At 40.4% G+C, this 69,283-nt stretch overlaps 2 protein-coding genes across 2 annotated transcripts; both read right to left on the minus strand.

Moving 5' to 3' along the window:
* Window positions 1–22,522: 22,522 nt before the first annotated feature.
* TLR10 (toll-like receptor 10) lies at window positions 22,523–31,829 on the minus strand. Its single transcript, XM_008572660.1, has 2 exons — window positions 31,776–31,829; window positions 22,523–25,476 (listed from the first exon to the last, which is right to left on the minus strand). The coding sequence occupies exon 2, from the start codon at window positions 25,412–25,414 to the stop codon at window positions 22,979–22,981; it is 2,436 nt and encodes an 811-aa protein (XP_008570882.1). The 5' UTR covers window positions 25,415–25,476; window positions 31,776–31,829; the 3' UTR covers window positions 22,523–22,978.
* An 11,532-nt stretch (window positions 31,830–43,361) lies between these two features.
* On the minus strand, window positions 43,362–45,730 carry LOC103590436 (toll-like receptor 1). Its single transcript, XM_008572663.1, is given in 5 exon segments — window positions 43,362–44,668; window positions 44,671–44,920; window positions 44,922–45,180; window positions 45,182–45,475; window positions 45,477–45,730. Coding segments are annotated over 5 exon segments (2,364 nt in total).
* Between the last annotated feature and the right edge of the window lie 23,553 nt (window positions 45,731–69,283).

Consider the following 69,283-nt stretch of genomic DNA (forward strand, 5'->3'; position numbering starts at 1 on the left):
AAGCAAAATAAAATAGAAAAGTTGGAAGATAAAGTTTGGGGAAGTAGAATAAAATTTCAGAGATGGAAAATATAAGAGAAAAAAAGAAGAAAATTTGAAGAGCTGACAAAGTATAATATTTAAATAAAATGGGAGTTCCAAAAAGAGAGGAAAGAGAAAGTAGAGGGGTTAAAATTATTTTTAAAATAATTCAAGAAAATTCCTCAGACCTAAAGGACATGAGTTTTCATATTGAGAGGCCTCACTGAGTCCCCATTAGGGTTTAAAAGGTCTCACCCCAAGACACATCATCATAAAATTTTAGAATTCCAAGGACAAAGAGAAGATTCTAAATGCATCCAGAGAGGAAATAATAAGCCTCATCAAAAGATAAAACATCAGACTTCTCAATAGCTGCATTGGAAGCTAGAAGAGAAGGCCTTCAAATTTCTAAGGGAAAAAATATTTTAATTCAGAATTTTATACCTGTCCCAACATCAATCATGTATGAGGTTGAAATAATTTTCTAGCCATTCATGATCTGGAAGCTAGAGAAAGATATGGTCACCCAAAATGAAAGTGTAAAACAAGAAAGAGGATTTCATAAGACCAAAAAAAAAAAAAAAAATGAGGATCCAATAAAGAAGAGAACTGAAAGGAATTTGGGGGTTAATAATAGGAAATTTTGGAGATAATAAAAAGAAATCCCAAGGTGACAGTTGTGCAGCAAACTTAAAAACAGCCAGTCCAGTTTGCAGCAGGACTCCAGGAAGGATATCTTCAAAAAAAAGTTTATGCTAGAAGAACATATTGCAAGGAGATTTACATTTTTGGTGGAAGGTTTGGGAATGATTTCAATGGAGGTATGTAGAATACTAAGCAAACAAACAAATAAGAAAAAAAAAGATAAGAAGATAAACGCCAGTGAAAATAAATAGTTGAAAAACAGAGAAAATGGTATAATATTTGATGTGGCTCAGCTACAGATATTTATAAATCCATGATGATGCAAACACTAAATATTGCTCTTAAATGTTTATGATAGAAATATACTGGCAGATGGCAGGATAAGACGTGTGTGGGTGGGGGAAGAGGTTATAGAGGGGGTATTGTAACAAAGCTAAGTCATAGTTTTTTATAGTAAGAAAGCAATAGCTAATAACTATAACTGAAAGATCAATATAACAACAACAGTGCCAGGCAGTGTTAAAAGTGTCTTTTATGGGCCCGGCAGGTTACTTGTTTTGGTAGAACACGATGTTAGAACACCAATGTCACAGGTTCGGATTTCTGTATTGGCCAGGTGCAAAAAATTAATTAATTAATTAACTAACACATACTCGTAATAAATTGGTTTTAGTTAACAAAAAGAATATACATGTTGTAATCATTTCTATGTAGAAAAACACAGAAAGCAATCTCGAACATTCCTCTTGTCAACCTAGGATTCTGGAAATGCCTTTTCCCGTCCTGCAGATTCCCTGCCCAACCAAACTGCCACCAACTTCCTGTCCATGGAGGCTGGAGTGGTTCTGTGGCACAGACTGACAACCGCTCTTCTTCCAACATGTTTTGTAAGTGTGTGCACACAAGTCAGATTAAAGACTCAGTTTTAACCAAAAACCTGAATAATCGTTATTACAAAAGTTTTTAAAACTATGAAAGCCCTGTGCAATCACCTTCTATTCAAATAACTACTCGGAACTACTTGGTCACCTGCTGTATTTTCTGAGAAGAAATATATAAAACAAATAGACAAATCATAACACCTAGTTTTAATTAAAACAGAGCATTAAACATCACATTTGCTTTTGTCAGTTTTAAGGTTGATGATTCCATTGATATTTTTGGAAAACAGTTGCTAATTAATAAATATTAGAGAGAGAAAAACTAAGAATAATGAAAGCTTAAATCATTATTCAAACTGTCCTTGTTTTACTCTCATCCTGAGTCATTCATTCAGTTCTGCGTCGTTTAAGGCTGTAGTTTTTATGCTGTCACTTGAGGCAAAAACAGAAGATGCCTTAAATTATGTTAGAAACAAATCAGCTTCCAGAAAACACACACTCCCTGAAAGAAGAAAGGAAGGAAAGAGTAAATCCCGAGGTAAATTAACTCCTGATGTCATAGCCCAACTTCACCCTCGAGTTCCCAGGCAGTGATACAAGCACAATTCTGCCAATGACTGCACAACCTGTTTATTTGTGAGGAGGTTGGGGAGAGGAAAAGAGGAGTACTGCCTTGGACTGAATGTCCCCCCAAAACTTGACCCCCACTGTGACAGTGTTAAGAGGGTGGGAAATCCTATTACAGGAATTGAAAGGTGGAGCCTCGAAGAGATGATTAGATTGCAGGACCGTGCAGTAGTGAATGGATTAATAATGATGGTCGTGGGCATGGTTTGGAGGGCTTTAAAAAGAGAGTGAATGAAGAAGTTAGTCTCTCTGCTCTCTCTGCTTCCACCATCTTGCAATGTGAGACCCCTGGGTCACTGTCACCACCACCAGATGGACTTTGGACTTCCCAGCCTCAGAAACCGTAAGCAATAAACTTTGTTTTTCTTTGTAAATCACCCAGTTTCAGGTATTTTGTTATAAGCAACAGAAATGGACTAATAGAAGTACCCAGGCCCTTAAACAAATAAGACCGTATGTAAATGACTCTTTTTAAAAAATAGACATTACTTTTTAGAGCAGTTTTAGGATCATGACAAAATTAAGTGGAAAGTAAAAACCACTGGAAAGTACAGGGAGTTCCCACATTTCCCCTGCCCCCTGCCACACACAGTCTCCCTGACTATGGACATCCCCAGCACAGTGCTATGTTTGTTGCAATCTATGAACCTACATTGACATATCATCACCCTAATAGTTTACATTAGCCTTCGCCCTGTGTTGTACAGTCTATGGGTTTTAACAAATGTATAAGAACATGCACCCACCTTTATAGTGTAATATAGAATACTTTCACTGCCCTAAAAATTCTGTTCTCTGCCTATTCATCTCTTTCCCACCTAACCTCTGGCAACCACTGGTATTCTCCATAGTTTTGCCTTTTCCAGAGAGTCATATAGTTGGAATCATACAATATGTAGTCTTTTCAGATTGGCTTCTTTTACTTACTAATAAGCATATAAGATTTTTGCATGTTGTTTCATGGCTTAATAGTACCCTGATTTCTAAAATAACCTTTTCTACTATAGTATAGTAGATTTTTATAGATATTTATGCCTTAAAACTTCAGAAAAACACAATAGACTTTCACCAATTTCCCAGAACAGCTTTTATCTTATCTTTATCCAGGGATCCATTAGAACCCACGGCCAACCATTCATTAATGTATTCCGTGTCTATCATCGGCCATTGTTGCAGTTACTATGGCTGTGTAACAAATAACCTTAACACTTGGTGTGCTACAAACATGTATTATGCTCACAGATTCTATGGGCTAAGAATTGCACATGGCACTCCTGGAATACCTTGTCTGTGCTCTGTGATGTCTGAGGCCTCAGCTGGAAGATTTGAGGCTGGAGGTGGAATCACCCGAAGGCTAATTCACGCATCACTCTGGCAGTTGAAGCTGGCTGCTGGCTGGGGGCAACTTTTGCTCTTCACATGGGCTAGTTTAGGCTTCCTCACAGCCTGGTTGTTGGTTTCAAAGGTGAACGTCCCAAGGGAGAGAGCAGCAGGCAGAAGCCTAATTGTTTTCTATAACCTAGCCTTGGAAGTCAAGCATTCTGCAGCATTCTGTTCATTGAGGCAGTCACCCAGTCTGCCCTACCCCACCCTGGGTCTCAGGAGAGGAGAAATAGATCCTGTCCCATGATGGGAAGTGAAAAGTTTGTGGAAGAACATGTGAAACGGGAAATATTGCTGTTTCTATTTTTAGACAATGCAATAATCTCTGTAGGGCAGGGACTTTGCCAAGTCCTGGGGATAGTGAAAAGTCATGTTTTCTGACCTCAAGACAAGAGAAAGGATATATGAAGAGAAGGTTAATAGCAATCACCTCCTATCTTGGGGGTCACTTGGAACTGTTGAAAAACTTAGCACGTCCCAGAAACAGGCTCATTAGAATGAACTGCTCAACCAGGTTGTGCTGAAAAGGGTCTGAGGTCAAAGATGACAGAAGCAAACGTGGGCTAAATTGCTCAATTAGTTCTTCCATTCCCCTTCCTCCTCCCTGTTCGAGCTTTGGAGAGGACTTAAGAGAGCACTGTTTGGAAACTGATTGCTTTACACTTTCATTTTCAGAGAGAAAACTGAGAGCCAGCGAAATTCAAGTGACTCACCCAGGGTGATCCAAACACAGGTTGTCTTTTTTTCCTTCACAATTTGCAAAGCACTAGAAAACATTCCTTTGAAACGTGAACACATGTCTAACTTGTAGTGAGGTTGAGGGGTGGTGATTATCATCCAGTCAATTCCTCAATTCATGAATTAGCATTTGGGATGCCACAGAGAGAACCGTGTGCAGACGCCCACCCTCCTGGGTCTGACCAGCATCGACCCTACTCCATCAGGAGGCGCAGCTCTCCTGCTCCAAGCACCGCAGTGGACTCATTTCCTCAGGGCTGAGAGAGGTGATTGGGGCCAAATGAATGCTATCGCCTCTTAATTTGTTTTTAATTATCTTGGCCTGGTAAGTCTTCCAAAGATCCTTCATGGAGAGTAGTTTTACTTTTCCACTTATTAACCTCATTCACTAGACTGGAAAAAGAATTCCCCATCACTCAAGACCTCTGCCTTTCCTCCTTCTATTTCTTTTTTCCTTTTTCTTTCTTTCCTTTTCTTTTTCTTTTTTTTTTTTTTTTTTTTTTTTTGCAGCACCAGTAAAGTAACGTGTGTAAAACTAGAGCCAAGTATATTGTGGTTTCAAACACAAGCCTGTTTGGAGCAGAAGCCCATGGGATTGCTGTGTTTCAGTTTCAGGGGATCGCCCCAGTGGCCTTGGTCTGCAAAAGCGGGGGCTTGAATGGCCCTTTGATTCAGCCCAAATCTGGGGGTGGAGGGTAGAGAAGGGGCAGGCCTGTTATTTGACACTCTCTGTTGGGTTTGGCCCTGGGCCTCACTCCCTATTCAAGCCTCCTCAAGCCTGCAGGCTCTCTCCATGGATGCCCTGACTTGGCATGTGCTGAAATGCATGAAATTCCTTGCTCCTCAGGAAGTGCACCAGCAATCCCGAGGGCTTGGTGAATTCCATTCGCTATGAGAATGCTGCTCTTCATAAATTTCCCCTCCCAACAGCCGCCGTCCTCCCCACCCCACCCCGGCACTGCTTTACTACGGCATTAACCATGTATTGGCTAGCTGGTTTTCAACATTTTGGTTGTTATGTTGTTTGCATGAAAAACCCCAGAAATAGACAGGCAAATTATTAGAATTTGTGAAAGAGTTTAACAAGAGTAAAAGGCCAATATATGCCATGGTTATAGCCCTGGATATTGGACAAATGAGTTTGAATCCCGGCCCCACCTCTTTTGATCTTGAACAATTTGCTTAACCTCTCTGCACTTCTCTGGATGTCAGTTCTCTCGAATATAAATAGTTATAATAGTAACACTTCCTTCACAGAGTCAGTGTGAATGCAGTGAATGCATTCTGTACGTATAAAATGCTTAGAACAGTGCCTGGCACATGTTGAGGATTATATAAATGTTAGCTCTTAGGATATGGTATTTTGATATTCTGATACAGCTTTGAGATCAATGTGCAAAAATGGACTACATTCCATACACTGAACAGTTAAGTGTAATTTCTAAAAGAGCACATCTATGTCACTTATAATGACATAAAAATAAGGTGTCTAGGAATAAATCTAACAAATGATGCACATTGACCTTTAAGGAAAAAATTATAAAATTCTATTGAATGTAATTAAAGGTGACAAGTGCTATTCCATGTACGTGGAGGGGAAGATTTATTATCTTAAACACTTCCCCCCATATTAATCTTTAATTTGAAGTAATTCAAAACAAAATATTGATTGATATTTTTAGTGTGTGTATGTCAGCTTGATGAGTTGGTTCTAAGACTAAAGCGCAAATAATTGAGAAGTGTAATAACAGCACAGAGGTTGACAAATAGAGAGCCACGAAACAGAATAGAGTCCAGAGAGACACTCCTGCATTTATAGAAACTTGGCAGGTGGCAAAGGTGTCATTACAGATCAGCAGGAATAGGATGAATGATTCAAAAAATAATAATACTGGGGGAACTGGTCAGCCATTAGCAAAAACTCATAATTAGATCCCTGCCTCATCTGTACCCTGAACTAAAGATTTAGGTGTTAAAAACAAAACAAAGACCGGGCCGGCCCGGTGGCGCACTGCTACAGTGCGCCGCTTAGGAGCGCGGCGGCACTCCCGCCAAGGGTTCGGATCCCACATACAGACTGGTTCCCGCTCACTGGCTGAGCGAGGTGCGGGCGCAACACTCGTATAACTTCGTATAATGTATGCTATACGAAGTTATTACGCACTTTTTAGTTTTATTGCTATTATGAGTGTTATTTTGTTATTTTAAAATTATATTTTCTAGGTGGTTATTACTGGTGTAAAGAACTGCTTTTGATTTTTGTAGATTAATCTTGTATCCAGCAACATTACTGAACTCACATGTCTTGATTCTTTTAGTCACTGTAGAGACTACATCATCTAAAATAATGTTAGTTTTATCCTTCATTTTCCAATTCTTACACTATTTCTTTTTCTCAATTTCCATAGAGCATTGGCAGGACATCAGTTAGTGGTGATTGTGGCCAATCTTGTGTCAAACCTTGAAGAGAATTTGAGCTTTCACCGTTAAGTCTAATATTTTCTGTAAATTTTTCTGTAAATAAACATGTGATTTGAAAATACAAGCTTCGTCAAGTTAAGGAAGTTACCTTTGACCAGAAGTTTGCTGAGAGTTTTTATTTATTTTAATTACAAATAGATGTGGAAACGTATCAAATCCTGCATTAAGATTTTCATAGGATTTCCCTCTTAACAAAGATGGATATCTTTTTCATGACCCTGGTTCAAAGAATTTCTTAAACAAGAGTTGGAAAGCACAAACTGTAAAGGAAGAGATTGATAAATGTGACTATGTTAAAATTAATTCCTGTTAATGTTTTATTATTTTCTGGTTCACCAAGGTGTATTAATAACGCCAACTTTACCCTCTCGCCTCACAGTGTACTATTACATCTGTGATGACTTTGCAGTGCCTTCCTATAGAGTAGGCAGAATATGCACCATTACACAATTGACTCTGAGCTTGACCAAGTGACTTGCTTTGGCCAATGGAATGTACAATAATGTATATGATGCCCAATCAGAGATTTTAAATGTGTTTGTGTGGTTTGCCTTGGCCTTTACCGTTTATCATGAGAAGAGCATTCTCTGAGCAGCTGCCGTCTTCAAATACAAGACACGTGGAACAGATTTAAACCAGACCTGAAGTCCAAGGTAGAGACACCCTGGCCGAACAATAGACCTGTGAATTAGAAAAATAAACTTTTATTGCTATAAACCACTGGGATTTTGAGGGTTGTCTTTTACTCCATAGTTAACTAGTACACTAACTTATTCAAAAGAGTGGGGGTTTTTTTTCTTTGCAGGGGGAAGGGTGTTGGGACCTCACTAAGAGGGGAGAGGCTTAGAACCAGGATATTTCTGGAGGATAGAATTCAAGGACCACCACCAAGTTTAGAAGCAGGCCCTGTAAGGCCAGGGCACCACTGCTGGGATGAAAGAGAATTGTTTCCTATTTCTTTGATCTTCTGGTCAAGATCCAAACACCAGGTAGAGAGCATGTAACTGTCCTAGCTTGGACCACCTCTGCTCACCAACTAGAGAGCGCAGGAATCTCAGTCGCTGTCTGCCAGACGGTATCCACTGGGAAGAAAGAATGCCTCAGAAGGAAACTAAGTACTTTTAAGAGGAAGGGATTGATCCTGGGCAGCCAGAAACAGGAAATGGCCAAGACACATGCTGATCAAGCAATCTCTGATCACGCCATTCCGTCCACTGAGGGCCTGCAGAAGAGAATACTGCCAGCTGTGCACTTACCTGGTCCACTCAGTAACTGTGTTTCTCACAGTAAACTCATGCTGGGTCTTGAGAGAAAGCCCTCCAACTCTGTTCCTTGCCAGAAGCATCTCCTGTGTCTACGTAAGACCTATCCCTGCATTCCAAGTGTCTTAACCAAGGCACTGTTTCCTCTAGGTCATCTTAGTCACTAGGTGGCCTCTTACAGACCTCCGCTGAGGCCACGATTCTCCATGGGCAACACAGAAGACAAGAGGAAGAGTCTAGACAGACCTTGAGGATATGACGAGAGAAGCAACAAGCAGGTCGTTTGCTGTCAGATTTTTGCTTTGGAAACCAAGATGGTTTTATCTCACATAACCAGCTGGGCAACCAGTTGGAGGTAATTTTGAGTCGGGGAACAACCCAAACAGAACTGTGTTTTAGGAAGATTAATCTTCCTAGGGCACGTAGGTAAAGGAGAGACTGGCCATGGACTCTGTTTCTCTCTGTAGTGCAGCTTTTTCAAGCTAGAAGTGCAACCATGGGCAACTTCTCTGAAGTCAGTTTTCTCATCCACTACTCCCCAAAAGTTTCCCATCCAAGGCCAAAGGAGGCCTGATCCCACTAATCGTCAGATACCAGAAGAAATCAGGTGTGTTCAGGATCATACGGTATGCCATCTATAAAGCATTTGGGGTGTGCTTCCACATTGGGGGTTTCTAGCCTGTTCAATAAGAACCCTTTGGAGAGCCATGGGGATAGTCTATCTATGCCCCAACCATGGTCTGAGGCTTGATGGATAACACGTTACATGCTTGCACTACCTTTTCCTAAATAGAAATAAAAGGTATTGGGTTTAATTCAATGCAAATTCATTTTCAAGAGTTATGATTCATAATAGTTTTTTATTAGTATAAATTTTCCTAACCAACAAATTACAAAATTATTGTCATATGGGGGTCTACCAAATAGAGAAAATACAGCACCTGCCTCTCTGAATTGTTTTATTATTATTATTGGAAAATAATTGGTTATACATATTTGTGGGGTAGAATTGAATATCAATACCTGTGTATAATATGTGATGATCAAATCAGGATAATTAGGATGTTCATCATTACAAAATGTAATCATTCCTTTTTTCATTAACTAATTTCTTGCTAACACCCCTCACCTTCCCCTTTCCCACTTCTAGTAGCAGCTCTGTTCTCTCCGTCTGAAAGTGCAATGCATTGCCGTGATTGTTCTTTCTTTCTTTCTTTTCTTCACTCCCACTTATGAGTGAGGACATGTGGTATTGCTCTTTCTGTACCTGGCTTGTTTCACTTAACATAATTTTCTCCAAATTCATCCATGTTGTTGTGAATGGCAGAATTTCATTCTCTTTTTATGGCTGAGTAGTATTCCATTGTGTATATACACTCCTTTTTCCTTATATAGTCACCCATCAATGGATATTTAGGTTGATTTCATATCTTGGCTATTGCAAAAACATAACAGTGCAGGTATCACTTCCATATTATGATTTCCATTCTTTTGGGTATATACCCAGCAGTGGGATTGCTGGATTGTGTGGTAGATCTATCTATAGTTGTTTGAGAAACCTCCATACTGTTTTCCATAATGGCTGGACTAATTTACAGTACTACCAACATTGTAGAAGGATTCCTCTTTCTTGAAGACCCAAATGACAAAAATCAGAAATGAAAATGGAGACATTACAATGAATACCACAGAAATACACACAAAAAAAATCATTAGAGACTATTATAAACAATTACATGCCAACAAATTTGAAAATCTGGAGAAAACAGATATATGTCTGGACACACAAACTACCAAAACTGAATCAATAAGAAATAAAAAACTTGAACAGACCAATACCAAGCAACAAGATTGAAGGAATAATCAGCAGTCTCCCATCAAAGAAAAGTCCAGGACCAGATGGCTTCACTGTTGAATTCTACCAAACATTTAAGGAAGAATTACACCAATCCTTTTCAAACTATTCCAAACAATTGAAACAGAGATCATTCTCCCAAACTCACTCTATTAGGCCAGCATTACATTGATACCAAAATCAGACAAGGACACAACAACAAAAGAAAACTACAGGCCAATATCCTCGATGAACATAGACACAAAAATCTTCAATAAAACATTAGCAAACAGAATACAACAGCACATCAAAAAGATTATACACCATGACATGATCAAGCGTGATTCATCCCAGGAATGCAAGGATGGTTCAACATATGCAAATCAATAAATGTGATACACCATATCAAAAAAGTCAAGAATAAAAACAATATGATCTCAATAGATGCAGAAAAATATTTGACAAAATTCCACATCCCTTCATGGTAGTGACTCTCAACAACTCAGGTATAGAAGGAAAGTATCTCAACACAATAAAAGCCATATATGATAAGCCCACCATCAACATCATCCCAAATGGGGAAAAGCTGAAAGCTTTTCCTTTAATAACAAAAACAAGACAAGGATGCCCATTCTCACCACTCCTATTCAACATAATATTGGAAGTATTAGCTAGAGCAATCAGGGAAGAGAAAGAAATAAAGGGCATCCAAATTGGAAAAGACAAAGCCAAATTGTCCCTGTTCACAGATGACATGATCCTATATAGAAAAACCTGAAAACTCTACCCCAAAACTCCTAAACCTGATAAACAAATTCAGTAAACTTGCAGGACACAAAATCAATACACAGAAATCAGTAGTGCTTATATACACAAACAATGAGCAAGCAGGAAAAAAAAAATATCAAGAAAGCAAGCCCATTTACAATAGCTACCAGAAGAATAAAATACTTAGGAGTAAATTTAACCAAGGAGGTGAAAGAGCTGTACAAGGAGAACTTCAAAACACTGCTGAAAGAATTAAAGAGGACACCAAAAGATGGAAAGACATTCCACGTTCATGGATTGGATGAATTAACACTGTGAAAATATCCATACTATCCAAAGTGATCTACAGATTCGATGCAATCCCTATCAAAATACCAATGACATTCTTCACAGAAATAGAAAAAACAATCCTAACATTCTTTGAATTGTTGTGAGGTTCACATGACTAAATACACGTAGCTGCTTAGAACAACGGTACATTGAACACAGTAAATATTCAGTAAATAGCAATCATTATTAAAAAGGAATCTTCATCCTTGAAAGGTGGGGAATCACTCATCTATATGATCTCTGAAATCATCCTTTGTGCCTGTGAGTTGTAACAGCTCTATGAATTTTATGAAAAGTCTTGTGAGGGGGAAGACATTATTTGAGATTTATGTGTTGATGTTGCTTTTCTAAAGCAGAAAATGCCTAAGCCTAGGCGTCGTTTTCTAAGCTCGGGTGGGAGGCATTCTTGAAAGAGGGCCATATCTCTTCAGTTCTTCAGTTGCCAGTGTGGTGGGAAGAGGCCACAGTCAAAGACCGCTGGGCACCAGGACAACGGTCACACGTTTCCTGCAGTGAGGAAAGAACTGAGGGCCGTTCCCTCAGACTCAGATTGCCCACTGTGACTACTACAGGAACCACAAGGTGGCGCTGTGACCCAAGAATTTCGCACAAAGGCTCGCAGTTAAAAAACCTCCGTCCATTTTTAAAGCCTTCTTTCTCACCGCTCATCAAACTTTATTGTGCACATAAACCCAGCCGCGAGCCTGTTAAAATGTAGATTCTGATTCAGTAGGTCTGGGATGGAGCCTGAAATTCTGCATTTTTAACAAATTTTCAGGGGATGCCAGTGCTGTAGCGTGGTTCTAGCCAGAGGACAGCTTTCAGCATCTCTCCTTTGCTGTTGCTGGTTTGGGACAAGAATGAGAATTAGGTAGACCCCAAAAGCGGCCCTATACAGGGCCTATATATAGGCCCTACACCTATAGAAGGTAGTGAAGAGGAAGAAGAAGGAAAAGTGAGAAACAAACAAATAAACAAACCAGGGCAGCCTGTCTAGCAGTTCTGCCCTCTGAGAACTAATTAGGGAGCAGATGTCCTGGTCAGGGTGAGCTGGGGAAAGGGTTAGAATGGATCTTCCTGGTACCTTCTTTCTCTGATACAAAGGCTCATTCAAATGCAAACACTCCATAGCTTCCCCCAAAAGCCAAGTTGGGGTTTCTAACCGAGCCCATATAAATGGGTTGGAAAGAGTCAACCTTAGAATGAAGAAGTGGAACAGGAAGAGACGCTTTGCTAACCGGTTACTGTTGCATGCACAACAGGATCTATTTTCATACCATGAACTTCTGCTTTCCACAGTGAGAAGGGACTGCAACCAATGAAGTGAAACTGCTTCTCCCCCGTGCTGGGCGTTTGACGTCTGTCAGGCCCTTGCTCTAAGGCAGACGCATACTGAAAAGGGAAGTTGAATGCAGCCGGCTCCTGCTGGGTTGCTTCTCCTCTTGGTACTTTTCTTTTGGGGATTTGGTTTGGTTTTTCCTTTTTAATGATCTTCCTGTATCATTTTTGTCCTTTGCTTTCTTGGGCTTAAAGCTGCATTTTAAGACAGTATTAAAAACTTAAGACAGGCCGGCCCGGTGGTGCACTGGAGAGTGCGCCGTTTGGGAGTCCGGAGGCGCTCCCGCTGAGGGTTCGGATCCCATGTGGAGACCGGTTCCCGCTCACTGGCTGAGCGCGATGCGGGTGCAACACCGAGGGTTGCGATCCCGTTGCCGGTCCCCGGTACGGGTGCGACACCGAGGGTTGCGATCCCATTACCGGTCAGTAAAAAAGACAAAAAGGAAAAAAAAAAAAAAAAACTTAAGACAAAATTATATCTATTCAGTTTTTATCCATTGTATCAGTTCAATTTAATATTTCTCCAAATTTCTGCTTGTAAAGCCTAAGGAAGATGTTGGCCCTAAATTTTCTCTGAGGCTCTGAAATGGAGTTAATCCCCCTCCCCCATCCCATCTAAGCAGCCTTATGGGACAAACTTCCCTGTCCAATTTGCATAAAATGTGTAGCAGGGTGTCCTAGCTGCACCCAAACTTTTCTTTGGGTGACATTCACCCCTCACCATCTGTAAGCATATGTATGAACTGTTCTGCATAGGTAGGAGGAGGGCAGAGTATCTGGGGGTTGGAAAGGAGAGGTGGGAAGGAATAAGGACAGTGGAAGGAAGGGGTGCTGCGTCATGCTCCTGCACCCCCACCCCTGGGCTGGCTGGGAGCCCCCATGGAGGTTGGGAGTGAGTGCTGAACAAGTGGTCTCTGTGAGAGACTCAGTGAGACTCTGGGTCCCAGCATTGCAGCACTGGGATGCTGAGAAACAGTTGATACATAGTTTTTTGTTTGGGGATTTTTTTAATTAACATTTTTTTTTTTTTTTTACAGTCTATGATGTTGTTGCAGAGCAGTTGGGAGGGAGGGGGAGAGGGGAAAAGGGGAAGGAAATGTGATGGAAGAAGGAGGAAGGAGGAGGGGTGGGATTGAGGCCTGTGGCACCCCCCTCATTCCCACAGGGGAGACCAGGGGGCTTCCAGTGGTGGCTTGGTCATTGCTGGGCTGGGTGCAGATGTCAGAGGGGTGTAGCAAAAGCCCTCGCCCCCCACTGTCCCAGCTCAGGAACTCGGGCCTATCGCTGGGCTGGTTGTACATGTCGGGGAGTGTGGCCAAGTTCCTTGGCCCCCCACTGCCCTGGCTTGGGAAAGCCTGGGGCACTTCCTGCAGTGGCTCACTGGTCATTGCTGGGCTGGTTGAGGGTGTGGGGGGGCGTGGCTGTGACATACAGTTTTGAGGAGAGAGGTATTGAACCTACTGCTACATGGAACTCAGCATGGCTCCTGCTATGGTTTGAATATGGTTTGTCCCCACCAAACCTCATGATGGGGCTTGGTCCCCAATATGGCTATGTTGAGAGGTGGAAACTTTTGGGGGGCTAATGGGAGGTGTTTGGGTCATGGGGGCTCTGCCCTCCTGGGTGGCTTGGTGCTATTCTCATGGTAGCAGCTGCATTCTCCCTCTTGCAAGACAGGAATAGTTCTCTCAGAAATGGATTAGTTCCCGAGAAACTAATTGGGGTTGTTATAACGGGAGGACTCCCTTCATGATTTGCCATTTCACACATGTCTGCTTCCCTTTTGACCATCTGCCATGTTATGATGCAACACACAAGCCTTCACCAGGAGCTGGGCAGGTGCTGGTGCCATGCTTCTGAGACTTTCCTGCCTCCAGAATCGTGAGCCAGATAAACTTCTTTTCTCTGTAAATTACCCAGTCTCGGGTATTCTGTTATAGCAACACAAAACTAAAACAGCTCCTCACCTAAAGGATAATTGGATTTGGAATTATTGATTATTGAGAGAAAGCAGCCTTAGCATGGATATTAGCATGTCTAGAAGCCACCTTTATTTAGCAGTGTCAGCAGTGAGAGACTCTTGCAAGGACCTTGATAGGTCCCAGGTCTAGCCACCTGAGCGCTAGGGTGGAGTAGACTATGGCAGCCCCAAAGGTGAGTGCAGCTGACAGTGTGGTGTTGAGCCCAGGCGTGGCCCCTTGGGATCGAATGCACATACTCATGGGACCTTCACAGGAGGTCCAGAGGTCCCACTTCAGTGGGTGAGGGCAAGAACAAGAATTGGGGTCACTAATGTTGATGTGCCTTCTTTGTAGCCATGGCCGGTGAGGATTGCACACTAAATGATGAGACTTGCTCTTATGCAGCAAGGGGCCCCATCCAAGAAGAGAGTCCAGCAGGAACAAGTATTTCCAGGGTGACTTTAATATGAGAGAAAGCAGTGGTCAAGTTACCGAGCTCTTGGGAGGCAGAACATCAGAGCAACGAAAGCAGCCTCTATAACCAAACTGCCTTGGATTTCTGTCACTTACTAGCCATGAAGACATAACTTTTTGGTTGGGTACTTTATCTGTTAAATGAACATAATGACAAAATTTAACTCACAGGTCTACGAGGTTTAACAAGTATAACTCGTGATAGCCTTAGAACAGTGGCTGGCACATGCAAAACCTCAAGAAGGGTTAGCGATTTGTATTGCTAAGCACAAGGCCAGGATACTACTGACAGCCTTGTGGACACTGATTCCACTCTTTTTCAGAAATAAAAGAACCAGCAGGAGGTGGAGGGCTGATGGGTCTCTGGATCTCCTCAGGGCTAGTGAGTCCAGGAATAAAAAGAAGATATTGGTCCTAATGGGATACTGGAGCTCATCTGGTGTAGGTTCTTTCAGTACCTTTCTCTGGCCTATTTTTTTCGCAGGGTCAAATGTACCACTGCCAGGAAAGACATTTTTTTGCAGGAGAGGAGGCAGTTAGAAAGTTCCCAGGCACTACTAAGGGTTTAATTTCCTCCAGGGGGAGAAGAGAACTTAATAATGTGGGGCTTTAACCCGTCATGACAAAATGAGAAATGCCTCATCTCCTTTCAATTTTTAATAAAAACCACAGGAGGAACTTCCAATAACCTTAATATTGTAGTATTGGAATTTGCCTGTTCGAGTCTGTCACAGCAATCAATCATACCACTGAATTTCACCAGATCATCCATGAGCACTCAAAATAAAAACCGTCCTGCTGTCAGTGACTTACTCTGAACCTGAAACATGTCATTGTGCAGCCAAGAAATAAGAAGCAATATACGTTCTGGCTGCATGAGCCAGAATATTCTCCCTCTCAGGGCTGCTTCTAGGGTGTGCAAGTCCCCCAGAAAAGACTTTTTGCAGTCCAGGGCCCCTGTCTATATAAATAATTGAATTAAAGAATATGTTTTTAAAAGTATGGATCCAAGTAAGTTCCAGTGACTTGTTAATGAAGACGGGTAGAGAAGGGTTACATATTGTATATTGTCCCGTCAGTACATGTGAAGATTCTTTGTAGGGTCCAAGCACCATCTCTTCCTGTTCAAATCCAGGAACCATCTCTTCGTGCACTTTATTGTGAGTGCACTGTTCCTGGTTAATTTGATATCCCCCCAAAGAGAAAAGTATAGCAGAGCTGTAATTAATCACAAGGACATGGCTCTTCAGAACCTGCTTAGATTAAATAGTATAGATCTTCTCGCTTCTGCAGTTCCCCAGTAGCACGTCTGTGGGGCTGGTTGCATTAATACTCACGATGCTGCACCATCTAGTCACAATGGCTTCCAGCGACGCTCTCAAAGGTTATTACTGTGCTTTACTGATGCAAATCTTCCCCAGAGTATGCAAGAAAATGAGAGCTAATATTCGTTTTCTGGTTCTAAGTTTACTATTCAGAATTTTATAGTGTAAACATAGAACAACGCAGGTTCCAGCCATGACTTCTCTTGGCCTCTCAAGGTGGGTTACTCACTGCACTCCTAGAGTGGGAGCTCCTTAGATGCTGACTGAGCCCCGCCTTTCATGCCCGCCAGTGGGGTTCGGGTAGGTGAGGGGGTCCATGCACAAAAAGAGAAGAGCAGTCCCACCCCTGCAAGAAATATCTTTCCCTCAGCAGGCGCAGCTTAAGACTGATGGGGAGAGGATGATGTGACCACATCAGTGGGAGGCAAGAGAGACATTGGTTGGAAGGCCCGTTGGTGTGCAGTCTTGAAAGCCCCCCTTGAAGGCTGTCTGACAATACATGGTGGGAGCCTGCAGCAATGGCAGCTAGTGCCCTGGGTACCAGAGGCCGGGGGCCACGGGGAGCACAGGTTAAAGGACACCTGCTAACATGCCTGCCATCCTCAGGTGTTGTAGACAAGAGGTAGCACCACAATCAAAGCACAGGCCCACACTGGTGACTGGAGCCCAAGAGTTGGTGGTGGACCGCTGGTAGCCCAGAGCCCTGATGTCATCTTGTGTTCACTGTGACAGTCACCCCAAATCAATGTGTCAGCACCATGCTGGTGCCCAATCTTGGGTAACCCCACACTGCTTCGGCCAGCAGGAGTGATCTGTTTGCCAAGTCACCTGCCTCACATGGGGACCTGCTACCAGTCTCTGAGAGGACCCCAGGGGTATGAGTTCCAGAGATCCTCAGGGTATCTGGTTGACCCCATGTTCAGGGCAGAGAGTCAGAAGGGGAGAGATGAAGACTAGGGTTCATTTGGGTCTGGGTCTGGGTCAGGGCATCCCACCTGGAGAACACTGCCAGTCCTGGCAGGACCAGAGCCTGAGAAGGAAATTCAAGGAAGGCCCTCCAAAGTGTTGGAGGAAGAAGGTCTGGGGTGTGGGGCCATGGCTGGGGCTTCGTTGGCCCAGTGCTGCCCCTTTTTCTCTAAGGACAGAGGCAGTGGTTGGGGGTGGGGATCCAGACATCCCATTTGTGATGATGCATGTAAACTCTGAAATAGCTCAGGCACTAGCCCACAGCACACCCTGAGGTCAGGAGCTCCCAACAGGAACAAGTGAAGAGAAGAGCCATGGTGGGGGGGGGTGGTCAACAGGCCAACGATGGCACGTCCCAGAAAGTGTCAGCAAAAGTACACTTACTGAAGGTAAGGAATGTCCCCTGATGAGTAAAGTCTGTATCCTTCATTTTCAGCAACAAAGGCCAACACGGAAGTGGGCAGCCTCAGCAGAAGCCCTGCTGGACTTCAGAAGAGCAGAGAAGGCCGTTCAGCAAACGTCTTCAGACAGACTACGTCTCCCTCAGAAAGTACCCGGGGTGGCCATGTGCCAGCACTGTCGTAGGCGAAGATGGAGACAACATCCACAAGCAACACAGACAGAGTCTCTGCTCTAAAGAGTGCATTCTAGTGGGGAGACAGAGAATAAGCAGGATAAACAGAAAAACAATACAATAATTCAGACAGCGGCAAATGCGATGGAGAAAAGAAAAGCAAGGAAGGTGGAGAGAAGTGCAGCCATTTCCAACTAGGGCATCCAGGGACTTCATGGGGAGCACGCCTGGGCAAAGGCTTGAAGAATAAAGGGAATATTGAAATGTCCTGGGAAAATGTGAATAGATTTAGAATCTATTCTGTTGGCTTTTCATTCAAATATTTCAAAATAATTATTAGAATATGCACACATTGTTAATGTAGTTACCCCTGAGGCGGCTTGGACACCACTAACAAGACAGTCTGCGGACAAGTGCCCCTTATTGTGAAGAGGCAGGCGTGGGGCTGCTATCTGGAGTTGGACGGGCTTGGAGTCCCCACTCAACCTCCCTAACCCCACCCTGAATAACCCTACCTTTGGCTGCACTTTTGTCCTCAGGCAACTGGGACACAACATCCTCCAGCAGCTCCAGGGCCCCTTGCCTGTGGAGGGGAGCTGTGTCTCAGCGACTGGCTGTTGGAATCAATGTATGTTGCTTTGCGTTGCTTTGCTCTCCACAGATTTGTCACCCCACTTCCCCTGGGTGACAGAGATGCAAAGGATTACTCAAAGCCCATCTCTACTGAGCAGTGAGAGGCCCTGAAGTGGTTAGTCTCCTCGAACCCTCAAGAGAGAGGCATTCCTTCCTTGGGAAATTAACACCAAATTGGGGTTCTCTCCCTGCATTTATTTTCCAGACCAGGAAGTTACAGGAAGAGAACAAAGGTGGGGTTATAGTTTAACAATATAGGCTGGTAATTTTCAGTGAAATAAGCCAGATGACATTCCAGTAGACAATTAAGTGGGCCTATCAACAATAGTTTGAGGGCCGGCCTGGTGGTGCACTGGAGAGTGCGCCGCTTGGGAGTGCGGTGGCGCTCCCACCAAGGGTTCGGATCCCATGTGGTGACCGGTTCCCGCTCACTGGCTGAGTGCAGTGCGGGCGCAACACCAAGGGTTGCGATCCCGTTGCCGGTCCCCGGTACGGGCGCGACACCGAGGGTTGCGATCCCGTTACTGGTCAGTAAAAAAAGACAAAAAGGAAAAAAAACAAAACAAACAAAAAAACAATAGTTTGATCTTAGCAAACATTCCTTCCTATAGCAATTCTCAGTATCTTTACATAACAATCAGTAACTAGTCTGTCTTTGAGCCAGCAACCTGCTGTGCCACAATCCTTATCTTGCAACAGAGACTTATAGCCTGAGGGAAATTTCCAGTCCTCTGCAAGGTCAATATTTGAAACTGCAAGGCTTTGGAAAACCAGGCCCTGTGAAGTACAAATACTTTATAGTATATTCCACAAATGTCCAGGTGCAGACCAGCTCCAAATCCACAATCAGGAGTTGCTCATTGTGCTTGCCCTTGTGGGGACAGCAGGATGCACCTCAGACCCACTCCCTCCCTGTAGAGGGCTAAGGGGATCAAGGCCAGCAGCACATCATGTCCACAGCACACCAGGTGGAAAACTGAGCTAGCAACCGTGGCAAGTGTCCCCAGCAGGAGACCAGTGATGAAGCTGCCTGCAACACCTTCAGGAGAAACCAGGCTGCCCATTGTTCTCCATCCTTTGCACAGAGGACACGTTCCGGCTTGTGGACAAAGGGTGGCTGATCTGAGGAGCAAGTTATGGATAGAACAAGAATGTTGTTCTAGGGATGTCTGTCAGGCTGCAAATACAGGATGCTTTGTCAGTTGGGAAAGACTGAAGACAGAGTCCAGATCTCAAATGACCTTGGAGGCACAGGCGAGATATGCAAAGAACCTAATCCAGGGCTCTGGTCGTAAGAATGGCAATGAAAGGATTGAGATAATAAAATCAAATGCAAAAAGTCAAGGCCGGGCCGGCCTGGTGGCGCACTGCTACAGTGCACCGCTTGGGAGTGCGGCGGCGCTCCCGCCGAGGGTTTGGATCCCACATACAGACCGGTTCCCGCTCACTGGCTGAGCGAGGTGCGGGCGCAACACCGAGGGTTGCAATCCCGTTGCCGGTCCCAGTCCGGTGCGGGCGCGACACTGAGGGTTGCGATCCGTTGCTGGTCACGAAAAAAGACAAAAAGGAAAAAAAAAAAGTCAAGGCCACTTTGTTAAGGATTGGAAGGAGAAGCATTAGACTAGGAGCTAGAGACTAATGTTTGACCTCGGGCCTGGCTGAGTTATTTATACTTCTAAAGCCTCAATGTCCCCTTTTGAAAGTGAGAGTTATACTTGATTATGTCCAAATTCTCACTCAGTTTAAACATTCCTAGTCTATATCTCTTGAATGGCTCATCATAATAAATAAAGGAGTGAACCTTACGGAAACATTTGCGATAAATTAGATTTAAAAGTCCCCCTCTCTCCAAATCTGTCTATAATTCGAGGATTACAACCTCATTTCAGTACAGCCCTCTTTGCCACATTTAGAGAGAATATAGACCATTCTTAACAACTCGGCTATAGCCATCCAGAAATCATTGCCATCTATCTGCAGAGATGCTCAGTGATTGTGAAGGCCCCTGAGAAGTCCGCAGACAGACTTCAACCATATTGGCAGAGAGAGAGTTCAGTCTCCTTGGGAAAGAATGGAAGAAGCTTCAGGTTGATAAATGGCAAGGAAATGAGAAGGAGCTTGCAAGTTCACAAGATCTGGGGTCATTTCCAAAACATGCTCAGAGGTGTTTGCCAGCTTCTGTTAGGGCATGTAGCCTGTGGATACTCCCTGCCCGTCAATGTCATGACTCAGGAGAGTGGGTTATTGTCAAAATCTGAAATTTCTTGGGCAAAAACATATCATCGAGTCTGCATGAGGCTAGGTGTTACTTGAATCTCAAGCCCCCAAAAGTAAATAACATTCAACTCATGTAAAGCTCCTTTTCTCTGATTGTGAGCCACAACAGTCAAAACCAACCACATTAGGAAATTTTGCCTGGTTTCTAAGTTTCTGAGAAGGGAACAGTACTATGGTCTGATAGGGAAGATGTAAGGTTGTCCAGCTGCTGAAACTGGAACTTGCTGAAAGCTAAGCCTAATGTGTTATTTTTAAAATTGTAATAAAACCTATTTATTTAAAAAACTGAACAACTAAACTGAGGATTCTACCACAAAATAAATCTTGGTCACTTTAGGGTTAATGTTCTTGACCTTCTTTTACATGTTCCCAGTTAATTAATCTTTAAAGGTAAGAGTCTCATAGTGATTAATTTACTCAAGATTTACAAACCCTCACTCCTCCAGAAGCCAAGAATCACACTGCTGTCCATGGCCCAGCCCGGGCAGGCTTTCGCCCCATGCTCTGCCCTCACTCTGCTGTGGTTTCCTTGGGTTTCCCCTTCTGCCAAATGGACCAGGGGCTCACCAGGGAGGGGACAGAGACACACACAGCCTCAAGGCTGCTGAACTGTAGCTTCCCAACTCCAGCTACCGGCCAACTGGTAGCAACATGACTCCTACATGGACACCCAGCCCTCTCCCTACACTCTCAGGTTGGCCTTCTTGAGTGCAATTTTTAAAATAACTACTAGCATGAGGAATTCATAAGACCACACACTGTAAGGAAATAAAGTAGATGCAGAGTCCAGTTTTAACCTGCTTAGGTAAGTTTTATTAGATCGAATGAGGTGAAAAATAGATGTATTTATGGGTCCAGAGCAACCATATATTAGTAATTTCACATGACTCAAGCTATACTCAGTAGTCCTTCAATTCTGGATTCTCTGTCTCTCACCTGAGTTTAACCTGTTCCTGCTCTTCCTCCCCAGCTTCCCAGGATTTGCCTTCAAATTCCACCATCTGTCCTGAAGCCAGTTGAGTCCTCAGTAAGTTGCTTTGCCTACCAACATGCATTCTATAAACCTTAACTGAGCACCTTTTCTGAACCAGGGACTGAGCAAACTGCTGTTGATACAAGGGCAGATGTAAGTCTGTCCTAGCCTTTGAGGAGTTCACAGTCCAGTGAGAAACAGAAACTTGAAAAGCATACATAATCAGTTTGGTAATAGAAATATGTCCAAAGTGTTAAAGAGAATCAAGAAGTATCATGCTTAGGAATAAGGAAGATTTCAAAAAAGAATTAATATTTGATTGTTCCTTGAAGGAATTATAAGATTTCCTGAACAAACCAAGGTGGGAGGCAGGCAGGCACATGCAGGCAGGAACGATCCCAAATGTAAGATCTAAGGGCATGAAAAAAGACAGAATGTTCTGGGAAAGGGCCAATAACTCAATAGGGCTCAGTGATAGGATGCAGAGAGGGACAAGGAGATGTGTCAGATCTTAAAGGAGACTGCCATTTTCTTCCTTTATCATGTCATAAGCCAAAAAATTTTTTCTAACCAGGAAAGTGACATGATATTTGTTTTTGAAAATACAGTTTTGCAAAATTTTGCAAAAAGAGTGCTTTTTTTTTGTTCCTGTGATCCATGAGACTAGAAGGAAAGAAGCAAAATAAGTAGAAAGTATAAGACTTTAAAAATTATCTTTACTGTTTTTTTTTTCTACTTACAAAAGAAATACAGGTTCATTCGAAGCAATTCTAACATTACAGAAATATACATCATAGAAATCAAACACTCCTCCTAATCCAGCTTCCCAGACCCAAACCACCGTTACTACACCCATGCACGGGTATTGGATTTCTTTAGACTTCTGTTTCATTGTATAAACAAACATATTAATATAATTTTCTCCATTTCTGTAAATATAGAACTGCCTCATTCCTACTTACAAAAGAAATACAGGTTCATTCGAAGCAATTCTAACATTACAGAAATATACATCATAGAAATCAAACACTCCTCGTAATCCAGCTTCCCAGACCCAAACCACCGTTACTACACCCATGCACGGGTATTGGATTTCTTTAGACTTCTGTTTCACTGTATAAACAAACATATTAATATAATTTTCTCCATTTCTGTAAATATAGAACTGCCTCATTCTTTTTAATGACTATGTAATATTCTACTGCATTAACATACTATAATTTATTAAATCAACTCTTGTTTTGTGGCTATCTGGGATGTTTTCAATTTCTCATGATTATAAACAATGCCGGGATGAATACCTTTTAAACCTTTGCATGCTTGTGTAGGTGTTTCTGTAGGATACATTCTTGGAAATCCTTTTAGGAACTGACATGAATGGAATAACCATTTTTCATTTTCATAGATATTGCCAAATTGTCATTATAAAGTTTATATCAGTTTATATCCCAACAGTGTATGAGGTCCCAATTTCCAGCGGGGACGGTTTATAGGCAGTCTGATCTAATCAGAGAGATTGCTGAGCCTCGGGACTCTTCATTCAGCTCTGTAAATGTCTGTAGTTCACACATTTCTCTGGTGTCTGATAAATTAACATTAATAGCAGCTCGAAGTTTTGCCCAAAAAAGCCCACATTTACGCCTATCCTTGGGCCATTCCAAGCATGCTTTCTTTTCCATGAGAGCTTTCAGCTTATGATACTTGCTAGGAATGCAGTAGAATGGAACGGGTTCCAGCAAGATAAGAATTATATGATCAGAATTTTCATAAAAGAGATTGTGGTGGGCAAAGTAGAGTTCATAATGGCACCACTCATTCTGAACAAAGTTGGGAGACAAAACAAAGATGGACTTGTAACTCTTCTCAATGCAGTTTATGATATTTTCAGTAATGCTCTTGCCAGGATCAAAGTTTCTCTCATGAAGGCAAATCAAAACAGAACCATCGTCTTTCTCTAGATTGGGGATCAATTCATTCTTCACCCAGGGAGAATCATGCTCATTGTATGAGATAAATGCATGGAATTGGACATTTCTCTTGAGTTGTTCTTGAGTTGTCTTAGTAACCCAGTGCCATGTTTGTGTCCACTGACCCAGCATCCTGAGATACCAGGGCAGATCGAAGTGGTGGCAGCAGAAGGCCACAGCCACCCCCAGAACTAGCATAATAACCGCAATGGTGACAATCAACAGAGCTGTGTTGCAATATAATTCAGGAAGATGAACATCCTTTAACTGAGTCCCCCTTAGATTTAAAGGGTATTCACAGATATATGAATCTGACCATCCAAACATCATGCCCTCTGAATATTTTCCAAGCTGAATAAAATCTCTTAATTCACAAGTACACCGGAATGGATTTCCTCCTGCGTTTAGAGTCTTAACTTCCTGGCAGCTGTGAAAAAAATCTAGAGATGGGCTGAGAATTAAGTTCATTTCAATGTTCAGAACTGAGAGTCTTCTGAAATGACTGCACCCAGGAAGATCAGTTAGAAAATTAAATGCAATATTTAGTTCTTGTAAAGACTTCAGATGAATAATGTCTTCAGGAACAGTTTGAATTCTGTTACTATTCAAATCAAGTATTTGAATACTTCTGGGCAAGCACCTGAAAACAGAATCAGCAAACTGATTGGATGACAGGTTCATGGTGATCAAGGTTTCCGGCCATGAGCAATTTTCATCATTTTCATGTTGTAATAGATTTTGGCTCAGATCCAAGTGTTTCAGAAGTGTATTGTTAGCAAAGCCACTCACTAAGGAAAGTGTCTCCAGTTTATTGCCCTTCAAAATAAGAGTTTTCAAATGAGGCAATTGGATAGGCCTTTTAAACAGGTCATCTGTTAAGATATTATTGGCAAAATTTAAATATTGGACTCTTGTAGGATAATTAGGAAAAAGCATGTGTGGCATTTGTGCATCTGATATTGTCAGGTTTTCTATATCCATTTTGGTAAATAGCAAATAGATTTTATCCTGTGGAATATAAAAAATTCTGAAATGTACATGCTCCAATTTTATAGTTTTCATTACAGTATTTGAGTAATCAAATGAACTGTGGTCAAGATAAACTTTACCTCCAAAAATCAAATTTTTGATGTGGAAGTATTCCACTGATGAATGCCAAACAAATTGGAAGATAAGCAGAAGGTCATCCCAGAGTAAATCAACTTTATTAAGTAACAGAACAGATGTCTTGGCATTCTCTAAAATAAGATTTTGTTGAGTTTCATAACTTACAAATTGGCTTTTGCCATCTATATTTGTCATTTCTAATATTTTTGAAGTTTTAATTCCATCACGCAAAAGAACCCAGAAATTTACATCCATTGGTAAAACAATGTGAAGTTTTGTTGTGTTTAAGATGGGAAGGCTACCTTCTTCATAATGAGAAAGAGTCCTCAATCCTAAGAGGACACTATTTAGGTGCAGATGAGCAATTTTCTGGAAATCTGATTTTTGTATTTTTGCTCCACTCAAACCTAGGATTTCCAGGTGTGACATGTTGCCAGTTTCCTCACAGATAGGTATGGTGTCAAAGTCATTAAAAGAAAGATCTAAATGTCTGAGACCTGCCAGTGAATACCAAGTTACAATCTTCAGTCTGTTGTAAGACAAATCTAAATATCTTAACTCCTTGTTGAATTCAAAAATTTTCATATCCAGCTCTTGGATTCTGTTACGGCATAGAATCAGAACTTTCAGTTTGGAGACAGAATGAAAATCTGAGCTCTGGAGTTGAAAAAGGAGGTTGTAGGATAAATCCAGTGTGGTTGTTGTTGGGGTCAAGTCTGCAGGAACCTTTCTTAGAGACATGTTGGAGCAATTGGTAGTCAATTCCTTTTCCTCTGGCATTTTCGAAGCCCAGCCCTCTACTGACATAACAATACTACAAAATATGCAAATGTTCCTAATAAGTCCCATTGTGTTTCCAAGGATTTTATCACCAGTTTCCTCATATGAATGATGAAGATGAGTTCAAAGCCCTAGAAAAACAGCATTTAATGTTAGGTCTGGCTTGTCAAATCCTGTAGAATTTTTATTTCTATTTTTTAAATGTCAACATCTGACTATATTCACAAAGAGGTTGAAGTAAAGTCCCAATCTGTATATTGAGTCTCTGATGTGGTCTCAGAGCCTTGGCTGATAGATCTCTAAGCCAGTTTCTGTGCCATGTCCCTATTGCTGAGGCAAGTCAGGGTCTTCAGAGAGAAAGAGTCTCGCATCTCCTTTTGATAGCCTGAAAGTTTTAAGAAAATTGAAAAGTGATTTTTTCATCATCAAATATTGTGGGCCATTGAATTAATATCATGGACTTATTGCTCAGCTTCTATATTTGTGGGCACAGAAATTTGTGGAGCTAACAACTGATTTTCAACTACACTTACCCATACACCTGGAAGGCCCAAAACATAGAAACAAACAGAATAATTCCTGTCCTTATACCTCCACATGTCTTAAGGTTGGTGACAAAAGCAATTTGGATCACTGCCAAATAATAGGGATAATGATAAAAAAGTTTACTGGGGGCTTTCAATGTCCCAAAATATATACTACATGCTTTATATATATTATCTTCTTTTTTATCACAATACTGTGTGAGGGAAGTACTGTTACCCCACTTTACAGATGAGAAAACTCATGGATGCAGAATTCTGAGGACTTTGAGAGAACAGTCAGGCTTCAAGTTGTTTGATTAGACACAGAACAGAGGTGGTTAGAGAACTAAGATTTTCAGTCTTCATCATTCAGATAATTATGAAGTACCTAGTCTGCCAGAAACTTTTCTAGGCACTGGGGAAATAACAGTAAACAGAATAGAAAAATTTCTGTTCCTACAAAGCTTACATTCTAGTGAGGGGGTAAGAAAAGAAATCATAAGTGAAATAGTACTTCATCATTCAGATAATTATGAAGTACCTAGTCTGCCAGAAACTTTTCTAGGCACTGGGGAAATAACAGTAAACAGAATAGAAAAATTTTTGTTCCTACAAAGCTTACATTCTAGTGAGGGGGTAAGAAAAGAAATCATAAGTGAAATAGTAAATTTCTATATTAGGGGGTGATAAGGACTCCAGAGAAAAATAACTAGATGAGGAGAACAGAGAGAGACTGGGAGTGACTTTTTTGTGTACAGTGGTAAAAAAAAAAATCTTCCCTGATATGGTGACCAATGACCTTTGTGCCGAGATCTAAAGGGAGTGAGGGAGCAAGCCATTTGTCTGGGGAAAGAGCATTTTGAAGCAAAAGAACAGCAAATACAAGTTCAAAAATCCTGATGTGGGAACTTACTTGGAAAACATGAGGAATGACGGGAGAGGAGTTGGGGAGTAGATAAGAGAAGAGGTCAGATCATGTAAGAACGTGCGACTTTCCTCTGACTGAAATAAGAAACCCGTGGAGGATTTAGGGTAGAGGAGGGGTAAGTCCTATTGTTTATTTTAAGGATTCCTCTGTTTCTTGGATGGAAATGACTGGAAGGGCACAAGGCTGGCAGGGAAGACCCCAGGGGACACTGTAGAGTAACTCGTGTGAGAAAGAAGGTAGTGGCAGAGGGGAGAGGGGGTTCAGTTCTAATATCGGGTTAGTAAACTCTTCAACATTATGTCCTCCCACACCAGGCACTTTGAAAGTACCAAGGGAAGGTAATAAATGAGCAGTGTTGAGAGATTTCCTGCTCCAATCTCCTTCAGACTGGTCACTCCCATAGGCAAGCAGTGGGAACAAAAGCCATGCTCAATGGGAAGGACGTGGAAGAGAGAGGCTGGCTGTACTTTTCCTGCTGTCCCATTATTCTCAGAGGGTGTGTGTGTGTGTGTGCATGATGCATGCAGACATGGTGGAGTAACAAAATTGGCAGAATGAAGACATAAAGCCATGTAGAGTATTACCTTACTCTCATACGGATTTCTCTTTTTCTGGGAGCTTCCCAAATATTTTTTTTCCTTGAAGTGAAAAAATTCTAGGAAACGTGGATATTTCCCAAAATAACTTTAAAAAGAAAACGCTTTGTTCATCTTAGTTCAGGTTGCTAACAAATCACCACAGACTGGGTACCTTAGACAACAGACATTTACTTCTCCCAGTTCTCGGTACCGGGAAGTCCAAGATCAAGGAGCTTGGTCTATGCATTTCCTGGTGAGGGCCCTCTTCCTGGTTTTAAGACAGCCACCTTTTTGTTGTATCTTCACAGGGAGGATAACACAGAGAGAGAGAGAAAGCCACTCCCGGATTTTCCATATAGCCATTAATACCAGTTGAGTATACCTAGCATCTTATTCGGATGTTGGTAACACACATCATCACGGTACCTTTGTGTGAATTCCCTTACATTGTACACTTGGAGAATTGCTATTATTTAAAAATATATATTAATTACCCACATTGATGATATAATTTTTATATTCTATAAACTATTGTTTCTGGTAAGTATCTTCAGATATTTTGGGGAAAAAACAAATTGATATCGGTGAGATCACCACCATTAGATGATTTCTCAGAACACCAATTTTTAAAAACATGGCTTCAGGAGGACATTATGTTAAGTGAAATAAGTCAGGCACAGAAAGATGAATACTGCATGTTCTCACTCATATCTGGAAGTTTTAAAAGTTGATTTAATAGAAGTAGAGAACAGAATAGTCATTACTAGAGGCTGGAAAGGGGAGCAGGTGGAGGGTGAAGGGGAGGTTGGTTAACAGACACAAAATTACAACTAGATAGGAATATGTTCTAGTGTTCTACAGTTATTCTTAACTAGTGTTAAGAATAATTTATTGTATGCTTTCAATTAGCTAAAAGAGAGGATTTTGGGGCCGAGCCCATGGTGCACTCGGGAGAGTGGGTTCGGAACCACGCACTCCCGCCATGGGTTCGGATCCTATATAGGGATGACCGGTGCGCTCACAGCGCTCACTGGCTGAGCACGGTGTGGCCGGTCTCAAAAAGGACAAAAAAATAAATAAAAAATAAAAAGTAAAATAAAAGAGAGGATTTTGAATCTTCCCAACACAAAGAAATGATGAATGTTTGAGGTGATGGATATGTTAATTATCCTGATTTGATCATTACACGTTTATACATGTATCAAAATATCACACTGTACCCCATAAATATGTACAATTATTATCTGTCAATTGAAAATAAAAAAACTAAATGAGAAAATATCTCTTACCTACCGTGACAGAACAGTGAGTTATTCTGTTGCTTAGAATCTGGACCAACATTTAGTGTTTCTTTTTTTTAAAAGCATTAAGGTGATTATTGTAGTCATCTAAAATTAAAAACTTTTTTACGAATTCGAAAAAAAACATGGCTTCAAATGATTTAAGATGCTTTCAGTAGTATTTTTCTTTGCTTACATTTTAGAGACTCCCTAGTGTATAGTATATACTAAACTATTATACTGCATTATATGTAAATACAATATAGTAGAGTTATCAGAAAACAATAAGTGAAAATTCTATTTAATTAATTAAGTTCCTGACAGATTTTCAAAGTGTTATATATTTAGGAGTGAGTTTTCTATATCTACTTTCAAATATTCCCAATAGAAAATCAGTTTATAACTGTTTCCTGGAGGAGTAATCACTGCTCAAATTATCGTGTCCATAACACCTGGTGTTACACATTAAATTTCAGAAGATCTTAATTTTTGTGCCACTAGATGTGGAAAATGATTTTCCATGAATTCACTGTCTCTTATGAATGACTACTTAGTAGATGAACTTTTGTTCATTGTTTATTGATGGTACCACATCCCTCAGCCCCATGAGAGTTGTCTTGTTCACTTCTGTATCCCTGGCACATAGAGAAGTGCCTAGCACCTGGCATGTGCTTAGTAAATACTCGTTAGATGTACGTATGAATGAATGAACGATCTCAACATTTTATCCCCTAGCACAGGATGGTGTGTGATATGATTTCAAAAATATGTGTTGAATGAATGAATTTGTGTTTGAATTCCTGATATGGTAGTAGTGCATGATGTTTATTTTATTATTTTTTTTTTTTTCAAAAGATGACCGGTAAGGGGATCCTAACCCTTGACTTGGTGTTCTCAGCACCACGCTCTCCAAAGTGAGTCACGGGCCGGCCCTATGCATGATGTTTAAAGAATGAGTTTGGTGTTAGGGATTGATAGATCTGTGTTCAAGCCCAATATTAACCAATCACTGATTATGTAACCTGGATCATTTACTTAACCTCTGAAAGTTTCAGTTTTCTCATCTGTAACATGAGGCTTGTGCAGAGTCATAAAATAGATAATGCATACAAATCAGTTAGCATCGTGCCTAGCATGTCACACTTAATAAGTGGTAGCAATTACCAGGGCCAAGACCAGGTGAGGCAACTAAGGCACAAGTTTTAAGGGGGTACCAAGGAACTCGGTAATTAAGATAAATAACATTTTAATGAAATATTTTTTAAAATCAAAATTAATGCAAAAATCCTTGTTGAATAAAATATGGAAATTTTTCATAAAGACAAGATCAGTATTACTGAATTTTTCTTTTGCCTCATGCTCCATTAAGGCTTGGCAAAACCCTGGCTGTTACAGTGATTAAGCCAATAAAGTGCTTTTAACGTCATCATGTCACAGACCACTTTAAATTGTAGCCACTTATTTTAAGCTTCTAAATCTGTGAGTCATGGCCTTTGCCAAGTGCAGCAGAATCTACCCAGTTGCTTTATCTGGAATCCCCTGGGTTGAGACAACAGAGTTTCCATCTCTCCCCCACCTCTTCCCCCTACCCAACACCACAACCTTATCTCAAACAATAATGGGAGAAGAACTGTTTTTGAACGTCTCTTAATATAATAAAATGAAAAGGTCCTATCCCTCAGGCAATGCATATGCAGCATGGCATTTCATTAAAACTTTTTAAAAAGTAGGACATCAACTTTGACGAAAAGTAAATAGTATATAAATATAAATAGTATATATTATTATCATATTTCTACTGCTATTACTACTATGCAGAAAGCAGGTGAAAAACAGAGAATGATTTTCCTTAATAGCTCGTGACTTAAAAGCCCAAGTCAGAAGACACCAGGAAATGACAATTGATGGTTTGCCAAAGAACACTTCATCATCTAATTTCTGTTTTCCCAGTAATGCAAAGATAGGAAGACAGGGTTAAAAATCCTTTGAACGTTGAATGATCTTTGCAACACAAAGAGTGAGAGTGACATTTTTTTGAGTGTTTCCTACGTGTCCAACATGGAGCTAAGTGCTTTCCACACATCTTATTCAATCCCCTCAACAACCCAACAAAATGGTGGCTGTTGTCATTCCTGTTTTCCAGATGGAGGAGCTAATGCCCAGAGATTAAGTACCTTGCCTAAGATGACCCAGTGAACAAGTGGTGGAGCAGGGATTTGAACCCAGACCTGTCTGCTCCCTTCTGGATGGTTAAACCCAAGTTGAAGGCATCTCAAACCCTGAAATGAGGTAGCTTAGTAGGTGATTACCGAGTTCGAATCCATTGATCTGGTTATGTGCCCCAGTGACCACGTCCTCCCTTCCCACCCCACATGACTATCTCCGAAGTGGTATGAAGCTTCTATGGGACACTCTGTGAGATGTCACAAAGTTCAAGAGACTTTGTCTACATATACATATATGCTTAAGAAAGTTATAAGTTCACAAAAATTGAAGTAAAACTCGAAGAGTACACACAACACTAATGAATAGCTCAGTGTAGATGATCTGGGAGAAAGTTCTCATAAGAATCAAAAGACTGGATGTTGCTAACCAGCCTCTACAGCAGCCACAGGCCACCTTTGGCCACTGTGGACTTCTGAGGGAAACTGAGCAGGAACTGCACGGTACAAGACCCATCAGATCTGCTTCTACTTTTAAACATGCAACACTAATGCAGAACTCTTGAATGGGGTAAAGGAGCAACAGACATGCCTTAAATAGCCAAGATCTCATCCAGCTGATGCTGTTAACATGTATTATGGGAAAAGAAAAGCTAGAGAAAACTCACCACAATACCTGGGGTCATCCACTCCAGATGGAAGGGCTGACCAGGTTTAATCCACAACGAGCAAAAGGAAACCCAAACCCCCAAGCACTGGCAAGACAGTTCTTCAGATCAATAGCCTCAAGGTCTCTAATCATTAATCTTTAGGCAAAATAGTAAATACTAAACATCTGAGTCAGCCTACTTTCCTCCAGTCTATAATAGCTCAGATTATCTCCTCTTTAGAAAAGACTCACGGTAACCCCTATTTCTTTTTCGTGAGTGTTACAACAAAGCAAGCTAACAGTTCTTACCCCAGGGCTTGCACCGTCTCACAGAGCTGCAGGTGTGGGGATGATTCACTGACAGGGTCAGAATGGGCTGCAGGAGCGGATTGAATCAAGCTTTTCTGTGAAGCTTAAATCCCTTCTCCCTCTACTGCATGCTAGTGGCATTACAGGGTACATAAATTCACAAACTTAGAGCACTTTTTAAAAATTGTGGTAAAATATACATATCATACAACATACCACATTAACCATTTTTAAGTGTACAATTCAGTGGCATTAAGTACATTTACACTGTTGTGCAACCATCACCAGTATCCATCTTCAGAGCTTTTTGATCATCCCAAACTGAAACTCTGGTTCCATTAAAATATAACTCCCCATCCCCCTTCCCCTCAGCCCCTCCCTGGTAACTACTATTCCATTTTCTGTTTCTGTGACTTTGACTGTTCTAGGTACTTCATGTAAGCGGAATCGTACAGTATTTGTTCTTTTTGACTGGCTTAGTTATGACATACTTAGCATAACATTTCCAAGGTTTTTCCATGTTGTAGCATGTATCAGAATTTCCTTCCTTTTTAGGGTTGAATACTATTCCATTGTATGTATATACACATTTTGTTTATCCATTCATCCATCAGTGAGCATCTGGGTTGTTTTCATCTTTTGGCTCTTGTGAGTAATGTTGCTGTGAATATTGGTGTACAAATATCTGTTGGAGTCCCTGCTTTCAAATCTTTTGGATATACCTACAAGTGGAATTGCTGGATCATATGGTAATTCCATGTTTAATTTTTTGCAGATCTGGCATACTGGTTTTCCACAGCATCTTAGAGCACTTTGATGGTGCCTTACTTCAAGGCTCAGGTCAATTATCCCACCCATCAAATTCAGTGAAGTGGCCAAGAGGTGATGAGAAGGAATAAAGGAACCGTGGTTCATAATTTCAGCAAGCTCACTGAAAGAGGGTGGGAAGGATTAGCTAAAGGCCTTGTCTTGAAGTGAAGTCATAAAATAAGCATGGTATCTTTTTATGTCGATTGCAGAGTACACATCATTTTTTTTTTAAGCAACACTTTTTGAAGTCTTCTTTATACTTGACTTAAGATTAAGGTGATGCTACTGGAGATGAAAACTTCTAAATCGATTTGTCCATAAGAGAAATGGTCAATTTAAAAATGAATAATTTCAATAGGTGTGTGTAAGTGTAAAATTGAGGAGAGGTGTGGGTTCTTAAAATAAGAATTTCTTTCACAAATTGTTTTTTTTATTAAAAGTGTAATGCATGTATTTCTACATATATTATAGGGGGATCACACACACACAAAAAAAAAACTGTATAAAAACAGACAAAATCAGTGTGATCATGTTCACCTAAACATACACAAACATATTTATATTACATATACACGTGAAAACAGGGGCTGGGGGCACACCCATCAGGAGTGTTGGAGAGGGTTTTCCTAGCTTGTTGGATAGACTAAGCTCTAAAATCTTTTTTATGTCAAAAATTTTCAAACAACTATGATCAGCCCACTCACAGTGTATATTGCCCTCTCAAGGAAAAATAATCAGTTGAAGTTTTTGTTGTCCAAAGACATAGTCTTCCTTTTCCCAGAGACCAACATGTTTAAACCCTTTACTATCAGTTAATGGAATTTTCTTTACTTATTTTTAAATTTATTTACCAAAAACAAGTTGAGCCAAGTAAGGGAGTAGTGTTCTGTGTCATTGCATCATCATCACTAAAGCTTGCTTTTACTCCCTAAGTGTAGGAAGTATTGCAAACGAGGTACTGGCCAATCCACAACCCCCATAGAACACAGACATTATTCCCATTCGACAGATGAGGAAGCTGGTTGAGAGAGAGCAAGAAACTTGCCCAAGGTCATCATCCAGTGAGAGATTCAAAACCAAGTCTGTCTGGCTCCAAAGCCCACAATTTTGTCACTACTCCAGGTGCCCAAGAGTTTAGGTACTGCTCCCTCTGTCTTCACTTGGGATATTTCTAAAATCTTTAAATCCTTATTCACATTAGCAACCAAGAATAGTATGCTCAGAACCATATGTGCTGATAACTTTAGAATGTAATTTTTTTATTCCTGTAAAAGACTTTTCCCTTCCTCTCTCTCTTTCTCTGTCTCTCTCTCTCTGTCTCCTTTTCTCTCTGTTTCTCTGTCTCTCTCATGCACACACACACACACACACACACACACACACTCACACACACTTCCCTTATGCCTTCCAATGAGTCCAGACTTCTGCCTTCCATATTTCTGCCTACATACATGAGTTGCAACAAACGGAGAGCCTTGGGTGACCTCAAGCAGATGGAGGTTTATTTTGAAGATGCCAAACAAGCAAGCACAGCAGCAGGACAGCCAGGCCTCACAGAGACCTGGAACAATAGCTTTTCGGGACTCAGAAGCAGCGCCTGTGGTCAAGCCATCTTGTACCCGCTAAAGTGGGTGTGGGCTGTTCCCCACGCTGGCTACAACTCGGCTTCCCTTTGACTCTTCCTCAATTTGCTTCCCTTTCTATTCCCAGCCTCTCTTTATTGCTGCCTTTGCTTCTACATATTTCTTTTTACAGTCTTTTTTGAGTCTCATGGCTTACAGTCAGGGCTGAGGCTCATCCTGGGGACACTTCCCCCAAGATGAGAAATATAACTGGATTTTTTGTTTCAACATCCAAAATGGAGCATCTCTGTAGGCCAGAGGACTCAGGAGCTTCTTGATAGTCTGCTGGCCTATTTCATGTCTTGCTCTTGATAGGGCCTAAGGCCCTGATCCAGGCAGGTAGGAAAGTCACATGACCCAGGGCTGCTTTCTCCCCAAGGGCATTGAGGGCTGACTCAGAGTCTAGTAGCGAGCATGTGTTAATAGCATAAACCTCCTCTACTTTAATTATAGGTATCTATAAATGAAAATGGTGACAGAGATTATTTTTTCTGAATCATATTGCTTAAAAATAAATGAGTCCAAAAATTCTCACATGGTTAGGAAATTCAAATAGTTTATCATTCATTTACTACAGATGTTGAGCATAAGGAGAAAATTATAGTTCAAACAAATAAATTAAAATGGACCTAAATATGTAGTGGGAACCTAAAGACTTTGAAGAGATTTAGTAAATACTTTATTATGCAGCACTGTCCTCTAGAATACAGAAATAATGCAAGCTACATAAGTAACTTTAAATTTTCTAGTAACCACATTAAAAAAGACAAAAAGTGTGAACCTAATTTTAATACAGTAGTCCCCCCTTATCCACAGGGGATACTTTCCAAGACCTCCAGTGGATGTCTGAAGCTTCAGATAGTACTGAACCCTTATATATTGTTTTTTCCTATACGTATTTAACTATAATAAAGTTTAATTTATAAATGAGACACAGTAAGAAATTAAAAATAGCTAATAATAAAATAGAACAATTAAACAATATACTGTAATAAAAGTTATGTAAATGTGGTCTCTCTCTTTTTCTAAATATATTAACACTTTCAGGCCACAGTTGACCACAGGCAACTAAAATTGCAGAAATCTAAACCATGGATAAGGGGACCACTGTAATATATTTTGTGTAACCCTCTATATTAAAATATTATTTCACAAGTATTAAGTATAAACAATTGTTAAGATATTTACAATGTCTTTGAAATTTGGTGTATGTTTTACATTTATAGCACATTTCACTTCAGACTTGCCACACTTCAAACTCAATAGCCATATACGGCTAGTGGCTGCCATACTGGACAAGTAGAATTAAAGCCTTCAGTTAATAAATGACCTTCTTACAATTAGCCCAAAAACTGGAACTCTAATTCACCCATAAAATTTTCCCTAGTTATGCCAAATGTTGATCTTTCTCATTTTTCATCTCCCAACATGCTAGCCCCGACTAAGCACCTGCCCCCTGCTCACTTGGTGAATGATCCCGCTGTAGAAACATCTCTCAGGACCTGTGTCCTCAGAAATTTCCCAAAGGCTTTAAAGACAGGAAAGGAAAAATGTCTATATTAGGGATGGGGGAGAGAAAAGGGAGAATAAACAAATATTAAAGAAAAATTAAAGAGGAAAAGGGAGAAATGGACGGGAAAAGCAGAAAGGATAGAGGATCAAAAATATAAGAAAGAATGTGGATAACAACATGGAAAAAGTTGGGAAGGAAGACAGAACAGGAAGGGAATGGAAACAGAAAAAAGGGAGAAAATAAAATATACAGGCTAAAGAAGGAAGTGCCAAAGGGAAACAAGAAGAGAGGAAAAGGGCCAAGTCTGAATTTCTCATCCAGGTGTAGTTGTTACTATAACTTATTAATGAGTTGTTTAGTGTTAATCTTAGGCAGAGTCACACAACTCAGTTATGTAATAAACATCCTTAAGACGTGTCCAAATGAGGAATTCCCTTGGATTTCCTTGTTTGCATCTAAACCATGTGCCATTGTTTTGATTGAATATGAAAAAAATTACACATGGAATCATGCTTACTAAGATATTTTCAATACATTCAGTGCTCTGGTAGAGCCAGCTTGTATCAGCTCGTGAGAGCAAATTTTTAATTTTCAAGAATATTGTGAGCCCGTTGTTTAAAACAACTATTGTCAAAAATTAAATTACATATACTTGCACTTTAACTATATTTAAAACAAAAGTAGTAAGTACTCAGAACTCGTTCCTTCCCAATTATTTTACTATGTATTTACTATTATTATGCTATTGAGGTTATTTACATCCACTGTATCTGTATGGTGAAAACACTATACAGTGGTATATTACTGCACATCTCCCTCCAACTCCACCTTCAGTGATGTCACATTGGTGCCCTGAAACTGACCATGGTGGGAGTATTTACACCATGAAATTGGCAAACACTATAAACCAGGCCTTTATTTATTGTTTTGCTAATTTTCTAGACTCATGAAAGTAAAGGAGAAAATGTAAATACTTTGCCAGAGCTTTTTTTTTTTTTTAGATTCTGTTTTTAAGTATTTACCAACACACCACTGCATTTGATGTCATTTAAAACTGACTTTTCTTAAAAAAGGAAAGCATTTCTCTAATTTAAGTGGCTCACTTTTTTAAGAGCAATATTTTGGCAGAGATTTACGTAAACACTTTTCAACTTTTGGTTAAACTACTGTTCAGTGTTTATAGTATTATGACCTATGTAAATATTGGGGCATAGCTAAAAACTACATTAAGAACTATGATTACAGTCCATGATTACACTGTTTGTTTGTTTTTTCTCTAGTTAATATTTGCCTTGTGTTTTATTTTGTTCATTTTCTATGTACCTGTGACAATTTCCTCCACATTCTCAAATAGCTCTCAAGTCAAAATTTTTATGTACTCTCAAGTCAAAATTTTTATGTACTCTCAAGTCAAAATTTTTAGGTAATCAAATTTATCAAGTAAACTATCACCTCCTTCAAATGACCTCTGTCATCTTGCTCCAGTACGGATTGGATGCTTTCTAGGACTAGAGCAGAGCTAACACCCTCCTACTTTTACTTGCTGCCATTCTAGAAAGTCCTTGCTCCTCTCTCCTGTATTGGATCTCTTGTTTCCTGGAATGCATAGCATCTTCTTTCTTGGTTTTTGTCTGTTATAGTGGAACACTTCCTCCAGTAGCTTCCTGAGAAAGAGTACACCAATGATTAATTTGGAGGGGGAACTCGAATGTCATGCCTTATGTTTGATTAATTATTTGACTGGATATAAAGTTCTAACTTGCAAATAATTTTCCCACGTGATTTTAAAGATATCGCTCTATTGTTTTCTAGCTTCTAGTATTGTATTGAAAAGTGCAATGCCATTTTGATTTCTGATCTTTTGTACGTGACCTAGTTTTTTTCTTCTTCTTTTTTCTTTCTCTCTTTCTGGGAGCTTTTAGGATTGTTGTCCTTGGTGTTCTAAAATTTCAAGAGAAGATACCTTGGTTTGGGGATAAGGGGGGACTACTGTATATATTGTTCCTCCCCTCTTTTTCCAGGTTCCTAAGCATTTCCCTATGGAATTGCCTCTACCTTCGGTACCAGACCTAAAGCCTTCTCAAATAGAACTTCTTGGTTCTGCCCAGGAATTAGATAATAGTGCTTGTTCTACTTAGCTATTTGATGGATATTTTGCATTTCAATATGGAAATCAGGAAAATAAAAAAGACTCCATAATCCAAAATAATTGGAGAGATGAACAAACTCCTGGATCTGCCCATGAGCTGAAAGTCTGCATAATCTTTCCGTGGAGTCCTGCTGCATCCTGCACACATCACTGGAGCTGTTAGGAGATTCATGTCCTTCAGTGGAATTTCCCTGTATTATTTTTTTGATAATGTCATCCCCTCCATTTTTTCTATTTTCTCTTTCTGTGATACATATTTGATGGATATGGAACTCCCAGACTTAGGCTCTTATTTCTTATATTTTCTCTTGCATTGGCAATTAGTCATTTTGTTCTAATTTCTTAGAAATTCCCTTAGCATATTTTCTTTGGGGGAGGAGGCTACCAGATTAAGTTCCAAGAAGTACCTGTACCTTCAAGTTGTCTTGGAGGCCTGCCTTGACTATATTACCAACAGGTAGCTCTCCTGTCCCCTTACTCTCAAAGACATGTAGCTTGAGTTGTTGATGACCTTTGATAATGGATTTTTATTAAGGCTTGTTATCCACTTGTATGGCTGTTTACTTTGGGAATTTGAGAAGCGACCATGTCCCAGGTTGAGGATGAAGTTCAGCACAGAGCTCTGGAACAGCCAAAGAAGGCAGTGTGACCTGGTCCAGAGTGACAGGGAGCCACTGGGAGAGGCAGCCAGAAAATTCAGCTCTTCTCTGCAATCCTCAGGAGGGACTGCTGTCCTGTAACCATGCAGGTTGGGGACTCGAGTGATTTTATTTAAAATGAAATGAGAGTGGTAGCCCAAAACTAGAAACCTTGGGGACATTTGGCTGAATTAATGAGGCTGAAATTTTTCATATGTTTGTTTTCTGACTGAATTCTGTTTAGAACTGTTCATCCTCATTGCCAATGTATCAGTTGGGATCTTAGTGCTTTTCTATTTTATTCTACTAATTCTTTATCTATATAGATATATAGATATAAAGAAAATTTTATCTGTGATGTCTGCTGCCAGTTTATTCCCCAATTTCATATTTCCACATTTGCCATTTTCAGTTGTTTCATTAGTTAGTTTGCCCATCTGCTTGTTTCTTTTAACATAGAGCTGTTTTCAGTTTTTATGTAGTTAAATTTTGTCTCTTTTCTGGTTTTATTTAATCCTAGAAAGCCCAGGACAATCTAGATCGAACATGATGAGCAACTCGGCTGCAGTTCCACATTTGGACGTGTTAGATAACAAGGATAATAATAATAATGACATAATAGTAATAATGGCTAACACGTATTGAAGCTTTGCTTTGTGCCAGGCATTGTTCTACAGACATTACATATATCAACTCATTAAATCCTCCTCATTTTACATCCAGGATAACAAAGCAGAGAGGAAGTACATAACCACCCAAGGTCACTAGAAAGAGGTGGAACAGGCACAGTTCAGGCTGAAGTGCTCTGTCCTGGGATGCTCCTTCTACCCACTGTGTCTGCCACTTCTAGACCAGACCCTGAGCTAAGTCCACTGTACCACTGATTTCTTACAACCATATGAGAGAGGTATGATTTTTATGCCCATTTACAGATGAGGAAAAGGATGCTGGGAGAGGAGAAGAAACCCATCCAAGGGCACAGAAGTACAGAGAAATTGAGCCAGGATTTAGTCCCGGAATGCCTGTGTGCAGAGCCCAGCTTTACAACCTTTATTCTCTATTGTCCCATGTCTGATGGAGACCGAGTTTTGATCTCCTAAGCCCCATTTTCTTATTTGTTGGTTGTAAATTTTTCAACACAGAAAAATATAAAAACAAAAGCAAACACCAACCCCAGGCAAGCAGTGATAATGTTTTTGTGTATTTCACCTAGACTTTTTCTATGCATTTATTTAACATGGTTGAACCATACTGGATCAATTTTGCATCCCATGCTTTTCATTTATATCGTAATATAAGCATTCTTCTATGTTAATAAAAGACTTCTTATACATTTTTAAGTTGTGGTAAAAAACACACAATATAAGGTTTACTACTGTAACCTTATCTGTTATTTTAAATGGTTGTAAAATATGTCATTTAACGAGTACAACACATTCCTCCATTGTTGGAAAGCTGGAGTGTTTTAAATTTTTCACTGTTACCAATGACCCCGCATTTAACATACTCGTGAATAAATATTTGTCCACATTTCAACTTATTTCCTTAGGATAGATTCCTAGAAGTAGAATTACCAGGTCAAAGAGCATGAATATTTTAAAGCTCTCAATATATATCGCCGAATTACCATGCCCTCCTGTTATCACCATATAAAATGCCCATTCCCCTGCAGTATCGCTAATACAACAGGCTGATAAAATGGAATTCTGTTGGTCTCAATTTTCATGAAGTTCTGTCGAGTGAGGTGTGAGCCTAGACAACTGGTTTTTGACCTACTGCTGATCACCCATCCACCTCTAGCCAAAAAAGGGGTTGGAGAGGCTGAGAGGAGTTGTGAATTAGAAGAGGATTTTGGAGAGAGGTTTTGGTGTAATGAGTTCCATTCACCCTCAAGAAGGATGGGTGGGGGTGTACTCCCTCTTACCTCAATCCTAGGAAAAGGGGCTCCAACAGAACCACGTGGAAAGCTTGCTAAGTGAACTCTGTAGTTTGGGGGACATATTGGACCAATCTTTAATTCATACCTGGAAATCTAAGAGTCTCGGCTAGCTACTGTAAGGATGCATTTTACAAATAATGACAACTAGGGTTAGAAAGTTTAAGTAATTTGTCCCAGGTCATTTGCAAATAAGTGGTGAATCTAGACTTGAAACCCAAATCTGATTCAGAGCTTGCATATTTACACATTCTGTAATACTTTCTTTCATTTATCTGTGAAATCTTTCTTATTTTTCTTACTATATATTTATCCATATTTTGACCTGAATTCTTCATTTCATAACTTGGAATTTTTTGGCAGGAGACTCCACCAATATTAATTCAACCTCTCTAGCAGCCTCCTTAAAACTACTCATGAAATCAGCTATTTATGAATAGGATTATTCTATTTTCTCAAAATCTTGAGTTTGTTAGATAAACTCTAAGTGACTTTATGCCTCCCTTCAGGGATTTTTGTTAGATTTACAGGGTGTTATGGGTTGAACTGTATCCCCCAAAATGCATATGTTGAAGCCCTGAACCCCAGTACCTCAGAATGTGACCTCTTTTGGAAATAGGGTTGTTGTAGATATAATTAGTTAAGATGAGATCATTAGAGTGTGCCTTAATCTAATAAAACTGGTCTGGTATTCTTATACAAAAAGGTGGGGGCGGAAACTAGATACAGAGATAGAAAGACACAGAGGAAAGACAACGTGAAGAGACACAGGGAGAAGACGGCCATCTATACATCAAGGAGAAAAGGCCTGGAACAGATCCTTCCCTCTCTCCTCTCAAAAGGAATCAACCCTGCCAGTACCTCAATTTGAACTTCTAGTCTCCAGAATTATGAGACAATAAATTTCAGTTGTTTAGGCTGCCCAGTCTGTGGTTCTTTGTGACAGTGGCCCTTGAAAACTAATACATGGCTGCTTGCTGAGCAGCTGAAACTTGATTCTGAAATCTTGAAATTCAATACAGGAACTGCAGTCCTCCAAAAGAAAATGGGAAAATCCAGTTCTGACAACTGTTGCAACTCCACTACAGAACAAGAGTTCTTGTATTTTTGTAGCATACATTTTATGGTTTGAATTTGCTTTTTACTATTATACTTCACAGAGGTTTAGATGATGGCTTTCATATATCCCCGAGTTCTATCTCCATATGTAGACTTTCAAAATCTTTGACAACATGGTCTTCATGTAAGTTTCCACACTTGTATCCAACTGTTGTTTTTCAAAAACATCTTGTCCAGTCAAATTGGGACATGAGTCCCAAAACGGGCCTGTTTATTCCTTCAAGACCCAATGGGAAAAAAAATCATTTCTAAGACTTTTTGTTAGTCTAAATAATCTTTGAACTCCATTATATATTTTTATTTCATTGATTTTTATTTTAGTTATTTGGACACACGTAATGTCCACTGATTGACCATTAAGTTCTATAGGGCGAGACTTTTGTGGCTGGCAAGTAAAGTTCAATAATGCTGGGCTCTGCTTGAGGAATGGGTATAGACTATGTCTCATTTTTTTACCCAAGAATAGAAGAGAGGAGTATTTATCTAACAGCTCCCATCCCATAGTGGTCACGGATTGCCTCAGAGGGTATTCCTGGCACTACTAGGTTTGTGCGTGTATAGGAATGGTTGGACAGGCTTCTACAAGCATCCCATGCAGTGGTATTGGTGAAGTCATGGGGCATAAAGTGAAAGATACACAGGGAAGTTATGCCAAGGTGCTGTCGGGCTACACCTGCCAATAGCTGGCTGCCAGAGTAAAAAGTAGACTGAGAGGATGTTTAATAACTATGAAAAATATCTGTTATAGCTCATTTCTTGCACTGCCCCAATCTGCTTATGCCCTATTTTAATAGTTCCCCCAAGAGAAGGATGTTATGTATAGAAACACTACATATCAACTCTATTCTTCTTTCTGATCAAAAGAGCAAAGGCTCTTGCGCATGTCAGTTCATGCAACTAGAAACTCAGCAAGATCTCCAGCCACAGAAAACCGCACTCAGAAGTTCCATCGGTGCTGAGCTGGAACACACTCTTGGTTTGGGTTCCTACAGAAGCAGACTCTGAGACAAGTATTCAACTGCAAGTGGTTTATTTCAGAAGTGATCCCAGGAAACACCCATAGAGGAAAGAGTAGATGAGAAAAAAATAAGAAGGAAGCCAATGGAGAATACTTTACCAAGCCATTTCTACTATGGACAGCCAGAATTTTACCCTGCTGGTATCTCAGGGAGAGTGTAAACTACATCCGAGATTTATCTAAAAGAAAAATGGATGAGGAAATTGGGGTATTTATCCACCAATTCTCTTTCCAATAGTGGTTGAGGGCTGCTTCCCGGGATAGCTCTCCAGCACTTCTGATTGCCCTTTGTGCGGGCCTCGTGGCCAGGATAAACCCCTTCAGATATAGAGCCTACATCAACAGCAATGATCAGCCTTCAACATGCAGAGGTGAAGTGTGTGTGTGGAAACGGTAGGTCACCAACAGCTAAAGAAATCTGTTGCAGAAACCCAGCTACAGGCATAAAAGTCACGGACTTTTCTAATATTGACCCCAGCACGCAGGAACACACATCACTGAAGAGAAAGAGCTGCTTCTCTTGATTTCATGATAAATTCGATGCATTCAGTGATAGCAAGAAACAGCTGAATCCCTCATACATTAGAAATTACTCTTTAAATCAAAATTGTTATTCCATTAATTTTTATTACCACATATAAGTGATGAACTGGGGTCTGAAAGTACACATCTTTATATCCTCATAAACTCGAAATCATGTTTAGAATCATGCTGATGCAAAACAAGGTCATTGTTGGAACTTCCAAAAGCAGCAACATTGACAAGAGGAATATTTTTAGCTCTATGTGTGAGCTACTTCTTTTGCTTGTTCCTTCAACTTAATGTTAATGGCGGCTCTTAGGCTGGCCCAACAAAGTCCATGTTTGCTCTTCTCTTTGAGCCATTCTAAATAAGTACTCTGTGCCATGAGACTTTTGAGCTTGTGATACTTGCTAGGAATGGATTACTGTGGAATGGGTTCCAGCAAGATCAGGATTAGGTTATGAAAAGCTTCTTGAAAGAGATTATGGTGGGCAAAGTAGAGTTCGTAATGGCACCACTCACTCTGGACAAAGTTGGGAGACAAAACAAAGATGGACTTGTAACTCTTCTCAATGCAGTTTATGATATTTTCCACAATGCTCTTGCCAGGAACAAAGTTTCTCTCATGAAGACAAATCCGAATATTTTCTTTTTCTAGGCAAGGTACCAGTTCATTCTTCACCCAGGTAGAATCATGTTCACTGTACGAAATAAAAGCATGGAACTGGAGAGTTCTTTGGAGTTCCTCTAAGGGTATGTTCCTAGCCCTGCGCCGGGTCTGGGTCCACTGACACACCATCCTGAGATACCAGGGCAGATCCAAGTACACGCAGAGGAAGGTCACAGTGACAGCCAGCACCAGCACAGCCGCCCCAATGGTGACCATCAGCAGAGCTGTGTTGCAGGATAATTGAGACACGTGAAAGTCCTTGAGCAGTGTTCCCTTATAGCTTTCTGGGTAGTGACACTTATAAGAATCAGGCCAGCCTTCTACCACTTCACTTGATGCTTGGCCTATATTTTTAACAAATTCTCTTAGCTCACATGTACATTGGAATGGATTGTTGCCTGCTTTTATCAACCTAATCTTGTGGCAGCTCTGGAAGAAATCAGCTGATGGGTGAGAAACTGAATTATGGTGAATGATCAGTACAGAAAGGCTGCGAAAAGCACCACATCCTGGAAGGTCAGTTAAAGAATTGAAAGCAACATTGAGTTCTCGCAAAGCTTCTAGTTTCATGACTTCTTTAGGAATGCTCCTTATTCGATTATTGTGAAGATCAAGTACCTTGACCCTAGGAGGTAAACATCTGAAAACAGAGTCAGTAAGTATATTTGAAGACATATTTAAACTTAATAAGCTTCTGGTCCAAGAGCAATCTTCTTTATTTTCATCATAACTTGGAGAATTCTGGCTAATATCCAATTCTTGTAGAGACTTCATCTCCTTGGTCATATGAACTATATTTTCAAGTTCTTTTAATTTATTCATTTGTAAAGAAAGTGTCTCCAACCTAGTCAGGCTTCCACAATTTTCAAAAACCAAGTCTGTTAAGAGATTATTGGAAAATCCAAATACAGAAATGGGCTAATTCGCGATGGGCAAAGCATGTGGACCATGTGTGTACCAGACACTGTTAAATTTTGGATGTTCATATTTGAAAAGATTCTATAGATGGAACTTTGTGGAAAAGTGAACACATCGCTGACAACTTGGTGTATAGACAAGGCCTTCAGGGAGGTGTCAGAATAATTAAAATCTCTGAAGTCAAGTTGACCCTGTAGTTTCACATTTGAAATTGAGAAAATACTAAATGGTTGTATACCAAGCCAACTGGAGGATCCTAATGAAAGAATTGTAAGTTGTTTCAACATTGTTTAAAGTAAGATTTGATAACCTGGGGTTTGTCTGAAGTTTTGACAGAACATCTAGGAAATAAGAACATTCATTATCACTTTGTACACATTTGATATTAGACAGTTCCAGACTTACTGCAGTGCTGGCTGACACATCCAAAATAAAATGGAATTTTTTGTTTGTGGGGAAAACAATTTTCAGACTTTGTGTTAAACTATTGAAGGCTCTCAGGGCCCTCTTGTTCCCCATAAGTGTCTCCTAAGACCAGGAAAACCTTGCTGATATTCAAATGAGCAATTGGCGACACACTAGATTTTTGTAACTGTGTAGCACTCAACCCCAGAAATTTTAGTTGAGACATGTTACCAAATTCTTTGCATATGCACATGGCATCAAACGCATTAAATGAAAGGTCTAAGTGCTTGAGGCTCACAGTAGGATGGCAAGAAATCTTCCCCAACTTGTCGTGAGACAAATCCAAGTATTCCAATTCCAGGTTGAATTTGAAAACAGATATCAAGATGCTGGAATCTATTATAAGAAATTATTAAAATCCTCAGCTTTGACAGTGATAGGATATCAGAAGTCTGAAGCTCAGATATATAATTTTGTGATATATCAAAGACTGTTATTTCCGGGGATAGGTCTTTGGGAACATGGATGAGACCTGTTTTTGACCTGTCAACTAAAAATTCACTTTCATCAGATAATTGGATTCTGCTCTCAAGTATTAACATGAAGATGATGGCAAAATGGAAGGTGCTAGTCATTTGTAACACTAGACATTCCTAAGGGTAGAAACTATTCTTCAGAGTATCTTGGTACAGATACAGATCCTAAAAACAAAACAAAACAAACAAACAAAAAAAACCCCCACACATTAAATGATTATATTAAATCAGGCATGGTTAACGTTAACAGTAAACATTTATTACTAGAGAACCATAAAATGAAGGCTACATTCTTTTGTGTTACACAGCCTAAAACCAGCGAAATATACATATTGATAAATAATTACACTAGCCCTAATCAAATAAGTTTTAATATGGATAGTGTAATAGGTTGAAGGGTGGACCCCCAAAATATACCTACCTCTTAACCATGTCCTAAATCCCAGAAACTGTGAATGTTAGCTTATTTGGGAAAAGGGTCTTTGCAGAGATAATAAAGTTAAGGATCTTGAGATGGGAAGATCATTCTGAATTATCCAGATGGTCCCTAAATCCAATGACAAGCGTCCTTATAAGAGAAAGGCAGAAGGATATTTGTCAAACACAAAAGAGGAGACAACAAAGGATGGCCATGTGAAGCCAGAGGCAGAGATTGGTGTGATGTACCCAAAAGGCAAGTTTGACACCTTGATTTTGGACTCTGACCTCCAGAACAGTGAGAGAATAAATTTCTGTTGTTTTAAACCCCCAAGTTTATGGTAATTTGTTACAGAAGCCATAGGAAACTAATACAGATGGTACATAGTCAGTCCTTTGGCCCCAAACCTCCCAAGATCATTTAAAACTCCAGCTACGATTCACCTGGTGTACTTTCACGCTTTGACATGCATCTCCCTGTGACTTCCTCAAGAGTTCTCCCATGTGGTGGAATTGGGACTGTTCTTGCATTATCTTTTATTGTCTGCTATGGGTCAATGTGTCTCCCAAAAGTTCGTATATTGGAAACTCAATCTCCATTGTAACTGTGTTAAGAGGGTAGGAAATCCAATTTGAATGGCAGGGCCTTTAAGAGGTGATTAGATTGTGAGGACTGTGCCCTTGTGGATGGATTGATCCATTCATGGAGTAATGGGCATGGTTCTGATGTCTTTAAAAGGAAAGCAAATGAAAAAGTTAGCCTCTTGCTCAATCCATTTGTACCATGTGACACCCCACTTGCCACTGAACCTTGTAGAGAGTTCTCACTAAGAAGGCCCTCACCAGATGCACCCCTCGGACTGTGGACTTCCCAGCTTCCAAACTGTAAGAAATCAATTTTGTTTTCCTATAAATTATTCAGTTTCAGGTGTTCTGCTGTAAGCAACAGAAATGGACTAATATATTGCCGAAACATGGTGTAGGCCTAACTTTGGTCTCATTCAATAGGTAATTCATGATAAAAGGTCTCACAGGAGATCCATTTATTCATCCATTTATTTATTCAACTGCTATTTATTGCTCACCTACTGGCCATGTTTTAGGAACTGGAGATAGAGGAGTGAACAAGATAATGTCCTAATTCTCAAGGAGCTTATTATATAGTAGGAAGATAGAAAATAAGCAAATGGCTGCATTTAATTTCATGTAGTAATAAGTGCAACATAGCGAAATAAAGCAGGATAAATCATAGGTATGGGATAGTGGATGGTGGTGACTACTTTGACTGATTAATTAGAAAAGGTCTGTTTGAGAAGATGACTCTGGGATAGAAATCAGAAAGGAGTGAATGAAGAACGTATGGGAAGATCTGGGGGAAGAACATTTCTAGAAAAGGAAAAGGAAAAGATCCTGACATGGAATTGAGGTTGGTTTGTCTGAGGAAAAGTGAGGTCATATTAGGAAGCAGTGAGCAAAGGTAAGATGAATTAGGGCCAAGATCACACAGGGCCTTGCAGATCATTGCAAGGAGCTTGGGTTCTATCCCAAGAGTGATTAGGGGATGATGAGCACTGGGAGGTTTTGAGGATGGGAGTTGTTTCCTCCTCTATCTTATTCAGAAAACATTTTTCATTCATTCATCAAACATGTATGTATTCCCCGGGAAGTGCTAGACATTGTTCTAGGTTATGCCTATTGAACTAATTATCAAGCCATTCTAGCTCAGATACTATTTTGTTATAACCGTTCCAGTGGCACATGAGAACAGAGTGTATTGGGATGAACCCTAGAGACAGTACACCCCTCACCTCCAGCAGTCCTTTTGGCTGGGGCTGCATGGCTACACAGTTCTTTCAAGAAACAAATTCAACATTCCCTAGAATTGCATTAGACAAGCAAGCCATCAGTATCAGCAAAGTGCCAAATTCCTCTTCATCTGTTCCCTCCCATAATTCAACTCCCAGAAATAACACTGAGTTACAAAGGTTCCCCAAGTTAGACATACAAAATTATCTGTTTTTTGAGCCTTTCCATGGATTTACCCTCTTGTAGAGGTGCCCGATGATGCCTTGGTTATCCTGATTCCTTCTAGCACAGAAGAGGACCTGGAACCCCCATTACACCCATGAAGACTCTGAGCAAGGAAGGTGGGACAGACATTAAAGTTCATGTTAAGAATAAAGGTGGCCTTTTTATGGCTTTCATTGTATTTGACTAAAAGACCCATACATTTCCAAATTCTTCCTCTCCAGCATCCTGAAAGAACTACTCCAACAATAAGCAATACTTGACCACATAAACAGAAGGCAAGAGTGCACCACAAACACTGCTTCCTCACAGGTGATCCAGAACAGCCACTGCCACGACTACTACTACCACAAGGATGGCTCATCACCACAGTAGCAGCCAGGATCACCCTGTAGTAAGCCTGCTGCACTCTCAACTGCATTGACACAAGGAGAGTCACCAAGGGAGCCTGCAAATAGACGAGGAAGTCTTTGTCCTCAAAGCCCACTCCAGAGTGACAGAAGAAACAACTGCTCTACCAGATGACCAGACATAAACATAGAGATACTAGAAAAACAAATAAACAAGAAAATATGACACCACCAAAGGAATACAGTAATTCTCAAGTATCACGCCCCATAGAGCAGGAAACCCTTGAAATGACTGGAAAGGAGTTCCGAGCAATAATCTTATGAAAACTCAAAGAGATTAGAGAACACAATGAAATGAGAAAAAAATAACCAGGGTATGAAGGAGGAATTTTACAAAGTGATTAATACCTTAAAAAAAGAATGCAGTAGAAGTCCTGGAACTGAAGGATTCATTCAATGAAATAAAAAAACACAACTGAGAGCTTAAGCAGCAGGTTAGAGTGAGTCGAAAAAAAGAATTTCAGATCATAAAGATGGTCTTTTTGAAACAACCCAGGTGGGAAAAAAAAGAATTTTTTAAAAATGAAGAAAATCTAAGAGAGCTAGCACACAACCTTAAGTGCACAAACATCCAAATCATGGGTATTCCCCAAAGGGAGGAGAAAGGAAAAAGCATTGGAAACTGATTCAATGAAATAATAACAGAAAACTTCCCCGGTATGGGGAGAGACATGGACCTTCACACCCAGGAAGCTCAAAGATCCCCAGACAGATTCAATCCAAAAAGATCCTCTCTGAGACATATTATAGTCAAACTGGCAAATATCAAAGACAACAAGAGAATTCTAAAAGCAGCAAGAGAAAAGCATCACATCACCTATAAAGGAGCCCCCATCAGACTAACAGCAGACTTCTCAACTGAAACTCTACAGGCCAAAAAAAAAATGAGATGATACATCCAAAATACTAAAAGAAAAAAATTGCCGGCCAAGAATACTATACCCAGCAAGGCTATCCTTCAGAAATGAGGGATAAATAGTGTATTTCCCAGACAAAAACTGCAGGAGTTCACAACCACATGACCAGCCCTACAAGAAATTCTCAAGGGAATCCTGCATCTGGAATCCAAAAAATGATAATCACTGTCATGAATACAAAAGAAAGAAAAAACCCACTGGTAAAACATAAATGCAAATGAGAAAGAGAAAGAAACTAAATCTTAAAAAACCAACAGACATTGAAGATGAATAATAAAAGGGGAAGAAAGGAACAAAAAATATTTTAAAAATCTAAACAAAAAGCAATAAAACGGCAGGAGTAAGACAATACCTGTCAATAAGAACCCTAAATGTAAACTGATTAAGCTCCCCATTCAAAAGACACAGACTGACTGATTGGATTAAAAAGCTAGGCCCAACTATATGCTGTCTTCAAGAGACTCACCTCACCCATAAAGACACACATAAACTAAAAGTGAAAGGATGGAAAAAAACATACCATACAAATGGAAACCCAAAACAAGTAGGAGTGGCTATTCTTATATTGGATAAAATAGATCTTAAAGCATAAAAAGACACAAAGAAGGCCACTGTATAAGAATAAAGGGATCTATCCAGCAAGAAGACATAACTATCATAAATACATATGAACTCAACACTGGAGCACCCAGATATATAAAGCAAACACTATTAGACCTAAAGAAAGAGAGAGACCCCAATATGATAATAGTGTAGGACCTGAACACTTCTCTCTCAACATTGGACAGATTGTCTAGGCAACAAATCAATAGAGAAACACGAGATTTGGACTATACTTTAGATCAATTAGACCTGGCAGATACCTACAGAACATTTCATCAACAACTACAGAACATACATTCTTCTCATCAGCACATGGAGCAGTCTCCAAAATAGACCACATGTTAGGTCACAAATCAAGTCTCAGCAAATTTTTTTTAAAAATCGAAATTATTTCAAGTATCTTTTCAGACCACAACATATTAAAACTGGAAATCAATAACAAGCAAAACTCTGGAAACTATGCAAATACGTGGAAATTCAGCAACAGGCTCATGAATGACCTATGGGTCCAAGAAGACATTAAACAGGAAATTTAAAAAATTATTGCAACTAATGAAAATAAAGACACTTCATACCACAACCTGTGGGATATCACAAAAGCAGTATTAAGAGAGAAGTTTATTGTGATAAATGCTTACATCAAAAGAATGGGAAGACTTCAAATAAACAACATAATGCTACACCTCAAAGAACTTGAAAACAACAACAATCTAAACCTAAAGGTGGTAGATGGAAAGAAATAATTAAGATCAGAGCAGAAGTAAATGAAATAGAGACCCAAAAAACAATACAAAAGATCAACAACAACAATCTAAACCTAAAGGTGGTAGATGGAAAGAAATAATTAAGATCAGAGCAGAAGTAAATGAAATAGAGACCCAAAAAACAATACAAAAGATCAACGAAACAAAAAGTTGTTTTTCTAAGAAGATAAATAAAATAGACAAACCATTAGCCAGGTTAACAAAAGAGAAGAAGGAGAAGAGAGAAGACCCAAATCCCAAATAACAAAAATCAGAAATGAGAAAGGAGACATTACAACTGATGCCACAGAAATACAAAGAATCATTAGACTATTAAAAAACAGCTATACACCAACAAATTTGAAAACCTTGAGAAAATGGATAAATTTCTGGGCACATACAACCAACCAAGACTGAATCAAGAAGAAATAGAAAACCTGAACAGACCAATAACAAGCAACAAGATTGAAGCAGTAATCAGCAGTCTCCTAACAAAGAAAAGCCCAGGACCAGATGGATTTAGGGCTGAACTCTACCAAACCTTTAAAGAGGAATTAATACCAATTCTCTTCAAACTATCCCAAAAAATTGAAACAGAGGCCACTTTCCCAAACTCATCCTATGAGACCAGCATCACCCTGATACCAAAACTGGACAAAGATACAACAAAAAAAGAAAACTACATACCAGTTTCTCTGATGAACACAGATGCAAAAAATCCTCAACAAAATATTAGCAATCAGAATACAGCAACATATCAAAAAAATTATACACCATGATCAAGTGGGCTCATCCCAGTGATACAGGGATTGTTCAACATACACAAATCAATAAATGTGATACACCACATCATCAAGATCAAGGACAAAAACAACATGATTATCTCAATAGACACAGAAAAAGCATTTGACAAAATTCAACATACCTTCCTGACAAAGACTCTCGGCAAGTTAGGTATAGAAGGAAAATATCTCAGCACAATAAAAGCCATATATGTCAAATCAATCACCAATATCATCCTGAATGGGGAAAAGCTGAAAGCTTTTGCTTTAAGAACAGGAACTAGACAAGGATGCCCACTCTCACCACTCTTGTTTAACACATTATTGGAAGTACTTCCCAGAGCAATCAGGCAAGAGAAAGAAATAAAGGGCCTTCAGATTGGAAAAGATGAAGTCAAACTGTCCCTGTTTGCAGATGATGTGATTCTATATTTAGAAAAACCCAAATACTCTACCAAAAAACTCTTAGAGCTGATAAATAATTTCACTATTGTTGCAGGACACAAAATCAACACACAAACATCAATAGCATCTTTACACTCCAATAACAACTTGCAGAAAAAGAAATCAAGAAAGCAAGCCCATTTACAATAGTCATCAAGAAAATAAAACACCTAGGAATCAATTTAACCAAGGAGGAGAAAGATCTCTACAATGAGAACTACAAAACACCACTGAAAGAAATTTAAGAGGACACAAAAAGATGGAAAGACATTCCATGCTCTTGGACTGGAAAAATTAACATTGTAAAAATGTCTGTACTACCGAAAGCAATCTACAGATTCAATGCAATCCCCTCAAAATACCAATGAAATAGAAAAAAACAATCCTAACATTCATATGGAACAACAAAAGACCCCAAATAACCAAAGCAATCCTAAGCAAAAGTAAATAAATAAATAAAGCCAGAGGCATAACACTACCCAACTTCAAATTTTACTACAAAGCTATAGCAACCAAAACAGCATGGTGCTGGCTTGAAAACAGACACTTGGACCAAAGGAACAGAATAGAGAACCTGGAAATTAACCTACATACTTACAGCCAACTGATCTTCGACAAAGGCAACAAGAACATACACTGGGGAAAAGACTGCCTCTTCAATAAATGGTGCTGGGAAAATTGGATGTTCATATGCAGAAGAATGAAAGTAGACCTGTACCTCTCACCATATACCAAAATCAGCTCAAAATGGATAAAAGACTTAAGTGTAAGATCAGAAACCATAAAAATCATACAAGAAAATGTAGGTGAAACACTTCAGGAAGTAGAACTGAGCAACTACTTTATTATGAATAAGACTACAAAAGCATAAGAAACAAAAGAAAAAAGGGGGGGGGATTATATCAAAGTAAAAACTTCTGCACAGCAAAGGAAATAGTGAATAGAGTGAAAAGACAACCTACAGAATGGGAGAAAATATTTGCAAACTATACCTCCGACAAGGGATTAATATCCAGAATATACAAAGAACTCAAACAACTTCACAGTGAAAAAACAAATAATCCAATTAAAAAATGGGCAAAAGAGCTGAATAGACATTTTTCAAAAGAAGACATACAAATGGCCAATAGGTACATGAAAAAATGCTTAACATCACCAACCATCAGGGAAATGCAAATTAAAACCACATTGAGATATCATCTCACCCCAGTTAGACTAGCCATTATTTAAAAAGACAATAACAAATGCTAATGAGGATGTGGAGAAAGGGGAGCTCTTCTATATTGCTGGTAAAACTGTAAAAAGAAAAGCCATTATGAAAAACAGTATGGAGGTTTCTCAAACAACTACAGATAGAATTACCGTATGATCCAGGAATCCCACTTCTGAGTATATTCCCAAAAGAATGGAAATCATCCTGTTGAAGGGGTACCTGCACTGCCATGTTCATCACAGCTCTATTTACAATGGCCAAGATATGGAACCAACCTAAATATCCACTGACAGATAACTGGATAAGGAAAATATGGTATATATACACAATGCTTCTCAGCCATAAAAAAGAATGAAATTCTGCCATTTGCAGCAACATGGATGAGCTTGGAGAAAATTATGTTAAGTGAAATAAGCCAGACACAGAAAGAGAAATACCACATCCTCACTCATAAGTAGGTGTTAAGAAAGAAGGAAGGAAGAAAGAAACAAACAAACAACACAGTAACATGTTGAACTTTCAGAAGGAGAAAACAAATCTATGGTTACTAGAGGTTGGAAGGAGGGAGGGAAGGGGGTTAGAGAGAAATCAGGTAAAGGACACAAAGATAATTATGATTTGTAATAATGAATATACTAATAATATTGATTTCATCATCACATATTGTGCACAAATAATGATAGTCAACACTGTAGCCCAAAAATCTGTATAATCAATTATGCTTCAATTAAAAATATCAATGCAGGGTTTAAGTATCTCTAAAACATACACACACAAAAAAGAAGCAATGCTGGGGCCGGCCCGTGGCTCACTCGGGAGAGTGCGGTGCTGATAACACCAAGGCCCCGGGTTCGGATCCCACATAGGGATGGCCCGTTCGCTCACTGGGTGAGCGTGGTGCTGACAACACCAAGTCAAGGGTTAAGATCCCCTTACCGGTCATCTTTTTTTAAAAAAAAAAGAAGCAATGCTTAAATGCACATTATGTTCTTAATGTTTGTGTCTCCCAAAATTCATATGTTGAAATCCTAACCCCCTAGGTGATGAAATTAAGAGACGGGGCCTTTGGGAGATAATTAGGTCATGAGGGCTCCACCATGGAATTAGTTCCTTTATAAAAGGGACCCCAAAGAGCTCTCTGGTTCTCTTTTTTTGACACGTGAGGATACAAGGAAAAGGTAGCCATCTGCAGCCCAGAAGAGGGCCCTCGCTAGAACCCAACGATGTTGACACCCTGATCTTGAACTTGCAGCCTCCAGAACTGTGAGGAATAAATTTCTGTTGCTTATAAGCCACCCAGTCTATGGTACTTTGTTATGGCAACCCAAACTGACTAAGACCATCGGAATAATACCCAACCTAGGCTGAAGTCAAGTGTTTTGGGCTTGAGGCTGAAGTGAAGATCCCTGTTTATTCCTACGCCTGACACTAAGTCAGGGGCTCCTTCCACCTCCTGGCCAGCTCCAGAGTTCAAGAAGGCAGTCTCCAGCATCGCCAGGTCTGGTATGCAGAGAGTGACTACAGAGACACAGGGCAGATGGGACCCTGTGTATGGACACGATTGCTTGGCCCACGGAGCACCCCACGAGCAAGACGAAAGTTGTCCTTGTTCCCTTAACAATAGCAACCACCACAAAAGATTTGAATTTATACAACTGCCTGTCCCCAAGCACTTAATGACAGCACAGCTTCAGTTTTATATCTAGGTAAATTATTTGACTCAAATATCTTCTATTTGCCCAATAACCCATTTTTCTCTTTCATTCAAAGTCATTAATTTCACGTATTAAGTTTATTAAACCATTTTTATTTCTGTAATTAAGAAATCAAAGTTTTATACACATGAGGAACTGGTATTTAGGTATTTACAGGATCTTTAAGTTTTATGTACCAAACTTGCTAAACCAATGAAAATCAATATCTCAATTCCCTGGACCAGGGCATTTTTTTGATCAAAGTCTTAATGACCATCACTGAACCTCATCTATATTAGAACCTCAAACCTATTTTACTACCAAATAAAACGATTACTTGCTAAGTTGAACAGTAAAAGGATGCTTTAGGGCCGGCCCGGTGGCACACTGCTACAGTGCGCCGCTTGGGAGCGCGGTGGCGCTCTCGCCGAGGGTTCGGATCCTACATACAGACCGGTTCCCGCTCACTGGCTGAGCGAGGTGTGGGAGCAACACCGAGGGTTGCGATCCCGTTGCCGGTCCCAGTCCGGTAGGGGCGTGACACTGAGGGTTGCAATCCGTTGCCGGACACGAAAAAAGACAAAAAGGAAAAAAAAAAAGAGGATGCTTTAATTTGAAAGTATAAAATATCTCTAGATGTATGTATGTCAATTTCTGTGATTGAGATAGGATTTGCCTCACATTACATGATACAATGAATCAATACATTCGAATTGCCTTTGTTTGGAGACTTGGGGGGCATCACATCAGGGCTTTGACTGATCTTAATGGATAATATGTATACAATCAATCTGTCCCATTAAGTTCAGTCCTGCAAATATTTACTAAGAGTCTTCTCTGCACCAGACCAGCTAGCTATTAATCTAAGGTTGAAAGGGTTGGAACCAGATCAAAGGCTTTTCTGCTTTGTTTCCTATGTGGTTTTGTGAACTTTTGCCTTTTGTTGTAAAGACATTCACTTTCAAGTCTTTTGACCAAATTGGGTGTAGCCTGAGAAACATTTTCAAAACCTGCACTTCCACCTGACTTCTAGTTCTCCAGAACAGCTTCAAAGGTCTGAGAAAACAGAAAAGAAGAGCTAGTAGGAATGACCCAGAAGAAAAATTAAAATAAACCTGCTGGTAAAAACAGAAGAGTTGTACAGCAGCACTGACTCTGGGAGTAATTGACTAATACCCCGTGTTCCTTAACACTCACTGTGAAGAGAATATGGAAGGTGGGACAGGGTGAAGAGCTATACCACCTGGAATCAATGAAAACCAGGTGTTTGTGACCCAAATTTTCATCTCCCAATTCAAAAATATCTCTTGCAAGCAAATCATGTGTGAGGTGTCATTCAAAAAGAAAAAAAACAAAAAACTACACTTTCTCTGATTTAGGACTAAGAGCTGATAAATGCTAGTTCAAACCGCATAGTATGTACATATCAGAAATAAAACCCACTTCGAAAAACACCCAGGACTTACTCACAGAGACTTTTAAGATTTCTTTTTCCAATAACTAGCTATATCACTATTTTTCTTTTACAGAATAAAATAAGATGTTGCTTACCAAGACAATCTGCTCATCTGTTCCATTTGACAGTCTGTAGGAAATTCAAACATTTCCCTGAACGTTTATTTCATTGGTAACCAAAATTAGCTCTAAAAAAGTGCTAAAAAAAAAAGCTCTTTTATGCCATCTACTGAATTCCACTGGAATTACATTACATAGTAAATATAAACATAAACTTATTTTCTCCTATTCATATATAGAATTGGGTCTGTGGGCTAATTTATAGACGTGTATTAAAATAGAATTATGTTCTTATGGTTGCATATTTCACTACAGTCAGCTCACTATTGTCTACACTAATGAAGTAAAAAGGAGGTGATGTTAATAATCCACAGGTCCTAACTAGCTGAATTCAGAATGTTTATCGTTGTGGCTGCGCTGGCAGAGGTGGGAGCGTGGGTCTCCGTGTGTTTCCGCTGCTCTGCTTTTCCTCTCACCTTTTGATCAGTCCACTATTAAAAGTGACTGGGCATAGAAAGAGGGAGGGGTCAAGATCAAAGTTTTGCTAAAACACATCTATAAAGAGGGAAGAGGATTCGTGTGCTAGTTATAGAATGGATGTGAATCATGTCTCTTTTGACAAACTGGTTTTCAGAGAGAATTTGGTGCTGAAATTTTTTTCCATTGGTGTTTTCAAACTTTCTTCAAAACATGGTTTTTAAAAACTGTGTGTGAAAAACATGCTATTTAAGAATCTCTTTTCTCAGATAAGGCCAAGACACTTCCTTTGGGTTAGTTGTTGTCAACGTGTTCAAGGAAGCCATTCTGATAGCTCCACTCTTGTCTGTTACAGTAACAACCACAACAACAACAAAAATGACAAATCAACAAACGGGCAAGTAAAGCTAAGGAATGCCAACCGTCCGCCTCTGAACTTGTCCTCAGACTCATCTTGTGTGGTGTCCAGTGACAAACCGGACGTGGGGATGACAAAACTCTTCCCCTTTTCTCCTTCCACAATTCTCTCCAGCAGTCAGCAAACAAAGCCAGCTTCACAAAACAGAGAACTTTGGGATCTTTTTGACTTGTAAAATTTTCTCTGTTTCTCTCTGTTTTCCCCACCTCGAAATTTGTTTAATATGGGAAACATGTCTATTAATACATTTCTGAAACTGAAAGAATGAATCCCCCCACCCACTCACCCACCTGCCACTTCTTCTCTTAGACCCATAACTGGATATGAGGGGTCTTTGACTAAGAATTTAGTTCCTGGCTCCCAAAGGCATTGACTTTGTGAACCCAGTCTAGGGAGTAATGCCCTGCGGAGGGACGTCAGCAGGGCAGTAAGTGAGGCACTTTATCACCCTAAAGTCCTGTGTTTTCCTACAAGCTCATCCCCACCACTCCAAGTTGCCCACCTGCCTCTTCTCTTCTCTGTTGTCCAGTGGCAGACAACACTTTGAACAAACACTTGGAATTATGTACACCCATGCATCGCTACACCCACACCTCCCAAGGAGAAACTTTAATTCTCAGAGATTATGGCTTTTTAAAAAAAATGTTTAATATTATATTTAACTAAATAGATCCAAAATATTACTTCAAAATGCAATCAATATAAAACATTACTATTGAGTATTTTGTATTTTTTTCATTCTAAGTCTTCAAAATCCAGTGTGTGTTCTACACTTACACTCAGATCAATTCAGCCACCCACATTTCAGGTGCTCAGTGGTCTCATGTGGCTGGTGGCTACGATATTGGGTAATGCAGGTCTAGATGGAATTATCACAGCCATGTGAATAAGTATGAGCCTAAATCCAGTAACAGCCACCCAAAGAGCTATTTCAAAAAAAGGTTTCGTATCTTAGACCATAGGCGACCCTGTACTTTTCTCAATAGCAATTTGTCTGCCCACACTTATCCCATACGCAGGCATTTCTTTATGAGCCCAGTGCGCTATACATATCCTGCCAATTAGATGTGATCTGTACTTAGCTGTGTTTTTGCTTTTGTGTTTTTTAACAAAAACTTTGAAATATAACTCATGTACCATAAAAATATTTCACCCATTTGAAGTGTACAATTTATTGGCTTTAGGTATATTCACAGAGTTGTACAACCACCACCACAATCAATTTAGGACATTTTTGTTACCCTAAAAAGAAACATTACACTCCTTAGCCATCACCCTCCATTCCACCATGTGCCCAGCCCTACGTAACCACTAATCTACTCTGCAGATTATACTAATCTGTACAGATTTACCTGTTCTGGGTATTTCAGATAAATAGAATCACACAGTATGTAGCCCTTTGTGACTGGCTACTTTCACTTAGCATAATGTTTTCATGGTTATAGTGGATTGAGTTATGTCCCCTGCAAAACTCATTAAAGCTTCAATTGTCTCCCAAGTTTTATGTATTAGAATCTTAGCCCCCATTAAGAGGGTGGGAAATCCTATTATGCTAATTGAAAGGTGGAGCCTTGAAGAGGTGATTAGATTGCAGGATGACACCATTGTGAATGTATTAGAAATGGTGGTCAAGAGCATGGTTCTGAGGACTTTAAAAGAAGAGGAGAGTCTGTCTTGTTCTTTCTCTGCTCTCTCTGCTTCCACCATCTTGCAATGTGAGACCCCTGGGTCACTGTCAACACCCCCAGATGGACTTTGGACTTCCTAACCTCAGAAACTGTAAGCAATAAATTTCATTTTCTTTATAAATTACCCAGTTCCAAGTATTTTGTTATAGCAACACAAAACAGACTAATACAATGGTTCATCCATGTTGTAGCATGAATCAGTATTTCATATTTTTATTGCCAAATAATTTTCAATTGTATGGATATATCACTTTTTATTTACCCATTCCTCATTTGATGGACATTATGACTTTTATGAATAATGCCGCTATAAACATTCATGTACAAGTTTTTGTGTAGACATATTTCCTCTTGGATATATACCTAGCAGTGGAATTGCTGCATAATATGGTAATTCTATGGTAAGCTTTTGAGGAACTACCAGGTTGTTTAAAAGCAGCTGCACCATTTTACATTACCGCCAGCAGTACATAAGGGTCTAATTTTTCCACATCCTTGCTAATGCTTGTTATTATGTGACTCATTATGGCTATCCTACTGGGTATAAAGTGGTATCTCATTGTGGTTTTAATTTGCATTTCCCTGATGGCTAATGACGTTGAGCATCTTTTCTTGTGTGTATTGGCCATTTGTACATCTTTGTGAAGAATATTTATTCAGATCCTTTGCCCATCCTTTAATTGGGTTACTTGTCATTTTAATAATTGAATTGTAAGAGTTCCTTATATTCTAGATTCAAATTCCTTATCAGATATATGACTTGCAAAAAAATTGTCTTATTTTTGGGAGAGCCTTTTCACTTTCTTGATGGTATTTTTTGAAGCACAGATATTTTAATTTTGATGATGTACAATTTATCCATATTTTTCTTTTGTTGTTTGTACTTTTGGTGTTATGCCTAAGAAACCACCGAGAAATCCAAGGTTATAAAGATTTCCACCTATTTTCTTCCAGCAGTTTTATAGTTTTAGCTCTTACATTTAGGTCTTCAGTCCATTTTGATTCTTGTATATGGTCTGAGGTAGGGGTCAAACTTACTTTTTTGCATATGGATATCCAGTTGTCCCAGCACCGTTTGCTGGAAAGACTATATTCTTTCCCCTATTAAATGGCCTCTGCACCCTTGGTTGAAAGTCAGTTGACCACAGATGAACGGGTTTGTTTCTGGACTCTAAATTCTGTTCCATTGATTGATTTGTCTGTCCTTATGCCTGACAATACTGTCTCAATTACTGTAGATTTGCAGTAAGTTTTGAAATCGGAAAGTGTGAGTCCTCCAACTTTGTTCTTCCTTTTCAAGATTGTTTTGGTCCCTTCCATTTCCATATGAATTTTAGTATCAGTTTGTCTATTACTGTAAAGAAGCCAGTTGGTATTTTGACAGGGACTATGTTGATTCAATAGATCACTTTGGGGAGTACCGCCATATTAACTACATTAAGCCTTCTAATCCATGAGCATGGGATGTCTTTTACTTATTTTGGTCTTATTTATGTTTATTTTGATAATCTTTTGGAGTTTTCAGAATATAAGTTTTGCACTTCTTTTGTTAAACTTATTCCAAAGTATTTCTTGGTGCTATTGTAAATGACATTGTTTTCAAAATTTTATTTCTGGTTTGTTTATTGCTGCTATATAGAAATATCATTGGTTTTTCTATACTGATCATGTATCTTGTAACCTTGCTGAAGTTGTTTATTAGTTCTAATAGTTTTTTAGCGGTATTATGAACTGAATGTTTGTGTCTTCCTGAAATTTTACATGTTGAAATCCTTATCCTCAATGTGATTGTATTAGGAGGTGGGGCCTTTGGGAGGTAATTAGGTCATGAAAGTGGAGCCTAATGAGTGGGATTGGTGACCTTACAAAAGAGATCTAAGAGAGCTCTCTAGTCCTCTTTCTGCTATGTGGAATATACTATAAAGCATATGTACTTCACAGAGCCTGGATTTCCAAAGTCTTGCAGTTTCAAATATTGACCTTGCAAGGACAGGAAATTTTCTTCAGGCTATAAGTCTCTGTTGCAAGATAAGAATTGTGGCACAGCAGGTTGCTGGCTCAAAGACAGAATAGTTACTGATTGTTATGTAAAGATACTGAGAAATTGCTATAGGAAGGAATGTTTGCTAAGATCAAGCTGCTGTTGATAGGACCACTTAATTGTCTACTGGAATGTCATCTGACTTGTTTCACTGAAAGTTACCAGCCTATACTGTTAAACTATAACCCCACCTATGTCTCTGCCTGTAACTTCCTGGTCTGGAAAATAAATGCAGGAAGAGAACCCCAATTCGGCGTTAATTTCCCAAGGAAAGAATGCCTCTCTCTTGAGGGTTCCAGGAGATTAACCACTTCGGGGCCTCTCACTGCTCAGTAGAGATGGGCTTTGAGTAATCCTTTGTGTCTCCATCACCCAGGGGAAGTGAGGTGACAAATCCATGGGGGGCGAAGCAATGCTAAATGACACTGCTATGTGAGGATACAATGAGAAGACAGCAGCCCAGAGAGGACCCTCACCAGAACCCAATCATGCTGGCACCTTGATCTTGGCCTTCCAGTCTCCAGAACTGTGAGAAATAAATTTATGTTATTTATAAGCCAACCAGTCTATGGTACTTTGTTATAGCAATCTGAACTCAGACAAGAGGATTCCTAAGTAGTTTTTATAAACAAGATCATATCTGCTGCAAATAGAGGCAGTTTTACTTCCTCCTTTCGAATATGGATTCCTGATTGCCTAATTGGCCTGGCCAGTACCTCCAGTACAATGTTGAATAGAAGTGGTAAGAGCAGACATTCTTGTCTTGTTCTCCATGTCAGAGGGGAAAGCTTTAAGTATTTCAATATTAAGTATGATGTTAGCTGTAAGTTTTTCATCGATGCTTTTATCAGGTTGAGGAACATTTTCTTCTATTCCTAGCTTGCTGAGTGTTTTTACCAGGAAGGGGTAGAGAATATGATTTATTAATCAATAAGGAAGAAAACAAATGCTATGAGTGAGTACTGTAGTCTGTAAAGTGCTTCTCACAGTGGCGTTAATACTCACATTGATGCGCAGGGCAGCAATGTTCCTTTCTTTCCTTTCCTCCATACTCTCCCCACACAATCCCACAACTCCTCTCACCCACCTGATCCTAGAACTTCAAGTTGTGCTCTGTAAAATTTGCTGGGAATGAGAAAGGGCAGCACTAACACATTTACCTTTTTTTACATTGCTCATCTGCCATGTAATTCAATAGCCTACCAACAATTTTGGCTTCCCTTCCCATCTGTTGTTTCTACTGATTATGTAATAGTGTTGACTAAAACTTTTCCTATGACTGGGTCCAAAACCTAGGACAAGGAAGTCCCCACATTCTAAAGAAAACTGCCAACAGTTGGGGCCAAGCACTTCCCCCAGGGCATTTTAAGAAGCAATTGAATCAGCTAGTGTCATCTCCACCATCGCTCCACCCTACATTCCTCAGTCCACCTAAGAATGCTGGGGAAGTCAGTGAGAGAGTCTGCAACATCAGGATACCAGTGTTTACGATGTAAGCCTGGGTCTTCTTCTCTCCATGGGAGAGGTGACATCTTCTCCTTCCCAAGCCAAATGAAGGGAGTGTCACTAAAATCACTCACAGAGACTGGACAAACAGACTAGGCTTCTCTTTTCTCAGGAGGATGCTTGCTTTGATCCAAAAATGTGTACGATCACCCTCAGAGGGTGGTTCCCCTCTGAGCAGTCTTATAGAACATTACATGTACCCCTGTAGTTCAGGAGTATAAGTTAATAAAGGGACTGGGGTCTACTTACCTGGAGGTTTCTGTTAGAATAACTCTTGCCAACAGGCAATTTGAGGCTCTGGTATCATGTACCTGGAAAAGAGGGTATATCTCTACCTCAGCTTCCCTTCGTCCACAGCACTCCATGTAAAAAGAATGGAAGCCAAAGCATAAGACAAGAGCTATGGGAAACAGAGCCACCTGGCCAGCCTGGGCCCTTGAATGACTTTGTGGAGCAGAGACAGCTACCTATCCTAGACATTTTGACTGTACTTGACCTATTATTTAAGAAAGAAAAAAAATTCTATCTTAGTTAAGCCCCTGTATTTGAGGTCTTCCTGCCCTGCTGCTTAGCCTATCCTTAATCAACACAATTGTATAAGAGGATATCTGTCTTCCAAACCCTTCATTCCTGGTCTCCACATTGGAAAAGCGAAATCTGAGACAGGGAGGCCCAGGAAGTGCATATCTCAGGTAAGTCATGCCCACACCCCATACATACACCAAGGTTAAGCTATAAGCCTAGCCTGTGATATGGGGAAAGGAGACAAGCTTTAGATGGATTTGGAGACTAAATTTTTAAACTAGTTTGCAGTATTAACACCGCACAAGGACTAGAGAGGTATGAAATCTGTTCAAGGTGTCACTAAGGAGTGACAAGGGGAGGATTTCAGAATCCGGTTGATGGAATGACTGGGGAAAAATAAAAACTACTTCATTCTTAGGCTTGACTATGTTGAGATTCCTCATAAACTGCAATTTAAAGTCCTCAGAAAGTCCTTGTAGTTTTAGAAATACTCTTAGGTCTCTTTCACTGCCGGTAGTTTACTCTCATCCCTTTCTAATCAAATCAGTCTCCAGAAATCTAGACAAATATTTCCACCTTTTCTGGTATTGTTTTCTATGTTCTCATTCTCTTTAAAACTCACACACTCTCCCATTTATATCCCAGTCTTTCATCCACTCTCTATTTCCTATTTTCTCACCTCCATCCATTTTATTTTATTTGCCTAATTCTCCCGTCTTTGTACCTCTGACTTCCCAAGCAGCTTCTTTCAGATTCTTCCCTTGCCCCAAGATAGCATTATTTTTTTCTGCTACCACACTCACCTGAGACTCTAGGTCTTTAGAGACAACCATGCCAACATCAGGGTAGTCGGTTGAATAATGTCCCTCACACACTGCCCCAAAAGTTCATGTCCACCTGGAACCTCAGAATGTGACCTTATAGGAAATAGAGTCTTTGCAGATATAATTAAGGTAAGGATCAAGATGAGATTGCACTGGATTAAGAAGGCCCCAAATCCAACTAGAACGTCCTTGTGAGAGACAGAAAAGGCAAAAACACATAGACTCAGAGGAGAACTCCATGTGAAGACACAGGCATGGATCAAAGTGGTGCATCTACAAGCCAAGTAACACCAAGGATGCCCAGCAACCACCAGAAGGGAGCAGAGAGGCATGGGACAATTTCTCCCTCAGAGCTTCCAGAAGGAACCAACCCTGCAGACACACTGTTATCCAACTTCTGATCTCCCAAAGTGTGAAAAATAAATTTCTGTTGGCTTAAGCCAGCCAATTTATGGTGCTTCCAGCCCAAACAGGCTAATACCTTTCCTCATCAAATCTCTTTACCACGTCCAATTCCTTCTCACCTGTCACTTTATTGAGGAACCTAATCTTTATTCTCATCACTGTCTCAATAACCAAAGACATATTAAGACACACTTAAATTGTAGCAGTTGCTTGCAGGCATGTGAAGACATAGCACAAACATGGAAGGAGGGGCTGCTTTATCTGTATAGGTTTCTTGTTTTGTTTGTTTTTTAGGTCTTTCTGGGTCCAATTTCTACCTGTGCAAGAAAGGATGGAGGGGAAGATTTATGACCTTAAAACCAAAAGTGCTGGTTCCACCTGGCCATGGGAGGAATGGCATGGAGGTGGGAAATAGGGAAGGGCTCACCCAACCTCTGAAGGACAGACGTTCCTGCCACCCAACATCATATTTAACATAAGGTTGTCTCACCTCAGCCTCTTCCCACGGCCAGTGGAGAGAAGCAGCCAGGAGACCTCCACTGAGACACCACTGTTCTCACCAGGCACCACAAAGTGGACATGGCCAAGGGACACAGGCACCACGCCCACATCTGTGGGGGCGCTTAAGATACAATGGAGATCTTCAAAGATATTTCCCATTTGTGGCCATTCAGAGCTCTTGGTTCATCCCACAAGTTTCTACTGTGTATCTACAACAGGCCACGCACTGTCCACTCAGCACTGGGAGAAGCAGAGAACAAGTCGAGAAGGTTCTGGTTCTCCTGGAGTTTATGCTTTAGTGGATGAAAACAGAGAACAGGTAAACAATTCAGTAGCAAGATAATTTCAGAGAGTGATGTGTGCTGTGAAGAAAACAAGTGGGAGAAATGTGACAAAGAGCAACTAGGGGGACACCACTTTAGACCAGCATGAAAGGTCCCTCAGCGGGGCAATGCTGGAACTGAATGAGACATGAATGACATGAACAGCAGGAACAAGCTAAGTGTGCTCTGGTCAAGGACTCATCCCAGCAGGGGAGTGGCGAGTGTCCAGGGTAGAGGTGACAGAGGCGGAAATCAATGTGGTGCATTTGGGGGAACAACCAAGAAGGGCAGCTGTGGTTGGAGTGTTCTGGGCAAGTAGGGGAGTGAAGGAGATTGAGGGGTAAGTTTAGGGGGGGAGGAAGGCAGATTATGACAGCTTTGTAGGTCCTGATGAGGAGTTTGACTTTTGTTCTGAGTGCAAGGAGTGGTCATTTGGTTGTAAGCAGAGGAATGCATCATGTAATTTACATTTTAAAAGTAATCACTCCAATTGCTCTTTGAAGAATGTATGAAGCAAGAGTAAAAGCAAGGAGCCCAGTTAGGAGGCTGTTGCTGGAGGACAGGTGAGAGATATTGGGGGTTCGCTCATGGTCAAGCTGGTGGCTGCTCTGCTCCAGGTGGCAGAGTGGAGCATGCACACTGTCCTCTCGTAATACACGTGCATTGGTAGGCAATCTGAGATGGCTGTACGACTACTGTGTGCTGTAGATGTCTGTGTTCTTTAGAATAAGATGCTCTATCAAAGGGATCTAAAAGTACAGTGGCTTAAACAAGGTGAAGTTTGCTTCCTTCTCATGTAACAGAGGTGAGCAGTCCAGGACATGCTGAGAGGCTGGCTTGGGCAGCACAAAATGGTGCAATGAGGAACATGTCCTCAACGTGTGGCTTCCATCTCCAGGTTCTAGATGTTCCTCCAATTCTGTCTCTCATTCAGTGGAAAAGTGGAAGGGGCAAAGGAATTCACACTCATCTTTCTTAGAGACATGGCCCAGAGTGGCACATAGGCTCCCGTTACATTCCATCATCAAGAATTTAGTCCCATCTCCATGTCAAGCTGCAAGGGAGGCTTGAAAATGTAATCTCTAGCTGCATTGTCAGATGCCTTGATAAGACTCTAGATTTGATAAGATTCTACTATTAAATAAAAGGAGAACAGATATTGATGACAATTAACAATCTCATCACAATATTTTTTAATTTATCTGCATAGCCATCTGTTATGGACTGAATTTTGTCCCCACCCCCCTTAAATTCCTATGTTGAAGCTCTAACCTCTAGTACCTTAGAATGTGACTGTATTTGGAGATAGGCCCTTTAAAGAGGTCATTAAGGTTAAAAGCAGTCATAAGGATGGGGCCTTAATCCAGTATGACCAGTGCCCTTATAAGAAAAGGAAAAGACATCAGGGATGTGCGCACATAGAGAAAAGGCCATGTGAAGACACAGCAAGAACGTAACCACATGCAAGTCAAAGAGAGGGGCCTCAGGACCCTGCTGGCTCCTTGATCTTGGACTTCCATCCTCCAGAACTATGAGAAAATAAATTTGTTGTTGTGGTATTCTGTTATGGTAGCCTGAGCAGACTAATATATCATCCTTCTCAATGATGGTCATGGGATGGACAATCCCATTTCCCCCTCCTTCATCCCAATACCTACCTCACCACAGCTAATGGGTCTGGGCAGGAGAGATTAAAAGTGGAGAGAAAGTTTGGGCAGTTTATCATCCTGCTTTCAAACTTTCTTTGAGTTCAGCTGTGTCCCTGTCTTGGGGTTCTGTGAGACACCTCTATATCCCTGAAATAAACACCCCCTTTCTTAAGTTGGAATCTGTTACTTGCAACCAGAACAATTCAACAGGGGAAATAGAGGATTCCTGAAGAGATAAAACTTTCATCCAGAAAAGAAATGGATCTTTTATGATCAAACCTTCATATGTCTTAGATGTGTGTGTTCACACATGACAAAAATATAGGTTTTGTTTAATTCTTTTTTTAATGTTAAAATTCTATATTTTTAATGTCAACAACATTTTGTGAGAAATATTGATACCACTTAAAAATATTTGATCATTTAGAATCTGTAACATAGTTTTCATTGTTGTTGTTTCTAGTTTAGAAGACAGTGCAGGGCCGGCCCGGTGGCGCACTGCTACAGTGCGCCGCTTGGGAGCGCAGCGGCGCTCCCGCTGAGGGTTCGGATCCCACATACAGACTGGTGGCTCACTGGCTGAGTGAGGTGTGGGCGCAACACCGAGGGTTGCGATCCCGTTGCCGGTCCCGGTCCGGTACGGGCGCGACACTGAGGGTTGCCGGTCACGAAAAAAGACAAAAAGGAAAAAAAAAAAAGAAGACAGTGCAACAGAGGCTGTAGAAGAATTTACCATCTGGGATAGGGCCTAGGAAGGAAAATAATTGTTCTCCTGAAGAGCAAGGAAGTGCTAATGCAGACAGAAGATGACTCTAATAAAACCTTGTTAAGCTTTTTGCCTTTGCAATTATTCATTATGAAACTGGTTTATTGAATGAGCTATGTCCGGAAGGAAAGGGCTTTATTTTTCTCTAATCACTGCCTCACAACCAGGTTCTGTCGTATCTCCCTCCATAGCCCTTGAATCTTGGGCAGACTCCATAAGTTTTAGTGACAAGTCTCATTTTAGTAACTGCACCTATATTTCAGACATTAAAACATTCAGGCCAGTCCAATTTAACTGCACTCCACATTAAATTCAAAATTCTGCTTGGCCCTAGCTCAGGCCTTCCTTGCAGTGAAGTGGGAAAGGAATGTGGTCAGTTTCTTTACTCTTCCTCCACCTTCTCTGCCTTCTCTGCATACTGGATGTCCCCAAGCCACTACAAGGGAACAGGGCATTTGTTGAAAACAGAATAGTTTAGTCAGGCCCCTCGCCTCAGGGCTGGTTGGGGGTGGTTTAGTAAACAAATTGTGTGTGTGTGTGGGCGGAGTTGGTGCGCAGGTGTGGTGCCATGGTTTGGCTGGTGTCTGCCTCGGGTGGATGCCGCTCCATGCAGCCATGCATTCCAATCTACAGCTTCCAAGGACCTGTTTGCCAGTTACCCAGCTCATAGACCTGCGTGTGAAGGGTCTGGTGACCCAGCCTGGCATGTGAGGGGTCTGGGGACCCAGCCTGGCATGTGAAGGGTTTGTGACCCAGTCTGGACAATGGGTTTGAGGGGTTTGTGAGCTCCAGATCCAGCCCTAGCTCAATAATTAGCCCAGTTGGCAGGATTACGGGCAGGTAAAAGAGCACCACAACTGGCAACACCAGCAGGATTCCAACATTAGCCTAGCTTTACAATTGGCAATGTCAGCAGGATTCCGACAGAGCCAGAGCACCACAATTGGTGTAGTCTGTGACAGGATTCTGAACAGGTTTGGGAGCTGAAAGCCCTTGAGAGGAGGAGGAAATGTGGCTACTTTTGAATATGTTGTGCCCTGTGGCCCCCTTCCTGTTGGCTGGGATCTGATTGCTGCACACTGTACTGCAAGGCAGCATAGACCAGGCACTAAGGCAGAAGACCCCTTGGAAAGGGGAGGAAATGTAGCTGTCCTTGAGCATGTGGTGCCCGGTAGCCACTTTTCTGCTGACCAGAGCTTGGCTGCTGATCACTACTGTCGGGTCCGCCATAGCAGCTGACTCATACAGCCCTAGCCTTGTTCCTTTCAGTGGGTGAGCGAACGGCCCGGGATTCCTCTTTCCCTCCGGTCCCCTTTTGAAGGAGACAGGGGAAGAGAGCCATGAAGAGAGGTGAGCACACCACTGGCCCCAAACCAGCCCAGTTAAAGGACACTCAGACGCGGTGGGGGTTCTGTCAAGCAGTTCCGTTTATTAACACACAAGCATTGGCTTTTAAAGGTAAATGGCAAAGGCAGGTTTTTTACATCCTCCAATCAGCTTAAGGGTTAAGGGCATGCATCCTGTCTCAATACCTAGCTATTGCAATTACGCAGTGTTCACAAGTGTGGCCAATAAGAGCTAAGGCATGGTTCCCGCAGACACTTCCACCCTGCTTTCTCTGGGCACCGGCTTAGACTGCCACGTTAATCTACTTGTAATGTCACTTTAAGGTGGTGTTAGTTTTTTAAAGACCCAACATCTACACTGCAAACTGATTGAGATTTATGGCAGAAAACAGGGTTTCTGGAAGCACAGATAAATGT

The sequence above is a fragment of the Galeopterus variegatus genome, unplaced genomic scaffold, assembly GCF_000696425.1.
Source record: "Galeopterus variegatus unplaced genomic scaffold, G_variegatus-3.0.2 Scaffold816, whole genome shotgun sequence".
Lineage (NCBI taxonomy): Eukaryota > Metazoa > Chordata > Mammalia > Dermoptera > Cynocephalidae > Galeopterus > Galeopterus variegatus.

Coding starts and splice junctions, on each gene's coding strand:
- TLR10 (XM_008572660.1), bottom strand. CDS start 25,414: ATGGGACTTATTAGGAACATTTGCATATTTTGTAGTATTGTTATGTCA.